General features: G+C 41.3%; 1 protein-coding gene across 1 annotated transcript; it reads left to right on the forward strand.

Annotated features, from left to right (window-relative positions):
• Nucleotides 1-8,434: 8,434 nt before the first annotated feature.
• On the forward strand, nucleotides 8,435-38,041 carry LOC148017261 (uncharacterized). Its single transcript, XM_087662733.1, has 4 exons — nucleotides 8,435-8,605; nucleotides 8,680-8,785; nucleotides 8,871-9,017; nucleotides 37,897-38,041. The coding sequence occupies exons 1-4, from the start codon at nucleotides 8,437-8,439 to the stop codon at nucleotides 38,039-38,041; spliced, it is 567 nt and encodes a 188-aa protein (XP_087518859.1). The 5' UTR covers nucleotides 8,435-8,436.
• The last annotated feature ends 34,048 nt before the right edge of the window (nucleotides 38,042-72,089 follow it).

A 72,089-nucleotide genomic window follows, 5' to 3' on the forward strand; every position in this document is an offset into this window, starting at 1 on the left:
CCTGCATCCAACCATGGATCCACCGACTAGGGCATTTCTACGAATACAAATACAACATTAGGTATGGATAATTCATATCCGAATATCCAGGTATTAATTTTCACCTCCACTATTCATTGAGACATAGGTTATATCACCTTGGCATGCGCATGAGTTCATTTTAATAGGTAACCCAAAATTATTTTTCAATAGTTAATGAACTCGTAGGGGATTTTAGGATAGTTCTTTCCGTAAATTGTAGATGACTATGCATAGATTTATGCATATGATGCATTGAGGTTCGCACAAACCCTTGTACCCAAATACAATCATTGCATCCCAATGCTACGTGACAAAATCGTATGTAGCACAAAGAGCATATAAGGTACTTAAGGGTTGTGCACATAGACAATACATGCTTGGAAAAGGCTATACGAAATGAGCATCGATGGTACACAAGTTGATATTGCATTAAATTCTTGCATCCATCCTATGAAGGTTTCGCGTTGAGTAATGGTGAAAGAGTTATCTTGTGCTACCAAACCATGTTGAGTACAACTCACACATTAATTCAGGGATCATTTTGCATTAGAAAATAGTCTCGCATCATTACAAATTTGTCTCGCATTCTTTAGGGGAAAGGAAGATAAAGTCAATTAAAATTCTACATAGTATCGCTCTTTGATCTCAAGGGGGGGAGAGTTGTTATGCAATGGAAATGATATTGTGATCTTTATTGCATTGTTTGGGAAAAGATACAATCGGTTGTTGGTTGATCATCGAGCAACACCCTAAGTGTTTTTACATTCAGCTGCTTGTTGAATTGTGGTTTGGATGATTATTCCAAGTGCTTGTGATTGATGGTAAATGCATGGTAGGGGTCTGTGATGACAAGTTGCCATGGGGATAAAGGAATGTTTTCTTGGAAAATGATATTAGGGCCTATTGCCTTGATTGTGTTTGATTCTTAACTAGATTAATTAAGGAAGGATAGTTTGCATAGGTGGATCATCTCCAAGGTCATGCCGCGTTTTAACCTGAGAGGGCATTGCTCGATTCACAGGTCGAAGGTCGAGTGGTGAAAAGGTCAACCATGGAAGTTGTGTCTCACTCCTAGGTCGCTTGGGGTCGATGGAGCTCTCGACACCCCTTGGCTAGTCAGGAATGGAGTAGTAGATTGCTATGAGCCCAATGTCTATGGTGTTGGAAGATCCTATTCTAGATAATGGATGGAAATTATGGTGCCATGTGATTTGTACCGGGTACTTCTGTTGGACAGAAGGAATACATAGCTTCTCTTGTATGGGCAGGAGACAAAGATTAACGTGAAGATAAGTTAAGGAATTTGTTTGAGCAAGTTTGTCAAAGGATTGCTTGCTCTGTATTCGTTTTTGTGCCATAAATTACACGAACGAACCCCATTCCCTAAAAGTCCTAATTAAGGAAGCTGATTCTAAATGTCACACATAAATGTGATAGGACCTAATTAGAAAACTAAAGCTATCAAGGGAAGTGGGTAGGCGAAACCCCCAACGGGTCTGTCCTACGGTAGGGTGGTCCCAGAGAACTGAGAGGCTTCTCACAAGGTTTTACTGATGTCCAGCCCTTAGAAATTGTTGGGTTAGAACCCTGATGCATGCCATTTTAGGGAATCGGAATGGGACTATGCCCTACAGGCAAAGAGGTTGAGCGGCACATCCCCCTCATTTCATTTTAGGGAATCGAAATGGGACTATGCCCTACAGGCAAATAGGTTGAGCGGCGCATCCCTCTCATTTCTCATTCTCTTTGAACCAAGTGCGGCATGGATCTGATTCGGCTTGGATATCTCTACGTAAAGTAGGATGTCCAAAACCTGATGCCAGAATGCTATCAAGAGACTCGGATTACTAGGAACCCAGATTTCATGTCGATCCTAGTGGGTTCAGCCGCAAACATTCCGTTGCGAGGCAGACTCGAGAATTCCTAGGCGACAAACCCTATGTCATTCCATGGGAGTGCCGAGTAGCGTCGCTTAGACTCATCTCTCGATGAACTACTAAAAACATGCCTGGACAGCTGCAGGCACATTACACTTATGGTATTGTATAAAGAGCTATTGAATTATTTCTCATGAATGGAGCAATTTTTGCAAGCTTTTGATTTCGTGCTTTTGCAATTGAAATTGATTTTTAGAGCTTTTTGAAACAACCTTGGATGCTTTCTACAAATGACATGTCAAAAATATATTGCGCATCATGCATTACTAACCCATTCACAATAAAGGGAGCAACGGTGTTGAATAATCACAACAAATAATAACATTCCAAAGTTTTGCATTACCCAAAAGGAGTACAATATCTAGAAAGGTTCCAAGATCTTCATGTAACAAAAAGGACATGTCACACCCTAACGAAGTGCATGATGATGAGTCCTCCAGAACAATGAATGAGCCATGCTTACGTTGGGCTTCCTACATAACAGGGCATATCTTACGTGTTTGCCCTAACACAAAGGCAAGGTCTGTGGGGGTTAGTGCAGGCTAATGTATGACCATGTGCTCCTTGGGTTGAAGGCCAAGTATGTGCATGTACACATAATACATATTTTTGCAAGCAAGAAATGCCTTTTGGGTAGATTCTCTTTTTTGAAAATCAGGACAAGCGCACCTAGGCTCTTCTTTGATGTGCACATCATAACAACTCTCTGTCAAGACTCGAAATACTGAATGTTGTCTCTCAAGTTGCACTACCTCCTCCAAAAATGTCACAACCATGCAACCAGCTGCCTCTATTCTCTTTTGTGTATCTTTGGAAATTCCATGTCTCCACTTGCGTCTTCTCCCGCTTGAACCACATTCTGTAGAAATAGGAGGTTTGCTCTTCTCGTTCCTTGGTGGTGCTGTAAAGCTAAAGCAGGCAAACTTGAAACCAGCCTGTCTTAGGCTGCTACACTCTTCCTTCGATATATTTGTTCCTATATCAACTGGCCACAAAGATGGAACAATTGGTGATGCTATCACTTGTTTCTGCACAGCGTTTGTATGCTTGACATCATGATTACAGAACCATATCCATTGTGCAATGGCCTTGTTCTTATAGGCTCTCTCAGACCAAAAGCATGGTGCGACTAACCCCACTTGCTGACTCTGTAATTTGCTGCTGCAATTCTTTCTACCCTGCATACCAAAACACTTTCTCACACAGTTAGGTGGTGTCCTTCGTAAAGCCCACTCCTCCTGTGCCACTTCTACCTCTTCTACGTGAGTTGACGTTTCCGCATTTGGTGCACTTACTCCACCTGCAAAGGGCTTGATTGGTATCTCCTCATCCTCTTGGATACATATCTCTTCCATCTTTCCATCGTCAAACTGTATACTCCGCGGCCTGCCCCTGATTTTCCTTTGCCTTGACTCCATCACATATCCCGGTCTATGAGAACTTACAGTTGCTCCACCTCCCTTCTTTTTTCTTTGCACAGTCTCCCTATCACCTTGCATTATAGGCTCCTCGTACAAAGGACTTCCAGCTACAACACCTTGCAACGCCTGTGCAACAGAGGAGGGATTTGGGGATTCCCTTTTGCTGGCACTAGCCAACAAAGACTCCATAGAAGGCCCATATCCAATAAACCTCCCCGTGGTATAGCCCAACCTCTTTGCACATTGAATATATGCATTCAAAACATCACTAACACATGCATCATAAAGTGATATCTTTCGTTTTCCACCCTCACCTGCTAACCAACTAGCATGGACACTTTCTGATAAGTTTATGCTTGGAATTTGAGCATGTTCCCAAGGACTTTTGTTAGCCTGCGGAGTCAAATCCAAAAATAGAAGCAGTAGCTCTCCCCATTGCTACATTGTGCAACAAATCTTAATGAGCTGGAAAAAATGTCACACTTACATGAGATTCAATTCCTCCCCAGTGGGCAATTCTTTGCTCCCACCATTTCAACCACCTATCCAAAGCCTTGATGTGTTCCTTGTTGACATTTCGTGCCCACCAATCTCGGATAGCAGAGGCCTGAAGTGAGGCTAGTTGAGTTGTCGTTGCTAGCCTCCATGCTTCATACAATTCAATGTGGTGCATTTGTTTATCCACAATGACTAATTTCTTGGTATGCTTTTGCAAACTTTGCTCCCAATGAAAAAGACAAGAACACTCCCTCCCTTCCATTATGTTATGAGGCCCTCCATTGTACACAGCCCTTATTGCCATCCAATTCGCACTTGCCTCATCGGACATAAATCCAGCAAAGTCAGGTGGATCATGGCCACATTGAACCATGACAGAATTCAAATTTCTCCAAAACAGGATTTGAGACTCTTCATCCTCCTCTTTAAATTCACATATTACAATTACCTGCAATGCTCTCATGCTAGTTCATGATTGATACATTAGTATAGTGTTCATCAACAACAATTTAATTTCAATAAAAGCTTTCATTATGTTGCCACATACCCGTGATCATAAACTGAACAAGACATAGTTGCCCACCCATCAATCCTATGGGTATGATCAAAGTGCACCCATGCACGTCGTAAATCTCCAGTCCCAATTCGCCTCATACGATTCACTAAGTCCACCCCTGATGCTGGTCCCTTGGTGGACATTTTAAACAAGTAGCACTTCTCCTTGGCATCACCTTGTCCTGGAAATCTACTTCCATGGAAAAATGGGAAGACACAACGTTTTTGCAAAAGAAGTATGTTGTCATACCCATCACCAACCACCTGACCTTGTTTGGCTCTCTCTTGTGAAACAATCCCTTTGAACCTATGTGTTTATTAGAGGGTTATTTCAAATGTAGGACATACATTGTAAGCAAAAAATAATAATGCACAAGCCTACCCTTTATTCTGCACAAGTGGCATCATTTCTTCTAGAAAATGATTAAGATCCACCTCTGTCGCCTCCGACTCATCTTGTTAAAGATTCAAACAACATCTGCCGAGCGACTAGCATTTGTATTTTTCGTGGGCCTCCCTTTTCGATCTTTAGGATCGTGCTCACAAGCCTCCGCACCTTGTCAAGGGTTGCCCTCTTAGTGCCATGTTGAACACTGTGAGCATGCTCCCCAACATGGATCACCAAACGTGTCATTGTAGGATCCAGTGGCAACACATAATAGATCATGCATTTGCAAATGGCTGCACAAGTAGCAACATTAAGACAATAGTGACATGTTATCTTGGAGTTTCCCTCACTTGCAGGATAACCCATGCTCACGGTTCTATCCAAGTGACCATGGAAAAAAACATCATTGTATTTTACCTCTGTTATGTAGTAAGGACAAGTGATCCTAAGACATTGAAGACTTCCAAGACAATAGCTCAAGCGCACAGTGCACTCAATTGCCATATTTGTCTGTGAGGGCCGCGACCACAGGTGACCATCATATTTTTGTTCCATACCCATCATTCGTTTCTTGCTATCTGTGGCTGGAAGCTCAAAAGAAATTGTGCCATTATACTCGATTGGGAGCTCATCCACCCTTCGTGGAGGTCCACAGAGCGCTAGTAATTTTTTCAATCTACCCGTTCTAGCTTTCTCCTCAATGAAGGATGCAATCGAGTTATCATAGGAAGATAAGTCCTCGCTTTGGCTGCCCACACATAGGTCCTCCCCAACATTTGTGTCATCAACATCCTTCTTGTTATCTGAGTGTACGTCAAGACACACTGGAGTTGATTTGCTACAACTTGGAGTACAATCAATGTAGTTGTCAATCTCATCTTCTATTGACTCAATACTATTAGAGATGCACACATAGTTACTTGAGTGCCTGATAGAGTAGGTGGCTGATAATGTACTATCAATCAGATAGTGCGCATGCCCTTCATGATCCCATCTTGGAGACACAGTGACATTGTTTGCTCCACCATCATTCTCTATGACGGCTTGCAACCCCTGGAATTTTTGTGTTGGAGGCAATAGATTCTGTAGGTAGTACTCACTCAAAAGAATCTCCCGATTTCTTAATGAAACCCTGTGCTCTAAGCAATCACTGGCTAGTCTCCATGTCAAAATAGCAAAACTCGACATGTTGTGCCCTTTGGTGGGTCAGTATTTGATGAAGAGAAGAAAACTCTGAATATAGCTCATAGTCTGTATTTGATGAAGAGAAGGCAACAGTTCACCGTCACTACAAGCGGAGAGAAATCAATAGAAAAATTTATGACTCAACCACCCACCATCCTTCACCTTTATGCACTCATAATTTATTTATGTTGTATTAATTATTTAATTATTTAACGGCTAACTAGTTACCTAATTACGTAATCAACGGCTAACTTCTTTATTAGGGTTATTAAGTCTCTCCTCAACTCTCCTCTCTTTCTCAACTCTCTCCTCTCTTTGCTCTCACTCTCTCTCCTCTCCCTCTCTCTCTCTCCCTTCTCTCTTTCTCCCTTCTCTTTCTCCCTTCTCTTTCTCTCTCTCTCCCTTCTCTCTTTCTCCCTTCTCTTTCTCTCTCTCTCCCTTCTCTCTTTCTCCCTTCTCCCTTCTCTTTCTCTTTCTCTGTACTTTCTCCCTTCTCTTTCTCCCTTCTCTTTCTCCCTTCTCCCTTCTCTCCCTCTCTCCGTCTCTCTCTCACGACGGTGCCCCACAACTCCTGCAGCTCCTACAGCTCTCACGACGGTGCCCCACAACGGCTTCGTATCCTGCGCGACAGCTCTTGCCCCAATTCCCTGTGTGACGGTGCCAACTCCTGCCCCAACTCCTGCGCGACGGTGCCAACTCCTGCGCGACGGTGCAACTCCTGCGCGACGGTGCCAACTCCTGCGCGACGGTGCAACTCCTGCGCGACGGTGCAACTCCTGCGCGACGGTGCAACTCCTGCGCGACAGTGCCAACTCCTTCCCCAACTCCTCGTGCGGCAGCTCCTGTAGCTCTCGCGACGGTGCAACTCCTCCAGCTCTCGCGACGGTGCGACTGTTCGTGGCTTCGTTCATAACTCCTGCAGCTCTCGTGACGATCAACGGCTTGGTTTGTAACGGTGCGACTGTCCGTGGCTTCGTCCGTGGCCTCCCAGGTAACACCTTGAGCCCCCCAATTGTCCACGTCCACGCGGACGATGGGTGGGCTTAAGCTTGGTCATTTGCTTAAGCTTTGTCACGCTTCGTCTTTTGGTCACGCTTTGTCACACTTTGTCTTTTGGTCACACTTCGTCTTTTGCCTTTTGGTCATGCTTAAGCTTTGTCACGCTTTAGCTTGTTAATTTGGTCATGCTTCGTGTGGGCTAAGCCGTCGTGTGGGCCTCCAAGGTAACACCTTGAAGCCCCCCAATCGTCCGCGTCCACGCGGACGATGGGTGGGCTTATGCCCCATGGCAACCGTCCTGTATGCCGTCCCATCATTTGGTTATGCCATCCCGTCGTGTGGGCCTCCAAGGTAACACCTTGAAGCCCCCCAATCGTCCGTGTCCACGCGGACGATGGGTGGGCTTATGCCCCGTGGCAACCGTCCCGTATGCCGTGCCGTATGCCGTCCGACGGGCCTCCAAGGTAAGAGATTGAACCCCCCATGGATACAAGCGTGTGGCTTCGTCCCATATGCTTCGTGAGAATAAGGTAAGAGATTAAACCCCCCAATCGTCCGCGTCCGCGCGGACGATCCGTGGGCTTATGCACAAGCGTGTGGCTTCGTCCGTGGCTTCGTCCCGTGACCTTAAAGAGATTGATTGTGTTGCTAATCTTAAAGAGATTGATTGTGTTGTTAATCTTAAAGAGGTTGAATGTGTATCTATTTGTAAGTGTGTAGAGAAAGTTATGGCACCTAAAAGAGTGCTTAGAAAGAGAAAGAAATGTGTGTCACCTCATAGTAGCCGTGAAGTCTGTATGAAGCTACGTTCAGGATGTGTTCCTGGGCGGATCTTAGAGCAAGAAGCATCATCGCGTTTGAGATCAGTGGACACTCCTTCAACAAAGAAAGGGCGTGGTCCAAAAAGATGTGTCTACATTGATGACGAAGCACAAGTGGATGGGGACTCCAATACAATTGACGGGGTTGCGGAGCACACAGGTAGTCACTTATGTGTCCATTTCATTTACATATGATGCTTTGTTCAGTGTTATGTATTAAATATGATTGGTTTAATGCTACTTTTTTTAATTGTTACTTATTAATATCTGCTCCTACAGAGACTAATGTGCAGCATGATAGTCTAGATGACAAAGAAGAGGTGAGTGATGATAGTGATCAAAGGGAGAATGATGATGAAAAAGAAAAGAAGCACTCAAGGAACTTAGGCAAGCAAGTCTCTCTAGGACTGATGAAGGATGTGCTGAGTCAATTTTATGTAAAAAAGAGGACGCTACCTCCTCTTGTGCCTCTTTGCAGATTAGTGGCTCATGAGGCAGTCAGATTTGCTACGGATGATGCCCAGTGGTTGATTCCTTCCTTTGATTCCACTGGTTATCTTGAGACTATGGGACACTTCCTTGTGTCAATTGAAGGTCCGAGAGGGGAGACCATGTCTGTGACAGCCAGCAATCTAGATGAATGGGGTCCAATATGGCGTCAAAGAAATGAGGATTTTGAGAGGGCTCTTGGAAGAGAGTGGCAAGACCTTAAGGGTAAAAAGTTCTTGGTTTGGGATGGAAACCACAGGCTTAAAACGTGGTGGAAACGCATCAAGGAAAGTAAGTTGTCCACTATACATGCAAGTATTGAATGTTCGTATCCCATTCTTATGTTTGTTGGTTTTCAATTACAGAGTACTCCGACTGTGCTCACTACCATGTTAGTGTACGGTGCCAATTCATTGAGGTGCCCAAGGCAAAGGAAGCAGAGCTACTACTCGCACTAGACACCACCAACGCGTAAGTCTTCTTCCTTTAACTATGCTCCTCTTTGTAATATGTTACACTTACATTCTCATATTATGCTTTTGTTTGTTTTCAATAGTATTGCCAGAGCTCATGTTACTCCAAATATTGCGCATGAGGTGTATATGTTTCAAAAGTTTGGTATTGCAAACAAAGACTCCATTCTAGATAGATTGAGTCCGGCCATGAGGAAGTGGGATGAGGTTGAGATGAGTATAGAGGCAAGGTATTATCATGGTGTTGCTCCATGGTATAACTCTCCTTGCGGTTTAATATCTCAGCTTGTATGGAAGGTGATTTTCTTTCTATGGCTCACTTGTATGAGATGTGCTTTTCTATCTCTAATTTAGTTTTTTTTTGGAATGATAGGATGAATTTCATGTCTTCATCTCAAAAGAAACTGCTAAGCTTGAGGCTCTTGGTCTAGATGAGGTAGAGAGGAAGAAACGTTTGGAGAAGGCTACAAGGGTGGAAGAGGAGCGCCTTAAGGATAGGGGTTACAAATACCTATCCATTGCTAATCCCCAAAATGGTGATGAGTTCTTTAAGTTGTTATTTGGGCTAAAGTGGGATGATGCAAGCATGCTCAAGATCACAAGAGACAAGCTGTATTGTCTCACAAGCTCAAAAATCCCTGCGGAAAGGTAATTCGTATATATAACGCAAGGTGTGTGTATGTGATGCTTTTTTCTTCAATGCTTTCTATTTGCGTATATTGTTGTGCATCACAAGAAAAAAATATTGTTGCATCTTATGAGTCTCACAAAGGCCAAAGACCCCCAATACCCGCATTTTGGTGATAATAAGCTCTTTCGGGTTTACATGAAGAAAGAGACATATTGGGCTCACTTGCATTCGGAGGCACTACTTCAGATTGATAGGATACAAGTAGAAGGTCCACAGCTACCAGATTCATTTGAGGAGTTCTTTAAGCTTAACATGAAGAATCATGTCATGCAGGTTGACTCAATGCAGTGCATTCATATTACTTTCTTAAGTTCTTTCTTAAAATGTATATCTGCTAATGTTAAGCGCTTGTGAAACTTATGTAGGCTTTTGTACACCTCTTGGATGGAGTGAAATCTTCAGATGTTCCAGAGAAGATGCCAGAGCTTACGTTTTCAGCCAAACGTGTGATTTATAGGTTAGCATGCATTTTCATATTAGATTTTGTGTCTGATTTTCATATTAGATTGCATGCATTTGCTTGCGTAATTGGCAAGAATGTTGCAGGTGGATACTACAATGTGTAGAAGAGAAGAGGCTGGATGCAGCTCCGCAATTCACAAGAGAGTGGATTGATGTTCGTGACGAGAACACTATGTATTCTCCATCATTACGTGATAGAAAATTGATGGCATGGGAGGCAAGTGTTTGCCCTTGGTGGCTGGATTACCCTGTGGGGGTTATCCCTAAGCAAGAGAAAGATCTGCATGACAGTAAGTACTTCAATCTATGTAAACATCTTGTCGCTTTTGTAGCAATAGTTTTTGTGCTCATGCATGGGAGTCTAAGGGTGAATGATACTATGTAGGATTCAAGCAGGGAGTTGATACTCATGAACCGCTTACCGCACCCACCACTGTAGAGGAGCAAGCAACCAAGGCTACCAAAGGTGCCACCCAGGGTACTCAAGGTAATCCAGGGAGAAAAAATGTGCCAGAGTCCTCTATGGCGCCCACCACCTCCTTTGTTGCAGATTCATCTCTTGGTCGAGAGAATTGGGAGAGGCGACCTATGACCCGTTTAGTAGGTGAGAAGTCTTATATTAACTTGAAATTCGTGTATGATTATTAAAAATAAATTACTTTGAGATAATTGTTGTAGGGTTCTAGTATCAAACATATGTCGATGCTCTATTAGTGGATGTGACCCAAATTGATAGATTTGCCCTTGATAGGTAGACATGACAACTACATATTGCAAGAACATCAATTTACATGTTGCATATAGCATTGCATCATCGGTTACTTTGCATTAATGACTATGTTGTTTTGTGTATAGCATCAACAAGTTTTTTGCAACACAAAAGATGCATCTTTATAGCAAAGATGGAGTTCCATGTCAAGAGGTGGCTCGATTGATATTTGCGGATTTTCCTACGAGCTTGCTTGTGGATGCTCTAGGTCCCATCCCATTGGGTAAGTTATGCTTTCTATCACACAAGGTTTACATCAAACTCACTTCTCATATATCATAATGCCAATGTTGTTTTAGAGGGCATGACTATTCCCAAGTGGAACACGTTCTCAAAGGGTCTAGTTATGGGTTGTATGGACCTTGCTCGCGAGTATTTGGCCGACCAGGGATTCTTAGTCACTATGTGCTTAGCAGAGCATATAGGTGAGTTTATTACGGATGCGGCAAGAGTGGGGTTTGTGCTTCACCGCACTTGGACACTCATGTGTGACTCCAAGGCTTATCGACATCCCGTTACTAGAGAGGCGGTAAGATAACAAAGTTGGATACATTGAACGTACGGTTGTACGTTCTAAATAAAGTTCATGTTACATGCTTTAAATAAAAACATGGATCACTTATTCTATTTCCACTCGTGAATAGGTACTTGATCTTACTGTGTGTCTTTGGCATCGTGCTGGTCATGTTGTGCCTTGCTACAACAGAGAGGCTGGGGAGAAGATTTCAGAGAGATTGTTTCCAGCGTATCGTAGCTACATGATGGATGATTGTGTCTTTCCCATGGACGTTGATGGTGTCATTGTCAGAGGCGGAGCAGAGAGATCTCATCTTTTCTTTCGGTAAGTAGTCTTGCATGTTTTTGCTCTCAGGTTACCTTGTATGGTATTTTCATTGTTTCTACTTGCATGGCCGCAAAGATTCTGTATCTTGATTGGTGATATGTGATTGGTGATATGGTTAGGTGGTTACTAGCTACATTTACGAAACGCTACGACTATGTTTTGGATGTGTTTGCGGGGTGTGGTGGTTTGGCGCGGGCCAGTGCAGAGGAGATGAGACATTGCATGTGTCTAGAAATAGATGATGTGCTCTATGGGGAGTGTTTGTCCACCATAGTGTGTGGACCGGTACCATGCTGAGAGTGTGTGTGTTTTTTTTTTCGAGAGACTCTAGACATTTCATTTTGTTACTACTTTTATATATATGTTTATTATACACTTCTTCATGTGACTATGCCCGATTTTGTCTAAGAGATTACATGCATTGGGATCTTTGATTTGTTTTTAGGAAGAGTGTACCTTGCAACTATTTGACACGAATATATTGTACTAGTTTTCCGTTGTTTTTGTTTTCTTGATGTGTGTTCATGTAAATGCAATGTGCCGTACTCCTTAAGTAAGACTATTTATATGCAGAATGGATATGTTGCATGAAAAAGCTCGAAAAAAAGAGATTGATTAGAAAAGAACGAAAATGAAATCCCGCAAAAATAAAATCCCCGTGCTTTTACAAGTGGAGAAAGCTTTGGAAAACACAACTTGCTTTGGTGTTCTAATATGATAGTATTTTATGTGACCTAAATGAGTTGAAACTATTTTCAAGAACAAGGTAATATGTATCTAGTTGTTCCAAGGAGAAAAATTTCTCCTATAGTTGATGATTAAGAACTTAGGTAAGTGACTAAGGGCTTGTACATATAATAGTCCAAATTAATTAAATACATCTTTTGACAAAGGTATCATTTTCTTTCACACTGTTTGGACAATAAGCTAATCAAATTTAAATTTCACTTTCTCATTATAAAAATATGATTGGTTGGACAAAATTCCAAATTCTAAATATCCTTCAAATCATTGGTTTGAACATTGATCACAAGAAAATGCCAAACAAGGTACACTAGTTGGTGATGGGTATGACAACATTTTACAACTACAACAAGCTTGTGTTTTCCTTTTTCCATGGAAGTTGATTTCCTTGATAGGGAGGATCTTTGGACAAATGTTATCTATTTAAAATGTCTACAAAAGGTCATGCTTTGGGGGTGGATCTAGTTAATCACATGCGAGATACACGCATAGGGGATCTAGCAAATGCATGGGTGCAATTTAATCACACTCACCATGTAGATGATTGGACAACAATGTTGTGCTCAGTATATGATCCTTGATGAGTATCCTCATGATAATTTGATTAACACTATTATGGAGACAATATCTTTTCCTATAAACTAACTTATACTTGTCTAAAACATAAGAGCATTGTAGGTAATAGCAATGTGCGAGACTACCAACTTCAATGGTTTCATATCAGATGAGGTAGAAATTGGTTGGCTATAAGAATAGTGTATCATGGGGGGCCTCAGAATGTAATGGAAGGGAGAGAGAGATTTTATATTTTTCACTTAGAGAAAAGCCTACAGAAATACACCAAGAAATTAGTTCCTTCAGATAGGCAAAGACATCATATAGACTATGTGAAGTGTAGGGGCATGCAAAGAGAAATCAACAAGCTACTTAGTAGGCAAATACAATAAAAAATTGGTGGGTTAGACAAATGACTTTGGAAAACATGAAACTCCTACAAAGATGGTTGAAATGGTGGGAGTAGCAATTTGCACATATGGGAGACATTGAATTGGATGTAAGTTTATGTGTTGAGATTTCATGTATGTTTTTAATTATGTAAATTTCTAGATCTCCATAGGATAACAAAAGTCCCTAGGAGCATGCTTATATTCCAAGTATTAACCTATCTAAAAGTGTCCATGCTAGTTGGTTGTCTAGTGAGGTAGAAAGAGGAAGATGTTGCCATAGATGTTTTGAACTCATACATTCAATGTGCAAAGAGGTTGGGATTCAAGATAGGGAAGCTTATTGGATCTAGACCATCATCTATGGAGTCATTAATATCCAAGGCAAGCACTAAGCCCTTCCATTGTCACAAGGTCCATGTAAGGAGTGGTTAGAAGAACCCCAATGTATAATGAGTTGATCATTCATGGGGATAAGGAAACCGTGTAGAGAAAAAAAAAAGGTTATGCAAAAGCTTTAAGTTCATATAGGCTAGAATATGCCATGGAGTCAAGGTAACACAAAGCAAGAGGTCATCCACAATCTATATGATTTGATGATAGTGGATTGGCTAAGATATGTGTTCAAGATGAGGTGGATGAAGTGGAGGGTTTATGAAAGAGTATGGAGACACATCAATAGTGTGTGACATGTCATTTTTATCATAAGAAGATTATGTAGTAGCAATGTTAGAACCTTTCTAGATATTGTACTCTTTTTGGGTGATGCCAAAGTTTGGCATATTTTCTTTTGTAGTGATTATTTGGTATCGTTGCTTCCTCTATTTTGGATAGTATACATTTTGTTGCGAGCTTCCAAATGGTGATGCATGCATCATATATCATATAATTTCATGTTAAAAAAGACTAGTAGTGTATGGCATGACCTTTATGTAGTGAGCTATAATGTCAACATCATTTGTAGAAGAAATCCAAGTTTATTTCAAAAAGCTCGAAAAATCAATTTCAATTGCAGAAGCATGAAATTGAAAGCTCACAAAAATAACACACTCGCATTGATGTAAGTTAATTCTTGTATAGGTAACTCCAAAAGCTATCAATATAGCTAACTACAAGAAAAGAAATTTCTCCTTAAGCACATTAAACCCCCAAAATTTGATGAAAAGGGGAAAAATGAAGAAATTGATAGTGAAGTTTGGATTGAATCCATGGAGAATTATTTTATAGTTGCTAGCACTATCATTTCGATTAAGCGGAAGCTAAATTTGATTAGAAAAGCTTGGATATGGTGGAATAATGGTGCAAGGATAGCTCGGGGAGGTCACCTTATAGAAGCCCTCTATATAACGTGTGTTTATAGGATATTTAAAAACCCCCTTTTTAAAATTTTGCATTATTTTATATACCCCTTCTATGAATTTTGGTGGTAATAGTTATATCTCCTTTGTAAATCTAAAATTCAAAGAGAATGTGCATTTTGATGGCCCCTTCTATAGAATTTAAATTAAAAGAAGATACTACAATACTTAGCCATGGAATTTTAACAATGATCCAAGAAGGGATCTGGATATGATGTCAGTATTATGTTTTTAAAGTAGCACTATAACATAGAGTTGTACACAAGCTCCAAGATCCACATGTCCAAGGCTTGTCCTATACACAATGTGTGAGGTTCTTTGGTTGTACATGCACAACCTCTTATACTCATTCTACCTTGTTTGTTCAATGTTCAATATTCAATTATCAGTGTATGCATACACTTTCACATCACTACATTGTGATGTGGTATTAGAGCAAGTTCATGGTTAATCAAGCATAGATAGATCTAAAGAGGAGGATCTAGTGTAACACAAAGACTGTGTTTTCAACGTATGAGTACAAGCAAGAGGACTATACATCAAAACATGGCTAGAGCAGGTAGAGATACATGTAACGGGACGCTTGTTTGATGTTTGTTTATGCAAGAATAACTATAAAAGTATGAAAAAGATTGTATTTTGCCAGGTTGTGCACCCCTTCAGGGTCTTAAGTGGTAAGGGAGGGTCACCTCTCTTTTGTCTTACCACCTCGCCTGGCATTAGGCTTTTTACTCAATCGGAGTAAACATGGCAAACATTTTTATTAAGCAATCAACATGAGATGCATTGGAAAGGAAACATTGGGTCATTTCATGAGATGCAAGGATGAACAAAAGCTTGGATAGGGATTACCTTGGAAGTCCTATAACTCACTAGCTGCTACTTACCCAATTACAAAGGTCTATGACTCACTTTTAGATTTATCCAAGCGACACAATATAAATAGGGGTTAAGATCAGTAATTACAAATGATTTAGGATTTTAGTTATGATGCATTAGGAGGCAAATGGGGTATTGACTTCTACTAGACACATGCATACAAAGAGGGATTGAACTTATAAAGCCTATTCAATCTTTAATCTCTCTAACAAAAGGACTGAGCTTAGCAAGTGGATAAATATGAGAGATTAAGATCAAATTGACATACCTCTTCAGTGTTTGGGGAAGATGGTTGAAGCATAGCCCACCATGATGCCCATTTGCTCCATCAAGCAAGCCTGGTTGGTTGGAGTGCTCCAATGGATGAAGACTTCAAGCATTCAAATGCTTCCAATGATGATGAGGGATCTCATGTTTATTCCCGAGCTTGAACTTCAAAGATGGAAAGCTTCAAGTGGAGCTTTCATGGCTGCCTACAAAACTCTCTGCATGGTGACCTTCATGTCTTCAACAAGTAAAAGAGTCAAAAGAGGGGGGTGAAGGAGCTTGTGGGAGGTTGAGCTCTCAAAGACAGGAGGGATTGGGCTAAGCTTCAATAGTCTAAGATAGCTTCAGGTCAAGGGTCCATGGCTACCCAAATTGTCCAGCTGTTGTCCATTTTGCAAGTTTGTTCCAGGGCCAAGAGTACCAAGAGGGGGGAGGGAGGAGTGCTGGCTTCAAAAAGCTAAGACTAATTGTAGTCCTTCTCTTGTTGTACATGTACCTATAACCTGAGTAACTAGGGTTTTGGGATTTGAAAAGGGAGAAAGGGGAAAGGAGAAAAGGACCAAAGCATAATGCTCTAATAGCACTTGTAATGAATGAAGCTAAGAGGAGAGAGGAGAAAGAGCTGAAGAGAGAGAAAGAGCGCAAGAAGAAGAGGAAGGAGAACTAGAAGAGGGGAGAGAAAGACAAAAAAGAGGGGAGAAAGAAGGAGGATGATGCCAGGAGCCATATTCCACGGTGGATTCCGTGCCACGGTGGATTCCGTGCCACGGTGGATTCCGTAAAATTTTATTACCGGGGCTCATACACAAAGTGGATTCTTTGTGCGAAAAGTCGATGGGGACACCTATCCTTTTCAAGCGTTTTGTTAATTTTATGTGTACATGGATGATTCCATAGCGGGTGATTCCGCAAAATACATATTTAAATTAATAAACGTTTATGAGTTTAGAGTGCGCACTCGTAATAAATTAAGGTTAGGATTGATTTCTAACCAATTTATTTTTGTAGCTGAAGACTACTAGGTATTCACTTTTGTCGGTTTAATTGTATTATTTTTCTAACAATTGTGAATGCTTCAGTTGATGTGTAGAGCAAGCAGCGGTGGCAGTGGGAAGCATTGGAGGATAGCGTGTATTCAAATTATCATCAATTTTTGATGGGCGTGTATCTTAGGCATGGAGTCTATATTTTGTCGCACTTATTTATTTAAGCGCTTGATATTTATTTATTATTTTTGTATGCGCATGGGCGCACGATTTAAATATTTGTATTGGACATTGTATTTGGGTACCACCTAACTTCTTGGGCGCCCATTAGCTTTAATTCTTTAGTGGCACAAAAGCAAACTCAAAAGCTAAAGCGTGTTATTTTGTATATTAGGCTATTATTTGAGCTTGAAGATGAATAATATATAAAATACATGCTTTGTGGAGCGCTCACACAAGGCATGGGGGGGAGATTGCACCCAATTGGTCTTTTGTTCATGTCATGCAAGCTTTCTTCATTGGTTTTTGTGTAAAAAGTAGAGTTCTTTTCTTCTTGGGGACCTTTTGACGCTCACTACGCGCGCATACGGCGTCCGATCTGTGCACCAATGGTATCAGAGCGAAGCTGAGATCGAGAGCTTCCAATCGCTTACCATCTCGCGCGAAGTCGGAGCTCCTGGAACAATCGAGATCTACAGTCAATCTCGTCCGAACGGTCGATACTAGCGTGTTCCTCGCAATCAAGAACCCCCTTCTGCACCCTCTAATCGCGAGAGACTAGCCTCTATAGGTGAAGGACCGATGGCAAAGCTCCTTCATCAAGTCATGGATACAGTTAAGAAATTTTACCCATAACATTTCAAGCTTAATTATAAAGCTTATTAAGCTTTATAAGAAGCTTATAAAAAGCTTCTTCAAACGATTTATTCCGCCCGCGGCGGGAGTATCTACTGGCTGCCGTCGATTCCACTGAGAACGTCCCGAAGTCCATGAAAATAAAGCTAAGTTACTAAAGTTTTAAACTCCAAGCTCTCTTAATCCTTCAAGTCACTAAAGTCATCTCCAACAACTCTTATAGCAGCCGTTCATACTATGTGTAAGCTGAACTAGTTTTGGAGCTTCGGGAAGTCCCTATTTACACTTGCAGACTTGGTGAACTAGTTTCAGCAAGAACAAAAGTTCATACGCAGACTATATGCAGTTTATACACAGCTTCTACGCAACACTATTCTCTTGGAAGATGGTTGTGACAACGAATACCGCAATCGTAAAGGAGAAAGACTACAAAAGCCAAACAAAATATACAAGCCTTGTACACCCACCTTTGAGCTACGCTCATCCCGCTAATAAGATTTTGAGTGTGTGAGGTCTTCTGAAACTTTGCAGGATGACTAAACAAAACATGGATGATTTTATGGCTGAAGGTGATCGACCCGAACCAACAATGGAGCAAAAGTTGGATTTGATTATGATGCAGCTTGAAGAAGAACGAAGAGCCCGACAAGCTTTGCAAGTTCAATTGGCCAATTTGCAACGATCTACCTCCGACCAAGATGGATCGCAACCCGAAGATCTTATACGACGTACCATCAACGCTTGAAGCCCAATCCATTCGCAAAGAAATAAAGATAAGTAAAAGAAACTTCAAATTTCGTACTTTCAATGGATCACGCGATGGAAAGACTGTACTTGCTTTTATCAATCAATTTGATGATTACTTCCATGAAGAAACATATGCTGCAAAAGACAAAATTAAATGTGTCACTAACCATTTAGTTGACCAAGCATCCTTATGGTGGACTATGGTCCGCAAGAGCGTTGATTGTCCCACTACATGGGAGACTTTCTAAAAGAAATTTTTGCAAAATTTCCTTCCTCCTCAATTCCATGAAAGAGCCATCAAGCAATGGGATCTTCTACAACAAAGGGATCAGGAACCTATTTTCCAATACACTGAACATTTCTGGAATGCTCTACTGCAACTACGTATGCTCGAAGATGTACCTTAAACAACTCATAAACGCAAGTTTATGCCTGGCCTACTTGGACATTTCCATGCAGAAGTCAATATGTTCAAGCCAACAACACTTGAAGATGCAATTTCCTTGGCTCATGACTGAAAACAAGATTCGCAGACGAGACAAGCGACCACAACAATTTCCAACTAATGGTAACTATGGTTGCAAACAATTCAATTCAAATTTTTCAAGATTCAATCAAAGTCGTTTTCTTCCATCTTCATTCCGTAAATCTTGAATACGACCACCTGCCTTGCCATCAAACACTAATCCAAACCCTAAGCCATCCCCACATCAAATCCCAACATTCCTAAACTTCCTCCCAGTACCAATAATGTATCTAAATGAAAACCCATAGTTTGTTACAAATGCCATTAACCTGGACATCTAGCAGCCAATTGTCAATCCAAAAAGCCATCTGTCCATATCAATTATCTAGGAGAAATAGAAGAAGAGAATGTGAGGAAATGCCAGACTTTACGGAAGATGATGATGACATTGGTACTACTTTGGATACTTTGCCAAGTATGCCAACTCCCCATTCTTTATTAACAATGAAATGTTTTGTGCATGGTAAAGAAAAGACTATTTTACATGATGATGGGAGCACACATGACTTTATTTCTGCAAAATTAGTCAAAGAATTGAATTTACACATTGTTTCTACACATTATCGCATCAAGGCTGCATTCCTAGGTACGAGATATAATGGAACACAAGAGGTGCATAATTTAAAAATTAAAATTGGTGAATATACTGAACGAAGAAATTTCTTAGTTGTACCTTTGCAGTCTAGTGGTATTATCTTAGGAATGCCTTGGCGTCATCAATACAATCCTGACATAGATTATTCTATGCATTCAATTAAAATTTATTTTCAAGGAAAACAAATCACATTGCATGGTATGCACGCTTCTAATAATTTTCCATTACTTACTCATACTCAGGCTAAATGTGCATTACGTAAAAGTAGCAAATCCTATTTAATATGGGTAAATGAAATTCAAGCTAAAGAAAAAACAAATGCATCCTAGGCATACACAATTTCTTACCCAATTTCAAGATTGTTTTGCTACTGATTTACCACCTGGATTACCACCTTCACATCTTGAAGATCACAAAATAGATTTAATTCTTGGAACACAACCACCATGTAAAGCACCATATAGGCATAACCAAATTGAACAGAAAGAAATTCAAAATCAAATAGAAGATTTACTTAACAGAGGATTAATTAGACCTAGTAGTTCTCCATTTGGTGCACCTGTCTTATTAGTGAAAAAGAAAAATAATACTTATCGCATGTGCATTGATTATCGTGCCCTAAATAAAATTACTGTTAAGAATAGATATCCAATTCCTAGGGTAGATGATCTTATGGATAAACTACAAGGATCTTCCATATTCAGTAAGATAGATCTTAAATCTGGATATCATCAAGTAACATTGGACAAATCTAATATATTCAAAACTGCATTTAGAACACAATTTGGACACTATGAATTTCTGGACATGCCTTTCGGTTTAACTAATGCACCAGCCACATTTAGTCGTATAATGAATCGCATATTTTTGAAACATCAGTATTGTGTCATAGTTTTCTTTGATGACATATTAGTATTCAGTAAAAATGAGAATGAGCATTATCAACATTTGTCTTTAGTTTTTAAGTTGTTAAAAGACAATCAATTATATGCTAATCCAAAAAAGAGTGAATTCTTCCAAACAGAAATTGAATATCTAAGACATATTATTTCATTAGAAGATATTAAAGTGGACCCTAAAAAGATAGAAGCAATTTTAAATTGGCCCATATCCAAAAATGTGCATGAATTACATTCTTTTCTAGGTCTTGCTAGCTTTTACAGAAAGTTTGTGAGGAATTTCTCGTTATTTGCATTACCTTTGACAAAAATTTTAAAGAAGGGTATTGTGTATAACTGGTTTGACAAACAACAAAAATCCTTTGATTTATTGAAACATGCTTTAACTCATGATCCTGTATTACAACTACCTGACTTCAATAGACCATTCTTCTTAGTAGTTACTGATGCTAGTGGATCTGGAATAGGAGTAGTCCTTATGCAAGATTCTCATCCCATAGCCTACTCTAGCTGTAAACTCAAACCATCTGAACTTAAATATTCTACTTATGACAAGGAATTGTTAGCTGTAGTACAAGCCTTACATCAATGGAAACATTATTTAATGGGATCTAAATTTATGATCAAAACTAACCAACAAAGCATTAGACATCTCCTTAGTCTACCACAAATATCTAACCGACACATTAAATGGGCCGCTTTTATTCAAAGTTTTCATTCCCTTATACAATATCAACCTGGAAAAGAGATGTTGTAGCTGATGCTTTGAGTAGAAGACTAACAATTCACAATATCTCTGTGATATCGTTTGATTCCCTTATTCCTATGAAAGATATTTATCATTGGGATTCTACTTTTCAAGCTGATTGGAATAAACTAGTTGCAAATAATTGGATTCCTATTGATTCACTGTCTTATACTAATGGATTCATGTTTTATGAAAAAAGATTATGTGTGACTGTTCCATTTCGATCATTTGTTTTGCATAAAATTCATTGTCCTCCATATCAAGGTCATAGAGGAATTATATCTATTTTGCGTACGACTGAAGATTTTTATTGGCCACATATGGACACTGATGTATCTAACTTTGTATTTGAATGTTTAATTTGTCAACGAGTTAAAAGACACCATGGTAAACAATATGGTTTACTAATGCCATTATCTATTCCATCACGACCATGGGAGCCAATTTCAATGGATTTTATCACTGGTTTACCTAACACTAAAGCTAACCATGATATGATTTGGACTGTTGTAGACAGGTTTAGCAAACAAGCATTTTTTATTCCATGCAAGAAAACTTTAACTGCATCTCAAGCTGCTCAATTGTTTTTGAAAACTGTTTTCAGTAACCATGGTTTACCAAAAGTCATTCTGATCGTGATTCTAGATTTTGTAATAATTTTTGGATTACTTTGTTTGCTAACTTAGAAACAAAGATTGATTTTTCATCTACATTTCATCCTGAAACAAACGGTCAAACAGAAGCTACTAACAGTACTATTTTAGATCTTTTGCGTGCTTACACCATTTCAAAACCACACACATGGGATACACATCTACATTTACTTCAGTTTGCATATAATAATGCACCACATACAGCTAGAAAGAAAGCACCATTTGAAGTTATTTATGGATATCGATTGCCTACACTTGTTGCATCATTATCAAACAAAATTCAAACTGCTGATGATATTGCTAACATGCATGCTACTATTTTTTATGAAGTTAAAGATATGATGACCAAAGCCCAGCAATCATACACAAAACAAGCAAACAAGAAAAGACAGGCTCTGAATTTTAAAGTTGATGATTATGTTTGGTTACGAATAGAAAAACGCAGATTATAAAGTGTAGATAAACACCCAATTATCATATTAGCACCTAGATTTTATGGACCATTCAAGATCATCCACAAAATCAATGACAATGCATTTAAATTAGAATTACCACAACATTGGAAAATCCATAACACCTTCCATATCAGTTTATTACAACCTTTTAGAGGCCAATTACATGTACACCCTGTCTATGAAAACCCTTCTTTGCTAGATGATGAAACTGAAATCCTTGAGCCTGAAACTATTATAGATACTGACTTTATGACCACTAGAACTGGCCGTAGATATTCTAGATATTTGGTTAAGTTTAAAAATCATCCTGTTGAAGAGGCCCAATGGATGCACGCTAGAGACCTAAATGCTTTCCCCACTCTATTAGCTCCACATTGAGCTAATAGCAATTGAGGACAATTGATATCCCACCCCGAGGGTATGATGCGAGGAGGCATATTCCACAGTGGATTCCGTGAGGTTTTGCGGTGGATTCTGTAAAATTTTATTACCAGGTCTCATACACAAGTGGATTCTTTGTGCGAAAAGTCGATGGGGACGCCTATCATTTTTGGGCATTTTGTTAATTTTATATGTACATGGGTGATTCCATAGTGGGTGATTCCGTAAAATACATATTTAAATTAATAAACGTTTATGAGTTTAGAGTGCGCACTCGTAATAAATTAAGGTTAGGATTGATTTCTAACCAATTTATTTTTGTAGCTGAAGATTGCTAGGTATTCACTTTTGTCGGTTTAATTGTATTATCTTTCTAACAATTGTGAATGCTTCAATTGATGTGTAGAGCAAGCAGCGGTGGCAGTGGGAAGCATTGGAGGATAGCCTGTATTCAAATTATCATCAATTTTTTATGGGCGCGTATCTTAGGCATGGTGGTGCCTATATTTTGTCGCGCCTATTTATTTAAGTGCTTGATATTTATTTATTATTTTTGTATGCGCATGGGCACACGATTTGAATATTTATATTGGACATTGTATTTGGGTACCGCCTGACTTCTTGGGCGCCCGTTAGCTTTAATTCTTTAGTGGCACAAAAGCAATCTCAAAAGCTAAAGCGTGCTATTTTGTCAATTAGGCTATTATTTGAGCTTGAAGATGAATAATATATAAAATACATGTTTTATGGAGCGCTCACACAAGGCATGGGGGGGAGATTGCACCTAATTGGTCTTTTGTTTATGTCGTGCAAGCTTTCTTCATTGGTTTTTGCATAAAAAGTAGAGTTCTTTTGTTCTTGGGGACCTTCTAACGCTCACTACGCGCGCATATGGTGTCTGATCTGTGCATCAGAGGAAGCCATGGAAGCTGAAGATAAAGGTGAAGAGTATGTTCTTGATAATAACTTGTTACCCTAATCTGGGACTCTTACACCTTATATACCCTAGTCAGTGTGATTGGGTGTCTAACCCCTAGTTTCTATGTTTTCCGCTCGTTACACAACTACGGCTCAACTCCAATACTTTTTGGATGGACTACACTTTAATATCCATGTGCAATTGAGAAGTATTGCTCTTGTTGACATTGATATGGCTATCACATGAGCAGAGAAGGTAGTGTCACGATTACAAGTGGTCTATACCTCTAGGGCAAACTGGAATCCGAGTCTAGGTGTTGGAAATACTTTGGCATTGACAAATGGAGGTCAAGGGATACCCATGAGTACTGCCAATGTAAGAAGAAGCATGATTCAGAATGTGCCCATGTTGCCAAATCCTCCCAGAGTGACCATGCCTATGGTCATTCAGATGGCTCTACCAAATGTTGGAAGCCAAACAAAAAATTATAATGTTGTTCTAGGGAATGAACAGTTAATTCCCAATCAAGTGATTAGGCCAATGGAACGATAGGTAGATGATCACAGCTATAAGTCAAGCGCCTCGAATATCCTTAGCAAAGTTAAGGATATGATGAAGCATTATACTGACATGATCACTGGACAATATATAGGTAAATAGCTATTGATGTCAATTTCCTTAAAAAGTAGTAGATTTTGATAGAGAGTCAATGCCCCTGAAGAGGGTGCCCCCTCAAGATTCAGTTGTAAGTGGTGTGGCGGCCAACATTTCCCTAGGAATTATCCAAATTTTAAATGTGACATATGCGCCAAGTCCGACCACTTAGCTAGTACCTGTTGGAGCAAGTTTAGCTCTCTCCAGCAAGGAAGTAAACAACCATGTCCAATGAACCATCGAGTCTAAGGGAATAATCTCCAGCGAGATGAGGGACCAAAACAAATATTGCAAAGAGTGAAGGCTATTGTAGAGGAACTTCCTAGTGGCAATAGAGTGAGCCTTATTAAAGTTGTACATGTCAATGACACTAAAGCTTCTAAACTATGGGTCATTATAAGAGGTCAAAAGGTCAAGATAATGACAAAGACAAGTAAAACCTGTCGAGGAAAATCCTAAGCAAGACAAGAAGAGGACACAAGTCCTTAATCCTGACATGGAAGGCAAACCTCTAAAAGTCATTGACAGTAAAGCTAACCCAAGGAAGAATAAGGAATTGCCAAAGAAGAAGGTAAAAGCCAAGAAAGAGGTACCAAAGCCTTTTCAATGACCAAAGGAGAGAATGGTCTAGTGAGAAAAGAGAGCTATTGCTAACTATCATGAATTTGATTTAGCAAGTTCTCTTTTTGCGAGGTTAAGCCAAATGTAAATCTCCTGTACTTGATTAAACTATTTCCAAGAGTGCGCAAGAAATTCAAGAAGATTCTGTGCAACACTGGGTATATCATGGAGCCCTTGGGCATAGCGCAGGTAGGAGATGATTGGTTTGAGTGTGCTGAAAAGCATTGTCCAAGGGTAGCATCATATTTTGATGGCATATCAGTGGAGCATGCCATTGTAGAAACGGGATCCTCCCTCAACATTATGAGTTCAAAATTGATGGAGAGGCTAGGGTTAGAAATCCAAAAAGATGCATCCACTATTCTCCGAATGGCTAATGACAGTTTAAGACTACTCGAATCAAGTCCATGTCACTGTTGCTAATGTGGAATGCATTTTAGACTTTAGGGTTATCAGGTTTGCAAGGCGGCCTAGCTATCAAGTATTGCTAGGTAGGCCATGGATCTTACTGGCGGACTTTTAAGTTGATATACCCACTAGTCCTTTCATCATAGTAGACGCCTACCTTGGATCTCCTCAAAGTGAGAGAGTGCCTTTATCTTTGTTACAATTAGATATATTAGATGATCCATCTACTAGTGAGACATCATCAAGCAATGAATCCAATGAGGGCTCCACTACAAAGCATATTTATCAGGTAACTTTGAATGAACCAATAGAGACTCACAAAAAGATAAGAGATGTGGATGTAATTATGTTGGAGCGTGGGACGATGAATGATTCATGGCCAATTAAATTAGGGTCCATGCTCATTTTGTAAGAAAAGGAGGGCTATGTGTCCTTGGTTTAGGAATTTCATGACATCTTTACTTGGAGTTATGATGAGCTGATATGTATTTCTCCTAGCCTAGCTATTCATACCATTCCCCCAAAGGAAGGTAGCTGCCCTGTGTGTCAAAAAGTAAGGCATATGCCTTTCGAACTAAGGGATGGGCTAATGAGAAATTGACAAAATTACAAAAATCTAGCCTAATATTTCCAATATAACACACATAGTGGTGTTCACCAATCATTAACAAGAAGAAGAAGAATGATTGAATTCAGCTTTGTGTAGATTTCAAATAGCTTAATAAGAAGATGGTTAAGGATTACTATACGTTACAATTCATTAATCAGATTTTAGATTAATTAGTGAGTAGGAAAATCTATTTATTTATGGATTGCTTTGTTGGATACAACCAAATGGCTATTGCAGATGAAGATAAGCTTAAAACAATGTTTATCACTATCTTTGGTACCTTTGCATATCATGTTATGGCCTTTGGGTTATGTAATGTGCCTGGTTCTTAGCAACGAACAGCTGATAAGAATTTTGGTGACCTCCCTAGAGGAGTTAAAAGTTTTCATCAATGATCTGGAGATAGCCACCATAAGGGATAGATAGTTGATCATTTTACGGAAATGTTTTAAGCATTGCAAGTAGTTCTACATTGCTCTTAATCCACAAAAGTGCATCTTCGGGGTGCCCTATGGGTTGTTATTAGGCCATCTGGTTAGTTCAGCTAGTATTGCAACTATTTCCGAAAAGATAAAGGTCATAGTCACTATGAGCCTACCACGCACTCCAAAAGAGGTACGCAGCTTTCTCTCATCAGTTGGATATTATCAAAGATTTATCAATGCATTGGCAAAAAGAACATTGCCATTGACGAACCTATTATCTTTTAATTGTTTGTTTAATTGGAGTGAAGCATGTCAGATATCTTTTGAGGCCGTGAAGTAGAAATTAACGACAACGCCAATCCTAAAAGCACCCAAAAGAGGTGAGGTCTTCTATATATTTTCAGTGGCAACAACAATGCATTAGCCCAAATTTGGGAAGAGAAATGATATCATTCAATTGCCTTTTCTAGCCATAAATTGGGGATATCTGAAACTAATTATACTTATCAGGAGAAATTATGCCTTGGAATGGTTTTCATGACAAAGAAATTTTGGCATTATATTCTCTATGAGAACGTGGTATTTTTTTCGAAGGCGGAGGGACTTAGACTATTAATGAATAAGTTGCAGCCGCCTAACCATTTAGCAAAGTGGTTAATCACTTTACAGGAGTTTGATTATGAGATTAAGAGTAAGCTATTGAAGCTATAGGACATTATGGAATGTCTTGTGGATTTCGGGGAGCTAAAGGAAATTCTGGCTGAAGGAAGTGACATTGAAGGTTTATTCAAAATTGATACAGCTTCCATCCGTTCTTGGTATGAAACTATAATGCATTCTCTCTCTACTACAGGAGAGGTTGGTGCTGCTCTATCAAAGTTTGAGAAGAGAAAGATTAAGCAGGAAGCACTACACTTTTTGATTATAGCGGGTGTCTTGTAGAAATGTGTAGATGACATTTATTGCCGATGTGTAGTACCTGATGAGGTACCATTTATTCTTGAGGAATGCTATGATTCAGCATTGGGGGACATTTCTCTAGATATCTTACTGGCGTGAAAGCTCTACATGCTGGATACTGGTGGCCATCAATTTTCTAGGATGCTTTTAGTTATGTTAAGCGTTGTAATTTTTGTCAAAGACACGATACCAGGGAGAATCGTAAGCGGCCACTAAATCCTATTTTAGTTGCATTACCCTTCATAAAATGGGATATCGATTTTGTTGGACAAATATACCCTTCATCACCTAGATGGAAGCGTTATATCATTGTAGTGACAGACTACTTTTCAAAGTGGTCTAAAGCTCGAGCAACGATAAAGGATAACGCTAAGGAGACAGCCAGTTTTATTATGGAGCAAATTGTTTGCCCTTTTGGTCCACCTAAGGAGTTAGTGTCTGATCGAGGGACATACTTTTTTAATAAGGTTATAGTAGCCTTAACAGAAGCTTTGAAGATTAAACGCAATAAAACCACCCCATATAATCCACAAGCAAATGGGCAAGTTGAGAGTATAAATAAACAACTTGTAGGGATCTTATCCAAGATAGTGTCTGAAAGTAAGGGATATTGGGATAAGAAATTATATGTGACAATTCGGGTTTACAATATGACATTTAAGAGAGCTACATGCCACATCCCATTCAAGTTGGTATATTGGGAAGAGTGTGTCTTACCATTGGAAATAGAGCTCCCTTCTATACGATTTGCTCTCAATCATTCATTAGGTGAGGTAGAAGCATTACAAAAAAGATTTATTTCTCTTGCGCATCTTGATGAAATTCGATTATAGGCTCTATTACATCAAGAGGTAGAGAAGAAGAGAATGAAAGCGCTTCACAACCTTCGGGCTAAGAAATATAAATTTGTGAAGGGTCAGTTGTGGCACTCTATTATGATGCTCATCATGAGCTATTTTCTGGTAAACTAGAACTCAAATGGGATGGACTGTATAAAATTGTCCATATAGGGAAGGATGGCTCTACAATCCTTTTAGCAAACTTGCAGGGGGTAGAGTTGTAAAATAAGGTAAACTTTAATAAGTTAAAGCCTTACTACATGTAAGGGCTGATGTTGGGCTTGGTGCTTATGTAGGTCCTTCAGGATTCAACTTTAACTTGTAGTAGGTACCAAGACAATTGGATGGGTAGAATCATTCCTTATCTTTATCATTCATATTCATAGCAGCGTTACCACCAAGGTCAAGTGATTTGGTGGAGTAAAGATTATCAAGTTATTGAGTGGCAAGACCGATCTTTCACATGAGATATTAAGGTCTACCGCCACCATTGTCAGAGGATTCTTACAAGTATTCGTATAGAGTTTAGCAAGGAAGGAGGGATTGTACCTATTATACATCCTCTCTCTCTCTGCTCAACTTTGATTATCATAAGTATGAGTGAGCTAATCAATATGGCATGGCCTATCAATGAAGACTAGGCCTATTCTTTGTATTTTGATGGAGCTTCTAGAGGGCCTACTAAGCATGTGAGTGTTGATGTGGTTATTAAAGATCCTCGTAGTAGAGTTGTTATGAAAATGGGAGCATATCTTGACATTGCTTTTACGAATAACATGGCAGAATACAAGGTCTTAATTATGGGACGTAGTGGTATTCGTCTGCTATTGGTAAAAGGTGACTTGTAGAGCTAGTGATCAATCAATTGAATGGGACCTATAGTGTGAGGGATTCTATTCTATAGATGTACCACTGTACAACTTGGGATATGATACATATTTTTGAGGAAGTGACTCGCCAGCTCATTCCCTGACAGTGGAATCACTTTGCATATTCCCTGGGGCCAATTATGCTTTTGTTGAGGATATTTTTTTCAATTGTTGTCCTTGGGTGCTCTTACAATTGTCTCCTGATATCAGTTTAGGGTTACTTTGGGGACTTCTTACTGACACGTCCTATTTTGGCCACCGCTTGTTAGTATGGATTATGAGTCATCACCTTTCTATTTTGTCATGGTTGGATGCATAGGGCCATTTATTGTCATATTCGTCGAACACCCCTTGCTATTTATGCAGGGGGTTAGTCAATAACCTGATGCACTTAGTGTAGGGCCGGACGAGCCCTCACAACCTTGGTCGATCTTATGCTTCAGTAGAGTTATGTCGAGACCAAGGGTTTGTTTCAACAATGTGCTATCGAATAATCAGTTCATGAATTGTTTTGTTAGGCCAAGAGGGCTAGTTATTCTGCAATGAAGTGCTATATTTCATTAGGCCAAGAGGGCCATGTGTCTATCTAGTACGGGTGCAGTTAATGGTTTTGTTTTAGTGCTGTGCTATATAGATTCAGCAAAACTTGGGGGAGCCTTTTGTTGCACATAAGCTTCTTGTGGCAGAGTCCAGGTGATATTTTTCCTGTACAAGTACTTCTCTCAGTGCTATATGTGTTTATGTACTTGTGGGAGATTCTTCTTTTGTTGGGGACTGGCAATCGATGCATGAAGTCCTAGGGCTAGGTTAGGTGTGTATGAGGGAGGTTTGAACAATTATTTACCTCCTGTGAAGACATTATCGAGCATTCTTAAAACTATTTTGGAAGGTAGTGTTAACCCCAAGCCAAGAAGGCGGAAGAATGAATGAAAAAGCAAGAAGATGGAAAAGAAGCAAAGACACGCATGCGGCCTCTAAAGCTAAGCCGGACCAAAAGTGTAATTTTAAATAAAAGGCGCCTCAAAAACTCCAAAAACTCCTGTAAAAGAGTGCCAAGCTCCCTCCTGTGCCACTTGTAAAAGAATAGATGGGTATAGGCTTAGGGCATGAAGCAAGAAGAGAGAATTAGAAAAAGGGACCTTGCCACAATGGCCGGTCATGTAAAAAGGGATGGACGCCCATGGGGTTTTAGGGTTTGTATATATAAAGTTCAAAAAGTGAATGGAAACTCATTCTTTAGTGTGTGGCTAACAAGAGCTCTTCTCTTCTTCTCCCCTTCTTACTTGTATGTGCTCTTGAGAGAGGGAGTGTGAGAGTGTGAGGGAGTGAGTGTGTGAGAGTGAGGGATCAAGAGGGTGAAGCTCTTCACCATATCCTCTTCTCTTCTTCTCTTCTCTTCTCTTCTCTTCTCTTGCACGCACAGCTATGGTGGATGGAGCTTGGAGATGGGGGAGGCTTGAGGATGCTTGAGCTAGCATCTAGGATCGTGGAGCTAATGGTGTGTGCGAGAGAAAAGGCAACTCATATCGGCATCAAGGTAAGCTCACTATACTCGTAGGATCGACGGAGCGTCAGCTATGTGAGAGGTAGCTATTAGAGCTCGCTTGGAACACTTGAAATAATAAGCCGTCTGTGGGTCTTGGGGGTTGAGCAAAAGCTCCCACATTTTGGTTCCGTTGCATCGGGACCAACGGATTCAAGCTTGAGCACTTTCGCGCCCCATATCGAGCATCGAAGTAAGGGATTCATCCCCAAAATGGAGCTTGAGAGAGGTAGGAAGGTTGGGTGTTTTGATCTTCAAAACAAGTAAGTATTTTGGGTTAGTTTGTTTGTTTGATGATTGGAAAACAGGGAGGAATCATTTCAGTTTGTTGCTTTTGATTCTTGTTGCATTTAGTGTAGGATAGGATTAGGAAATCGAACCGGCAAGGGTAGGGTTTACGGTTGCAAAACAGGGCAAAACAGGGCATAAATCATGCAAAAAAAAAAACGGCAAAAATCTTGCTTGGACTGCTTAATATTGGCAACTGAGTGATTGGGAGCATCAAAGCCTTACCCGAGAGGGGGTTTAAGAGCCAAGAGGCCAAGGGAGAGCTCATTGGCAACCATTGTAGTGAGAGAGAGAGAGAGAGAGAACCCCTGCAAAGATTCAATTTGATCTCGTCATCGGAGAGCCTACTGCTCACCCCAGGTATAGCAATCACTTCCCTTGGTGCCTTAGCCGAGATCTGGAAGTTTGTGCTTGGAATGATTGCCTGACTCGTGAGATTTGATCGAAATCGTCATCGCCCGGCATTCGTCGCACCGCGATCGGCCCGTTTGAGCGGCCTTTATTAGGCCGAGTCCCAGACTCAGCCCTCGGACCCTGTGATTCGGACCACGACCCGAAAACCCTAATCGGCCCTTGGCCTTTGTCCATTCGGCCCGTCCAAGTGGTGGCACTCAGCAACTCGACACTCGGCCCGAAGTCCACTCGGCCCCATTTACCAGTTCGGCCCTCGGCCCAGGATCCAACTTTGCCCTCCACCCGACACATGACTCGGCCCGTTCAAGTGATGCCACTCGGACCTCATCCCGCGAAAAATTTATGTACTCGAACCAGTGCGATTCGGCCCATCCGAGTCACCCACTTGGCCCCTGCAATTTCGACCAGTTGGGCCGAGTGCGTATTTGCCTCAACTTTTCAGACACTTGACCTGACCCAGCTAGAGCTTAGCAGCGCAAACTGTCGCAAGCACTCTTGACGCTCAAAACTTGATTCTGACGTGCAGAATAGACAAAATCATAAGGAGCAGCCGCTTAGCAGTTTGAGTGGGTTGTCGCAATGCCTAGAAACCTAAAGACCTAGAGGCAATCCCTAAGCCATAAAACCCTGATTGGACCCAAAAATGGCAAGGCAACATAATCGAAAAGCCCTAAATCCCGTCTAGACGGCCAGAGAATTGATTGACAAAGCCTATCAGGCCCAAAACGAAGCGAGAGTGTGTAAGACGCTTCGAGGCGGCTTGTCGCACTCACCTTGAATTTTTGCACTTGAAGTGCACTTTAGGAAAATTGAAAGCCTGTTTGAGCATAAGTGCACTAGAAAGAACACACACATTGAGTGGAGATAAATTGAGGACTGTATTTAATAAGTCAAGGAACTCACTCAGATAAGCCACTCAAGGAACCCACGAATAGGAGAAAACCCACAGACAGAGACAACCATCAACATACAAGGTGGGACCAAGCAACTCGTGAAAACGAAGTGGATTTGACAAACCTACTCAACCTGATCGATAGCTTGGTAAGCAGGAGAACTCGACTATGGTAGAGGAAAGCTCAGACCACAGGTCTAACGAGCAACTCGACTTAGGCGTCTTCCCAAAGACTATTCAGCAGCAACTAGTCAGCAGCTATGATGCGTACGCCCGATATGAGCACCGCGGTTGGACAGCAGATGCTATCATTGCAGACTTAGAAGAAGAGAGAAAGCTAGCTCACAAGGCATTGCAAAGCATAGCCGCATACGATAGAGACCAGCATGCCAGGAGTCAAAGGCAAAGTACGAAGTTGCATGAGGTGCAGCGAGTGCTGAACTTAGTCGGTAGAAACCGAACGGATCACAAGAGAGCCCTAGAAGGAGACTTAACGCTAAGTGAGCTTCTTATGAAGTGATTGTTAGACAACACTGCAGCAGAGCAAAGTGCTGCAGCATTGACAACCTCACTACTGACAAGGTTAGGAGCAACCCAAGGCTCTAAGACCCAGTCTAAAATCCCAATAGTCGCAAAGTAGCTCGACAAGTACCAAACCCATGACAACCCATACAACAGATGACAAGGGCAGGACGTAGTATACAAGCTTAGATGCTGTAGAGTGAGCAAATTTCAATAGCCTCAAGAATCTCTTTATTAAGAGATTTGCCGAGCCTGGATAATCTGACAATCTGCTAGTACGACTGATGAATGTCAAGCAGAAAGAGAAGGAGGACATTCGCTATTACGTAACCCACGTGAGGAGCCTCTTCAAGAGAATCCCTATAGGCAAATGACCGACTGAAAGAGCAGTTTCAACTGTGTTCATCAACGGAATTCGAAACAAGGAACTGTATAAGGCTATGGCAGCCAACTCGAGCTTGCAGTGAGATGCCCTAGCTAGGGTTTTTGAGGAGGCTATTAGAGTTGATGATCAGCTGAAAGAGAGGAGCTCCAGAAGCTCTAACTCAGAAGAAGCCATCTCGCGAAGTTTAGAAAGAGCATCAGCCTCTAGTGAACGACCAAACCCATCATCCCAAGATAAGGGGAAGGCCACCACCGAGATGAACCAAGACTTGGCTAATGTCAAGATAGAGATAGTCAAGCTGCAAGACCTATGGAGATGACCAACGCGGCCACACGTCCAATGTGTGTACTGTGGCGGAAACCATTTGTTGGCCGACTGTCAAGACCCTCGATCGAGACATTGTGCTAACTACAACAGGTTCGGTCACGACATTGTGCATTGCAGATTGCCCAAGAGACTTCAGGACTCCCAACCATATGGTCAGCCTTACCTAGCGAATAGGCCGCAGCCACTCTTGGGAAGGGGAGTCCCATTGGCCCTTCCTACGCTTAACGACATTAAGCCTATTGTCCCTAGGGTGGACATAAACCCTATGGGTATAGCTAGACTGCCTGGTCCCTATGTGACCCATCCACTAAGTGACGCTCCAGTCCACTACGTGGAAGAGCCAAATGAGAAAGAGACTTACTTATATCCTTATGTCTCTCACAACGAAGAGGGAAACACGGTCCTTAATGGACTATCAACCAATACCAGTGATGGCATTGGGGAGAGGACGAGGAAGAGGCCTAGGAGGGCAGACGCAGGATCCAATCATCTGTTGGACTTGTGGTTACCCGGGTCATGTCTCATCACGCTGCCCTGAGAGGAAGCAGCAGAATAGAGACAAAGCTGACCTAAGGTGCATTGAGTGTGGAATCACCCATCTCTTTGTTGATTTCCCAAAGCGAAAACCTTATGCAAGTTCAGCCAACGTACCATCTGTTTCATTGGGGTTGTTTTGTGTTGAGAACCTTGATGGGGAGGCCACACCTATCCCATTGTGGATCATGACCCGCACCCATACGAAGGAGGCCGACATACCACTACCGGGACCTAGCAACCTCGATGCAGCCTCGATAGGGAAGAAGGGTCACAGCTGAAGGAAGAAGAGATCAGAGGCTAAGACCGCACTGAAAACTGAGAGTGCTACAACCCTGCCTATTGGAAAGAAGGTCACGGATGCAGAGGCAGAAACTTCGGCCCCCAAGACGGTCGAAAAGGGAAGTTCCAAGGTAGGGGAGTACCCGCATCCGAAGCTCCAACTCGAGGCCATAGAAAAAGTGAAGGACTGGGCGAAAGAGGCCCAAGAGCACTTAAGGGATGCTGCGCCCATCCTAGAGGACAAGATTGATGATCTCACTAGCATGAACACGGCAGTCTCACCCCCTCGACCAAAGTCAGGAGATGCAACTGCACTGCAAGCAGCACCCCTTAGGTCAAGCCTTGATGTCGTAGGCCCACAAATCAATCACAGCCGTTGGCCCAGGACAATCTGGTTTAGGAGAGGGACGAGCAACCGATAGCCTCCTTACCACGCTAGTGACCACCCCTGTGACGCTAAGCCTGGGAGACCTGCTTAAGTAGCATCCCACCCTATGGCAAGACCTCAAGCAGTGGGTTCAAGGGTCACAAGAACAAGCTGCAGATCTACATGATCATGATGCAGAAACACAAATACCAAGTCTAACGCTACACTTTGTGCCAAAATCCTTGCACGTTAATGCTTTCTAGGAAGGCACCAAGATGCATGCAGTGTTACCAGTCCTAGCCTTAGGCGGCACAACGAGAAAGGGGATCGTAGACATGGGAGCCAGGGTTAGTGTGTTGAGCCACACAGTACTACATGCATGGGGAAACCCACCTATTGAGACCGCTCGGTTTAATGTCACATTAGCAAACAGCATGAGAGTGAAGCCATTCGAGGTACTTAAAAACTGGCCAGTGAAAATCGCAGGTGTCCAGTTCTCTGTTGACTTTATAGTCATGAAGGGGATGGACTATGATATCCTGTTGGGCCGATCCTGGATGCGCAATGCCAAGGTCATCAAAGATTGAGGTAATGGCTTGATCTTGTTAGGCAACAGGACGAAAGCTGTGAGGGTAGAGATGGACACTTGGAAGACCTCGCCAATCGACTTGGATGCCATCTCCACAATGCTCAAGGGTGACACTCAAGTCAAGAAGTCCTATGGGTCCTTGACCAAGTATATCCCATGCCCAGAGGATGAGCGAGATTGGATGCATGTCCTTGCTACAGTCGACCTGCCATTCTCGGATCAAGAGGCATATGAGCAAGCCATCAAGATGATGGGTACGACTGATGGCACGCCCTCTATACCAGTTTGCATGATGGAAGGAACCCTTCTTGGGAGACCTAAGCCCCCGTCACATTCCAAGTGCCAAGTAATAAGAGAGAACTCCATGAGGCTCTAGAATACTTAACAGACAAGCTGGTTGACAATTCAGTAGCAAACTTCAAACCACTCTAGGATCTCTTAAGCGAATCCAAGTGGCAATGGACCAGGGTGCATGACTTGAACCTTATGTACAATTGGGCCCTAGTCCCTGATCAACGGCAAGAGATATACCAAGCCCTAGGAGACGATGACCAGTCTGATGCAGAGGACTCTGATAACGAGTACGAAGACTGCCAATCCTTCAGTTATGGAAGTGAGGGTGAGATGGACACGGTAGAATATGACACTGAAGGACATGAAATAGAATAAATATGGGTGGACTCCAAGCCACAAAAGAGAAGTGTCTACATGATAGAGCCGGGAATCATGCACATGGATTGTGATCGCGCTTGCTTAGAACACGTAGGAGCCATAGACCTTGAGCAAGCAAGCCTAGCTCAACCAAGAGCGACATCGGTGCTTAGGACAGAATCACTATCTGGAGTGCGACCACCAGGGGAGACCCCCTCTTCTAGCAAAGACGACAAGTTCGACTCTGAGTCGAAGGTAAGCTCGGATAGTGACCCAAAAATACCTAGGCCGCCCATACACCAATGGGGACCTACCCGTCCACCTAAGGCGCAGATGATTGAAGCAGGGAAGGGCGAACCAACCCAGGGACACACGAACAAACGAACAGCAAAAACCACGGGACCTCCCTAAATGATTTACGAAATTCAAGAAAGGAGAAAGGGTAGTGATCCTGTTGGGTGCCAAATGGCAAGGGCAAACGAGCAAACCAAACAAGGGACCAGTCAGGGTCAAGGAGATGAACTTAGATGAGGAAGGGGAGACACCCCGACCAGCCTTCATTGCCAATGACTTGACTGAGGAAGAAGAAACAAGTCTTGTCGCTCTCTTGTGAGAGTACGTAGACATATTCTCATGGTCCTTGGAAGAGCTTAAAGGGGTAGACCCGAGTGTGGTGACTCATAATCTACCCATGACACCAAATGCAGCGTCGGCGAAGCAGCGACCATACCCTATGAATCCAAAGCACGCTCATGCTGTCAAGGAAGAGATTGATAAGCTGATGAGAGCAGGATTCATTTACGAAATTGAGCACACGGACTGGGTATCAACCATAGTCATCGTGATGAAGAAAAACGGAAAAATTAGAGTGTGTGTCAATTACAAGAAGGTGAACGCTGCTACTAAAAGGGACAATTATACATTGCCATACACAGAGCACATGCTTGAAAGAGTGGCGGGCAAGGAGGCCTACAGTTTTCTGGATGGCTTCTCAGGATACAATCAAGTGCAAGTGCATCCTGCCGACATGCATAAGACTGCCTTCGCCACGGAGTGGGGCATCTTTGCTTACATAGTCATGCCTTTCAGGTTGACTAATGCCCCTGCCACCTTCCAATGTCTCATGTGCACCATATTTAAAGACATGCTTCGTAGGGAGTTGGAAGTCTTTGTCAATGACCTCTGCGTTCACTCAACCTAGATGGAACACTTAAACAAACTCCAAGCAGTCTTTGAACGGTGTCGCCTGTATCGTCTCTCCTTGAACCCCTTGAAATGCCAGTTTTGGGTGAAACATGGATGCATCCTCGGCCATGTGGTGTCGAAGAATGGCATTGCCACTGACTTCTCGAAAGTTAGGGTTATTGTCAACCTTCCACCTTCAACCAACTACAAGGGAGTTCAATGCTTCTTAGGCCATACGGGATACTATCGGTGGTTTGTGCTAAATTACGCATTGATAGCCAGACCTTTATACAAGCTGCTGATTGTGAATGGACTGAAGCATGCTAATGAGCATATGAAGAGTTGAAGAAGGCTCTAACCACAGCACCAATTCTACAAGCCCCATATTGGATCATTACCTTCCACGTGCATATCGATGCTTCTAAATTTGCTGTGGGGACAGTGTTATGCCAACCTGGCGAGCACAACCTGGACTATCCAGTGAGCTTTGCTAGTAGACAACTCATTGAGACGGAAATGAACTACTCAACGACAGAAAGAGAGGGCTTGGCCATGGTGTTTGCTGTAAAGAAGTTCTGGCACTATCTATTGGCTACACCCTTTACCTTCTTTGTGGACCATCAAACCTTGTTATACCTAGTGAATAAAACTTGCGCTACAAGACGCATAGCTCGGTGACTTCTTCTGCTTTTGGAGTTTGACTTCTCCGTGGTTGTACAAAAGGGAAAACATCACTACATGGCTGATCATATGTCATGCATCCCCATAGGAGAAGCCGCTAGAGAAGGCATTACCGATGAATTGCCAGACGTCCACCTCTTTAACCTCTCCAGTGAGAGAGATTTATTCAAGGCCGATCTAATGCCATATTGGGCAGATGACATAGTCCAAGTGCTTGAGCACGGACTGCTTGAATGACCGATAGAGAAGGCAAGGCTAAGGTGACTTATTCTCAAAATCCAACCCTACCAGTTGATAGTAGGCCAGCTGTATCTCTTAGGGCAAGATGAATTGCTATGCAGATGCATGTGCGAACATGAGATGCATGACGTGCTCTCGGAGGCACATAGTGGAATTGTTGGTGGACATTTTAGCAGAGACACGATGGCCCGCAAGGTGTTGCAGTCTCAACTATGGTGGCCAACGTTGTTTCATGATGCCACATGATTTGTTAAGCATTGTGACAAGTCTTAGAGGACGAAGGTCCTGATTCACAAGGACCAAATGGAGTTGATCCCAATCATTGCACGACAACCCTTCAAAAAATGAAAAATCGACTTCATAGGACCCATCAGCCCCTCTGCACAATATTCGCATGCCAAATACATCATTGTGGCCACAGACTACCTAACGAAGTGGACAGAGGCGAGAGCCACACGAAAGAACAATGCTCGAACGACTGTCAAGTTCTTGTGGGAGCAGGTGATCTCACGATTTGGATGCCCCATCAAACTAGTCAATGACCAGGGGATACACTTCATCAATGAAGTGATAGCACACCTCCTATCCACTTTCCTAATTATCCATCGAAAATCCTCTCCATACTATCCTCAAGAAACGGCTAGGCAAAATCCACAAATAAGATTCTTGTCAATATCTTAACCAAGGTAGTCTCGGCCTCGTGTGCATCGACTGGGATAACAAGCTAATGGTAGCCTTGTGGGCTTACCACACAGCTTATAAAATGGCTATTGGACAGACCCCCTTTAGGTTGACCTACGAAACTGAAGCAATTCTCACCGTAGAATTCTTTGTGCCTAGCCTGCGAATTGCACTGCAAGAGCGATGGGAAGGAAAGGAGGCATGGACGCAATGCCTAGTTGAGCTCGAACATGTCTCGAAGACTCGCCTTCTAGCCACTCATGCACTCATATGTAAGAAGGCATGACGCAAGAGCTAGTTTGACAAGCATGTCAAGCAACGCGACTTCGAACAAGGCGACTTAGTGCTCCTATACTCAATTAAGGGGCACAAGCAAAAACTGAATTTTAGGGATCTTGGACCTTTTAGAGTCCGTGCGATCAGTCGAACGGGCAACGTTGAGCTCAAGACTCTAGCTGGTGAGGGAATAGGCTTCTTCAATGGCAATTGTGTCAAGAAATACTATCCTCCCATGCATCCTTTGCATGAGCCACCGATGTTGGAACTGCCTGTCAAGGTACGAGTAGCCACATCACCGAAATCGATGACGAGGATGAGGAAACTGTGGAGCCTGCATACCTGCACATCACAGCTGCCAAGTGAACATGCGTCTTCAATACCTTAATTAACAAGGGAGTGGACTTCAATGTCTTGACTCATGATCATTGGACCCAACTTGGCAAACCACCACTACAACCCACTAATGCCAAATTAAACCCATATGGGGCCTGCTCATACGCACTTCTCGGCAAGTGCAGGGCCACCGTTTCTATCGAGTCTGAGACTCTACCAATGATCTTCTACGTGCTGCCAGATGCCAAGGACACAGGCACGAAGATGCTGTTAGGGCGAACCTTCAAGAAGCAAACTCATTGCAACGTTGATTATGAGTTGCAGCGCATTCACTTCGCCATAGGCAACATCCACATTGATACAGTTTTTAGCAAGGGCTGCACGATAGAACAGTCTGCACGGTCACCGGTAGAAATACTAACAGCCAAATCTAAGGAGAAAGGTAGTGCTCAGCCCACCACCCACCACATCTTAAGACCCGCTGCTCGTGGTAGCAAAAGCTAAGGCTCAACAGCCTAGTTTTCAATAGAGGCCTAAACAGCCGCAACCACCACCTAGGAGTTGTTGCACACAACCTCATAAGACCCGAAACTCTAAACCTAGGACACCAAGGCGCAATTACAAAAATCGGCACATGATGAGGCAAAGGTGGGTCCCTAAAGCCCTCCTGCACACGCAAGGCTACTATGAGGGGAATGTCTGGATATGGATCCCTAAAGCTCACACGGCCAAGGGCACCACTCCTACGCTACCCCCAAGCCTGACCACCCCCTAGAACCTCAAAACCATAAGCCGCGGTGCTCCCTAGGCCCACATCCATCAAGCTTATCCACACACATGCCCAAGAGAGTCGAACAAGCCTATCGGCCCGAACGACAGACATCGCCTCATGAGCCATCACCCGCTAGGCCCATCTGACTATAATGATTTACTCTGAAGGCAGCAGTCCATCAGAAGTAGTTGTCGCTTCCCCATCCCTAAGCCAGGAAGCCCAACCGCAACCTCAAGAACACCCACAACCACAACTATCCATTGTTAAAGGCTCTAGTGCTATCAAACCCCAACCACCAGTAGGTCTTAAACCCTCCTATGAGCGGAAATCATTTTTGACACTGGCCTTAGATCTAGCCGAAGATACAGGGGATGACGTGGTTGATTACATTAGATAGCTCAATGCCACCTTCAGAGAGCTAGCTCTGAGCGCTTGTTGCCCGAGCCTTTTGCAACCGAAGTTCGTACGATGCCTTGTTCTTGGGAGACATTTGAACTTGCATTCGCAAATGCAGCCAACTCCGCTATTGTGTTGCTCAACAGCGATATCTCTAAAGAGCAAGCCCTCAAACAACGCCTCATCATGTCATATGATCAAGGGACCACTTCTGCCATCACCGACCAAGAAATTGCAGAATTATCCAAACTTGCTGAGACTAAATCCCCATTTTTGCGGCACTGGTACACTCTTAGGTTGCAATGGGAAGTAGAAGGGTGCTGAGTCATGACAAATGCTGAGCAACACTGTGCAATCAAAATAGCGGAGTACAACTCCACTTACATCGCGCCAACCTCGTATAGAGTGCTAACCACTCTTCGTGACCATCCCCTGGAAAAGCACATCAAGGGACACCCTTACCTCGATCGCCACTGACTGAGGAAGAGCTACATATTGCTAGCCACGTCACCTCCGATGACTTTCTAACAGATGTTCTCACTTACATTACACACGTGGGTACTCGATCTTTTGACCTCGAACGCACAGCTCACTTAGAGTCCAACCTCGATTTCTACACTTGGTTCCTGCGCCGATAACTCCTAGGCCCATTGCAAAATGTCCTCAACCCCCAAAACCTTCAATCCTAGGAAGGATTCTTCTCGAGCTGGGAGGGGAAGGGGAGTGAGGTGAATCAAATTAAAACCAAGGAAAATCAAGCAAAATGCATAAACACGTAAATAACGAGCGACGTAGGAAAATGTCAAGAGAACTTTGAAATAAAGGGCAAAAAGTTAAAGCCGGAAGGGAAAGATTCTACATGGGATGGGATTTTGATGCTTTCATTCAATAAACATATAGAGTCTTTCTTTTTAAACTACGATTTTTGTTTGCAAATTGTTAATGTGGAAGCACTGATGGAAACTTGGGATTATGACAGGAACAAAAGATGTTGCAGCAAGACCGTGCCCACCGACTTCCATTCACGAAAGAGGAAAGAGCACAATACAGCATGACTCTAGAGAGCCACACCTACAATCAACTTAAGTTTCGAACCATTCACAACGTAGAGGGTGTGGTGGCCAAGGAGGAAGCGGCCAAGAGAGTCATTGAACAATGCAACTTCACCAAGTACCTCGAAAAATTTGCACAAGAATCTGATCACACAAAGTGTGTGGAGTTTCTCAGGTCTTACGACCCTGACAATGAGTGCGGCACCGTCACGGTAGGAAGGGGAGAAAACGCCAAACAAGTACAGGTTCGCTTAACCCCTGCCTTGATGGAGAAGGCGTTGGGACTGGAGCCAAAGATAGAGAAAAAGTAGAAGAGGGATGTATACACCATGCTGAAAATGAAAAAGGAGGACGTGCTAACTAACGATGGCATCAACATCCAAGACATCCCCGATGCGAAAGCCAGATTGCAAGCAAAACTAGTACATGCGCTATTCTCCAACCAGCGCTACAATGCCTTAATGCATCGAATCAGCGTGCCTATGCTGGAGAACGTAGTGGCTAACACCCTGCATGAAGTCGACTGGAACGGTTATGTGAGCAAAACCATCGACCAGGCACTGGCTTTAGGAAGCACACTAGCAGGAGGAGAGTCCCCAGCTTCCAAGGCCATGCAAAGAAAGAAGGCCTCGTTTATTGCCTATCGAAGCATTTTGACTGCACTCATCCAGGAGATAGTGAAAGAGACACAAGATGCAGAAGAAGGGAAAGGAGAAACGCCTCACAGGTCACCCCCTCACCAGGACCAAGAGAGGTCCAGCAACAAGACCGAGACTGATAAAGGAAGGGCAGGGACAAGACGAACAATCAGGCAAAAAGCATGCTAAGAAACCCAAGAAGAAGACAGCACAAAAGAAAAAGAAGCTAGATGAAGGCCACAAGAAGGAGAAAGAGAGGATTTGGAGAAGGCAAAAAGACAATCCCTCAACGAGGCCGAGGAGAGGGAGAAGAAGAAGAAACAAGAACAAGAAAAAACAAAGAAAGAAGTCAACAGGGCTAAAAAGGTGTCAAAACAAGAGGCCAAGAAGAGAAAAAGGGAAGAACATGAAGAAAAAGAGAAACTAGAGGAAAAGTACAAGAAAGCTGAAGAAGAAAGGCGAAGAAGAGCTATGGAGGAAGACGAGGAACTAAGAAGGAAGGAGGAGGAGGACTTGGCTAAAGCCACACAACGGTCCATTGAGCAGCAGTGCAAGGCTGATGATCTAGGAGCCTGGAGCCCACTGAGGGAAGAAGGGCCTAGCTCTAGCACACAGGTACCAGAAGTCATGCCGCCCGCTGTCTCTGAAGGCAAAGGCAAGGCCCTCCTCCATCCTATCCCCACCCTCATGGTGCCCTCCACCAAACCAACCACCCTCACCCCTAGCATCCCCACCAGCATGGAGGTCTCCAACTTTGTGTCCTGGATGCAATATTTTATCAATAAAGAAATGGCCCAGGCAAAGAGCACGGAGACCACGGCCACGAGGCAAAAGAGACCAGCCGTAGATACTAAGTCAAAATAGGACTAGAAGCCTCCGAGAGTGGAAGCCTCGACCACCCCAACCCACACAACAATGACGCCACTAGCCAGTTACGACGAGTACGTCACTGAGTTGCTCTCCCAATTGGAGAGGGTGAAGGAGGAAAAGAGGATGGTTGTGGCCGAGTTGCTGGCAAAAAAGGAGTCACTAGCCGCTTTCCAGCTTGAAAAAACCTGCATAATAGCCATGCAACAATGACAAATCTTTGACCTCAAGCAGGAATTAAAGGCCAAGGAAGACATTGAAGAAAGCTACAAAGCAACGGCTCGAGGATGAGAATCAAGAACTGGTGCAAATGCAGCAAGAATATAAGCTCCTTCTAATGCAACATGGGGAATCGGAGGCAAAAACCGCCAACATCGAGTAAATGATGGAGGAATTGAATGCCAAAGAGGAGGAGAGAAAGCAAGAGAGGGAGCAGCAACAAAAGGAGATCGAGTCCATGATCGATCAACTACACTTGGGAAGGAAAGAGCACGAGAATATGAGCAGGGAACTCAAAGCCCAGGAGTAGAAGCTCGTAACCCTAGCACAAAAGTAGGGGGAAAGCTTGGAAGGAATGAACAAAAGAGCAGAGGAATGGGCAGCGCAGAACGAGAAACGAGTGAAGACACTGGCACGGCACCTCGCTTTGGTGGAGAAAGAAAAAATCCTTGCAGAAAGTAAAGCAGACGCCGCCCACACAGCCTTCAGTGCCCAGCAACAGGCCTTCATCAACACATTACTGGACACGACCCGCCCAAAGGAAAATGAGTCATTAGAGGTAGTGTAGAAAAAACGAAGCATCGCACGTAGAGCCCTGCATGTAGGGCTACAGATGCCACCCCAACCTACAGAGGTTAGGCTGAGCCTAGAAGAGCAACGGAAGTACCTACTACTGGCCGGCCTAAGCCCCCAGGAGTTGGATGCACTAGGCTTTGAAGAAGGAGCGCAACTAGAAGACCGGCAGGGGGAGGAGGCCGACCTTGAATTCATTATGGGGAGAATCAGAGAGGAGGTAATCCCACAAGCCCCCTCGTCACATGTCCAAGAACAGCAACAAATTGATCCATCCACGGAAAGACAAGCCGCACTAAGGGAGAGACGGAGAAAATTAGTTGAAGAAACTAGGAAGCAGTTAAGAGTCAAACCGATTGTGTAGCCGTCCGCACCCCTCCCACCGTGCCCCGATGACCTCCCTGCTGGATTCCACATGAAGCAGGTGATTTGGGAATGGCAAGAAAAAGAAAAAAACCCATTCACCTTCAGCTTTCTCATGCCTAATAGCCTGCGGAGGGTCCTACTAATCAAGGTGATGGAAGAGGTGATCACGACTGGCAGCAACTGGGACTAAAATGGCTAGAAGAAAGGGAGAGGATCCCCACTCTGTGGGGAAGGGAAGAAGCAGAGTTTTGGCAAGACAAGGTGTTCGAAATACCACATACTATACAGGGCTACAACTACCAACCCCTATGGAGGAGGCGAGTGTGCGACATTAGCATGCTCGCCCGGATGGCTTTTTGTAACGCCCTGTCCTATGAGAGGAATGGCCCCATATTCATGGCGTATCCTTGTAGGGTAGGTGTGGATTTTGTTGCCACCATCCATGGGTGTCATGATTTCCCCATCATCTACAACTCCAATGCCGCCTCCTTCAAACATTCCCTCCTTTTTTACTCAAGAAGCCTAAATGATTCCATGACGCATTTTCTCGCGGACTTCTCTTCATGCCTCGATCCAACCTTTATAACTACCTGTAATTATCTTAGGTTACTTAAGCTACTACTCAAGCAGGACCCGACCCCACAAGAGTGTGGCTTGCCTCCCCTCTTTTTTGACCCTAATGCTATTGACAACTGTGCCATGGCGTGTTTCATGATGAGAGCTATCCTTCTCCCCTCCTTTTGCCTAGCACTCCTAAAGGATATGAATGATAGCCAATTCACTAGGTGCAACCATCCCTTCCTCTCCACCACCTCCCTCCACGTCCACATGAACCTCAAAGGGTACATGCAAAGCCATCAATTTTTTAGCAAATCCATCCGACCCCCTTCTCTGCCTAAATCAGACAAGGAAGATTAGGTACAAGCTGTCCTTATACTAGTGTAATACTATTCCAAAAAAAAAAAGAGAGAACAGATAAAAAGAAAAAGAAAAAGCATCCAAGGAAGAGCAAGCAGAACATTACACATGGAATGGACAAAACAACTCACTTACAGAAGCACTTAGCACCACATAAAGCACGATCACTGCACCTACGGGTCCTCAAGTTAGGCGTGCCCGGTGGCTTCGGTAAGCCGGCTCCGCTCCTAACCCCCTAGCCCTTTTTGCCCCCCCACTTCACGCTTAGGGCCCATCAAGAGCAGGACATACCTAGGGAAGTCACACTTCGCCTATGGTTAGACCTGTCACCCTAAGTTACTTGCACTTCACCTCTTGCACAAATGGGGCCCCCAAGCATGGGATATCACCCAGGCTACCCAATGGTTAGACCCAACTCCCCATTCCACCAGCACGGGCACAATGCACTACACAATAAGGTAGACATCCCCCCTTAGAGTAGAGCACCGCACCCTTTCCTTTCAAGCATCACACAAGCAACCAGCCATCGACTTCGGAGACCCCCGTCAACCACTTGCTATCCGTTTGACTTCTCCAACAAACCTTTTAACCAAGCTTCCATGAGCACCTAAGTTTATACGTGGCCCTGCCCTTACACGACTACTTCACCAACTGCCTCTTAAAACACCAACAACCGACAAGAGTGCCATGGGACTGGCACCCATCTCGGAGGGAGGTAATGTTAACCCCAAGCCAAGAAGGGATTGAGATGTATTTGATGTCTTACATGCTTATGGATGCTACATACAGATGCTCTACCACCTACATGTTCGGGATGTATTATTGATGTCTTGTCTTGGAATTATATCATTGGCATTGTGTCTTGCCTTGGTTTGAGCTCTTAAGCTCGTACATACGGCTTTTGTGCCAATGGGAGCATTCTTGAATACTTATCAGACATTGAGCAGGTGGTGCTTTTATGCATTGAGCAATTACATGCTATTGAGTAGTCACAAACACTTGAGACTTTGGGATTTCTTACCCTTTGGGATGATGCATGGTTTATATGTCTTAGTTCACTGCATGCTTATGAGGAGTCCCAAATTTGGATCCGTATCTTTGTGAGCTGACACCTACTTGTGTCAAGTTTTGGTAGTGGCAGGAACACTTTGCCCCGTTGACTAGGGGGTGTGCCTACTCACTGGTAGATGTTTGTATGACATGCTTGGGTGTTGGATTCATCTTATCGACCGTCATATGCTTATGTTATGCCCGCATGATGCCAGCTTTGGTCTTGGCAGTATCTGATTGCCTTGGGATCCGATTTTGGCACTGTTAGCTCTCATTTTACTGAAATTTGTAATTTATTACAAGCAGCATATATGTATGGACTGACATGGATTTTTCATGCTGAAACAATCTGAAATGATGTACTTTCACTAGTACTTGGTGGGCAGCAGCTTTGGCTACACTTTTCTCGCCATTTTCTCTCGTTTTTTGGTGATTTTTTGTCATTTTCTGCAGTAAACAGCAAGCAATTTTGAATTGTCTACAGTCTTCCAGCCTGCATTATGGCGTGTTTGTCCACTGATAATGCTATTTTCAACATCACTAAGCTTGATGGTACGAATTACTCTTATTGGAAGAGCCAGATTTGGCAGGTGTTGGTGCAAAAATCGCATATCAAACCTTTGAGGTTGAGTGGGCATCTGCCTGCAACTATGCCAGATGAGGAATGGCTTGAGCTTGATGAGTTATGCAAGTCCACTATTGTATTGTCTCTCACAAAACAGGTTCATTACAATGTCTTTGAGGAAAAATAGAGTGCATGGAAGTTGTAGAATAAAATCAAGAATCTCTATGACAAGAAAAGTCCAGCGAGTCAGATTTATTGGCTAAAGTAGCTTATGGATCTGCGCATGAAGGAGAATGTAACCATGTCTGCTCACTTGATCCAGTTCCATACTATACTCAAGAACTTGACTTCGTAGGACGTCACTTTTGCAGAGGATGTCACTCCTCTTTTCTTGCTTGGTACTCTTAATGAGTCATGGGATGTATTCCGCACTGCATTATGTGCCTCTACTGACTACCTTGAAATTATCTGATGTTGAGAGTGCTCTTCTGTAGGAAGAGGTTAACCATAAGAATTTGGATGCCTCTCGTGTGTTGCATGCTATGACAGTTAGAGGTAGGAATGATGGATATAGAAAGCATGGCAGTGGCAGTGGTCGTGGATAGGATTCTCAGAAATCTCGGTCCAAGTCTCATGGGAAGTCACGTAGTAAATCCCGTGGCAGGAATGCAGATGTTACTTGTCATCATTGTGGGAAAAAGGGCCATATTAGGCCACAATGCCATGAACCACGCAATGAAAGGCACAAAGATAAGGGGAAAGACAAAGTGCAGGATAAGTCTTCTGATCGCAGCATAGTGCTTGTAAAGTCCAGTGTTAAAATTGAAGAGATCAATGTTATGCAGCCTGAGGATGTTGATGATGCTAATTATATCCTTGCTGCTTCTTCTAGTGCTTCGCAGATGACAGAGATACACTCTATGTATGCACAGTGTTGGCTCTTGGACTCAGGTGCGTCCTTCCATGTGACACCTTGCCGAGAGTGGTTTCATTCATACCGTACTGTTTCGGGTTCTGTGCGCTTGGATGATGACAGCTCTCTTGATATTATGGGCATTGGTGATATTAGGTTGCAGTTTTCTTCCGGCAGCAGTTTTGTTATGCAGGATGTACGTCATGTACCTGCTTTGACACGCAGTCTCATGTTAGCTGGACAGCTTGATGACACAGGTTATCATGTATCTTTTGGAGACTCTGCATGGAAGATCACTCGTGGCAGACTTGTGATTGCGAGAGGTGCCAAGACTAGCAGCCTCTATCCCTTGATTGTATCAGCTTCTTCCCTTGATCATGTTTTGTCTGTGGGTTCTATCCCACATGTATCTCTTTGGCATGCCCATTTGGGCCATATGTCTTTGAAGGGAATGAAAATGCTTTCTAGTTTGTAGTATTTACCGCCCCTTGATTATGCATGTTTTGATTCATGTGAGTATTGTCTTTATGGTAGGCAAACTAGGTCTACGCATAAGAAATCTGGTAGGCCATGCATGAGTGAGCCCTTGGCATTGGTACATTCGGATGTCTGTGGGCCCATGCCTTGTCAGTCTATGGGTGGTGCCAAGTATTTTGTTACTTTCATAGATGATTTTTCACGGAAAGTTTGGGCTTATCCCATTAAGCTGAAATCCGATGTCTTGGCTATGTTTCAGAGATGGCTTGCATTGGTTGAGAACCAATTTGGGTATAAGCTAAAATGCCTAAGGAGAGATAATGGAGGTAAGTATGTCTCGCGTGCTTTTGAGCAGTTATGTGATGAGAGGGGTATTAAGCGTCAGTTGACCACCCCCTACACCCCCCAGAATGGTTTGGCTGAGCGGATAAATAGAACCATCCAGGAGCATGTATGCAGTATGCTTAGCCATGCAGGCCTACCACAGAGCTTTTGGGTTGACGCAATTAGTACAGCTATGCATATCATAAACAGATCACCTTCTAGTGGTTTGGACTTCCAGGTTGCAAAGGAGGTATGGACTAAAAAACCTCCCTCTTAAGCGCATCTCCGTGTCTTTGGATGTGAGGCATTTTTCCATGTGCCCAGGGACAAAAGAAGCAAGCTGGATCCTAAGAGTGTCAAATGCATTTTCCTTGGTTATGGGGATGCAAGCAAGATGGGTTACTGTCTCTGGGATCCGCAGGCATGGAAAGTCATCCGCAGTCATGATGTAGTCTTCCATGAAGACAAGATGCATAGGCAGCTTAAGAGAGCTGTTGAGATCCGCAGGGTCATATTTCAGGAGGAGCCGAGAGCTCCCACACAGCTAGTTGGACAGCCTATAGCTGCAGCAGATGCTCATGGTCAAGGTGTTGGACAGGCAGCTGGGCAGGCAGCAGAGCCTGCCGTGAGATAGTCTACTAGAGACAGACGTCCACTTGATAGATTTCAACCCTGGATGCATTATGTCTTGGTTACAGATCAAGAAGAGCCTTTCACTTATGATGAGGCTATGCGCAGGGGTGACAGTCACTCCTGGGAGAGGGCTATGCAGTATGAGATAGACTCCTTGCATAAGAATGACACTTGGGATTTGTTTTCCTTGCCTACAGGCAAGAAGGTTTTGCCATGCAAGTGGGTGTACAAACTGAAAAGTACCCCTGAACACCCCAAGCCGGCATACAAGGCTAGATTGGTAGCAAAGGGTTTTAAGCAAGAGCATGGTGTGGAATTTGATGAGGTCTTTTCTCATGTGGTTAAGATAACCACCCTGCGCTTAGTCTTGGCTTTGGTTGCTCAGCTTGACTTGGATTTATACCAGATGGATGTCAAGATGACTTTCTTACATGGGGACTTGCATGATAAGATTTATATGGAGTGGCCTAAGGGCTTTGCAGAACCTGGCAGGGAGCACCTAGTGTGCAAATTGAAGAAAAGTCTTTATGGCTTGAAACAGGCACCTAGGGAGTGGTATCATAAGTTTTATGCCTTTATGCAGTCACAAGGCTACAGCAGGAGTACTATGGATCCGTATCTTTACACGAAGAAAGCGAGTGATGGTTCTTTATTGATTTTGGTCCTCTATATGGATGATATGCTGATAGTAGGGAAAGCTCATGATGAGCTAGATGCTCTTAAGGCTCAGCTCAAGAAGAGCTTTGAGATGAAAGATTTGGGACAGGTCGCTCACATACTTGGTATGCGCATTAGACACGGCAAGCATCAGGGACTCCTCTACTTGTCACAGAGGGAGTACATTCATAAAGTCCTTGAGCGCTTCCGCATGCAGGACGTAAAGCCTATTGGCTATCCATTGCCTTCTTATGTGAAGGTATCACTGGCTGATTGTCCACAGACAGATAAGCAAAGCGCCAAGATGGCCAAGATCCCCTATGCATCCGCAGTGGGCAGTCTTATGTATGCCATGTAGCCACTCGTCCAGATATTTCATTTGCAGTTGGTGTTGTGGCACGCTATATGGCTACACCTGGCAAGAAGCATTGGGATGCCGTGAAGGATATCATGAGGTACCTGAAGGACATTGCAGATATGTGCATATGCTATGGCAGCCATGATACAGGAGTCGTGGGGTACACTGACTATGATTATGCAGGACATGCAAATACTAGGAAGTCCACTTCCGGCTATGTATTCACATATATTGGAGGTGATGTTTCTTGGATGTCTAGGATGCACAAATGCACGACCCTTTCTACTACAGAGGCCGAGTATATTGTAGCCACTGAGGCTTGCAAGGAGGCCATTTGGTTGGGTCATTTGGTTGCTGACCTTGGTATTGATGCTATCCCTACACTGCATTCGGATTCTATGAGTGCTATTCAGTTAGCCAAGAATCCGGTCTTCCATGCGAAGACGAAACACATTGAGGTGAGGTATCACTTCATACGTGGGGTCGTTGAGGACAAGTCTGTTGACCTTGTCAATATCTCAACTAACCAGAATCCTTCGGATCTGCTCAGAAAAGCCTCTCTACATAGCACTTTGCCTTCCTCAGAAGGTTGATGGGTGTGGGATGAGATGACGTCTTTCCTCATCCTGTTGTACATGTGTACACGTTGTACTGTCTTTTCTCTTTTTTTTTCACTCCTCACTAGGGCAGATTCACCTTTAAGTGGGAGGTTGTAGGGGGTAAAGGCACCTCTGCCTAGCCACCCGTGTATTACTACACTGAGACAGTCACCGCCATTGCACACTGCAGGTGGCGGGCGCCCGTCACCATCACTTTATTCTTTATTCTTTTAGTGACAGTTCGAATAAAGGAAGGCCTGATCACACATTGTGACTGTTGGAGTTCCCATTTCTTGTCTCTCTCTTTCTTGCTCTTACTCTCCAACTATAGCTCTCGAGTCCAAGCTTCGATCCCTCTCTCCCTTTCAAATCATTCAAAGTTGCATTGCATTCAATACATGGTATCATTCTAGATGCATGGTAATTGTTTTCGTAAACATTGACCCACACTAAGGGTGAGGTATCCCAAGCCATAAGGTTAGATATTCGTTTTCTCTAGGGAGTGTTCAGTGAGGATTATCTTTTATCTCATGGAATGATTATTTAAAAGAGAGGAGTATGTGTCATATGTGATTTATGTGTTCATGGTGCATCTCAAGGCCAATCCCTAAGGTGTAGAAGAATCGTCGTGGGGCTGCGGCAATTAGTTGAGGGGTGCTCCTGTGTCTGTTTTACAATATGTATAACACCAATATGTGTAGGGGCTCCCTGTGAGGAGATTGGGAAGGGTTATTTGTTAGACTACGAGCCATACAAACACAAATATTTAAATTAGAGGTTAGATTAGTGTGTAGCCTCTCGACGCTCTTAGCCGCAAGGCTATGGGGTGTTTTGGATGAACATAGGGGCCCGACTAGAGCCTTAGAGCCAGTGGGCCCATTTTAATTCCCAACAATTATATATATTTTCTTGATGTTGAAGGGAGGTGAGTCCTAAAGTGGAAGCACGGAGCAAAAGCAAGAACTATGGTGAAAGGAGTAAGAGCAAGAGAGAGACACACATACAATGTGGGAACTCCAACAATCACAATGTGTGACCAACCTTCCCTTTATTCAAATGTCACTGGAAAGAATAAAGAATGAAGTGACAGTGATGGGTACCTGCCACCTACAGTGTATATGTATGTAGGTACTGTCAGTATAACTAACACATGGGTGACTAGACACAAGCACCTTTACTCCTAACAACCTCCCACTTAAAGGTGAATGTGCCCTTAGTGAGGAGAGAACAAGAAAAAAGTCACAAAGTACAAATGTACATAAGTACAATAGGATGAGAAAAGATGTCATTTCATCCAATTCCCATCAACTCCCTAAGAAAGCCAAAACGCTTCGCTAAGAGGATTTTAGTGAGCATATCTATAGGATTTTGGTTAATTGAGATCTTGACAAGCTCAATGGACTTGTCCTCAATGACCTCTCGAATTACCTTAAGGAGTGTCGGATAGTGTATTGAGTTTGTCGACGCACAACACAAAAATGAAAATTTGTAATGTGTTACAAACAATACACAACCCACACACGAACCCAAATGACCAACAATGCCTCTAGTAGCTCTAATAAATAAAAAACAGTTAAATTCTGGGTAGAGCATCGAACACAAACATCATAATAATTGCGAATAATTTTCATAACTTGCTAAAGATTGTTACACAACATGTTGAATAACTTTATATCTTTGAACTTGAAATCCATCACGACAAGTCTTCTTTTCTTGCGTATGACCCTCTTAGTCTTCGCTCATAAGATACCAATTGAGTTACAAAGGAAGGGCAAGCACCATTAGTACATCTTACACCCTCCTTTTATAGGTTTTCAACACATTGCATTGTGCTTTTCATAATGCTAAAGCTTTTCAATTCGTTAAAAGCTTTAAGCATTGCGAACTGAAAAAACCTTATAGCATAAAACTTTTTAAGCTTTTCCATTTTTTGATTGCGTTGTTTATCATTTATGAAGATTCCAATGCCGCCCTAATTCTCAATATTTGCAACATGATTATTCAAGTCGGATTTTTGAGGAAGATGACATGATATGGTTCATTGACAATAGCTTCATCCAGCTCAAAGCTTTCTTGCCACCCTCTTGCATTTAAAAAACACACACACATCGTTTTATATATATTATCATCCTTCTTTTTTTTGTCCTAACTATGCAGGGCGGGGTTGGCGCCAAGGTCCACACCAATCAAGCAGGCATGTAATAATGGCTCTCACATTTGTTGCCAATGGAATGGGCTAAGGAGTTAAAAGACTGTATCTCTGAACTTGAGTTGGTATTGGTGACTTCAATTCCATCATCTTCCCTTAAAGCAGCTGGTTTAAAGATGCATGTTCAAAATCAGGATACTCTTCTCTATGAGTAGAAAACAAAAACTCAGCAAGACCTTCTACACCTAGATCCCCACAACTCAAGGTACAGAACTCTTTTGCAAGCTCCAATGTCTTCTCATAAGTTGCTGCTAAAGTTTGGAGATATTGTAAAGGCCACCATCTACTACAATAGGTGGATTGGACAATGAAGACCTGGGTAATATCCTATCTAGAAAGAATAGTGAACACACATTGCTCCAAGACCCTCTGTCCAATGGAGTGAACCAAGTCCCCTTAGCACATTAGATAAAATGATTTGAGTTGATGATGACAAACTCGAGCTGTTCTAAAGATCCAACATGCAAAGAATCAAAAACTTTTGTCTTCTATGCATCTATTGTCATTATGAACAAAAGAATAAAATAAGGGAATGGCCCTTTATATCCCCAGCTTTTATCATAATCCAAAGCCCAAACTAGTCAAGCCACAAATTCTTCCATGTCTTCGTTTGACAAGCTTCTGGTCCGGATAGTATTCTGAGTAGCTCCACTTATGGAATTTACAATTACTCTCTCCTTTGTTTTTTCTAACAACTTTCTAATTTGCTCATATGACTTCACTGTGATGTGCCATCACTGGATTAAGTCATCCCTTGTGTATTCTGACTTATTCATAATTCTCCACATGCCTTCTTCCATAAAGCCCATTACAATGTTCACACCCTTTGAGTCTTTGGAAACTATCTTTGTTGCTTCAGATGTACTTGCCTTTGTTCATGTATTGTGTCCTAAGAAGAATATACTTCGAAAATATACAACATGCTCATTCAAACATGATTTTGAGAAGATGCAAAATTGGATCCATGCTATGCTATCAATTAAGTGATGTTCCACATGAAAATTATGGATGCACTGGGACAATAGTGCCTTGCCTTTCTACATGTGCTCATGCATCATGCAAGATGCAAACACTATTCTTTGTTTCAATTAAATCATTAACCTCACCTCTCAACACTCAGGAAAAAATTCATTGTACCTTGCTCCTCCCAACCAAAATCTCATTGTTGCTCAAAAAACAATGGTCCTCGAGATGTTGACCAAGAAGACAACCCATCTCACAACTGGCGATGTCCTTCACGACCCTCAAGCTCACCCAATCACCTTTCCCACTCAACTAGAAGTTCCTAATTTGGTGATGAAAATCCCAACTTTCGTGCATGCAAGAGTAGTGCGTGCTCAATGAAGGTGCTCTCTTAGGTGCACGTGCAACTAAGATTTACTGCAAACAGTTGCATTGGATCTCACGCCGTTAAGAGCAGATTTTAGAGCCTGTTTTGAAGTGGAACAGTGGCTCGGGAGTTGTAAAAGACCAAATTTTCATGTAAAATGAAATGGTTGTGGATCGATGAGCTGGAGCTTTCCTAGATGGAGTTCAATCCTAGTAACCCAACACAAGTCTCGATTCATTGATCAGAGTTCGTTTAACCCCCCATTTAATCCCTGCAAGGTTTGGCGTTATCAAGCAGCTATGTGATCCGGGAGCCAAAAAGTGCATCATGAGGCCAAGTTTATAGATTTCGACATCACGAAGTTGGTTGTCTAGTCCGTTCGCGAATTGGAGCTCATTCAGGCCTCCCTTCCTCGAGAAGCCACTTTTGCCAAGTGTGAACATGCAAAAATGTGAACTAGTTTTTGTGTTTAAAGCTTAAGCTTGTTTAGCCTTAAGAGAATTGAAAATACATTATTTATAAAATGGAGGTGGGGGCACCATTTTTTTCAACTCCCCCAAAAATTGTAATTTTTTATCATTTTCTTGCCAACAGATGAATTAAGAGGAATGCTCCAGACCATGAGATCTTCAATTTCTTTACCCTCCATCTCAACAAACAGATCAAAAATTGATGCACTGAATGAAGAGTTCTGATTTTAGCCTCTCTCTCTCTCTCCTCTCTCCGCTTGTATGTTTCTATGGGTTAATGTATGAGGAAAGGGGGTGGACTGAGATGAGAGATTTTGATCGTGCGATGATGCGGGAGCGCAAAGGAGCTTAAATTGAGGTTGGATGGATCATCAATGACTGTTGACAAGCATCAGTAGGTCTCCAATTTCAAAATACGTACGTCATAAGAAGGTGTGATTTCATGAGTAAGTCATGGATTTTATTGTTTATGATAAATTTTGGTTGGAAATGGTTGGATTTAGCTGTCAATGCTCTAATTTATCAGCCATGTTGAAGTAAATCAAGAAAAATCAATCATATAATAATTTCATGCTAAACACCAAAACTCGCGACTATGCGATTTAAGGAAAATTATGTGTTTTTTTGGGTTTTGTCGTGGTAGTATAGTGTTTCTATGGGTTGAAATATAATAAGAAAATCATTCTCAATAAGATCAATCAATCTAAATCAGTAAATCAATAAATATCAATAATTATCCATAAATAAGTAGCAAAAATAGAAAAAAAAGTAAAATCATTTTTTGCATCCAAAAAATAAGAAAAAATAATATCAATGTTTGTGAATGTACGGTAGAGATAAAGCATGAGTTTTTAGCCTTAGTTCAGCCCTATCTCTATATTAAAGTGGATTTTTATTGCTTTCATGCAATAAAAATACATGAAAAATACGCCTTAAACCTACCAACGGATGCATAACTCTAAATGGTAGGGAGAAGGGGATTGTTATATGCTAAATTCTAATGTTTTATGATGCATGGGATATAGGGTACATTGTTGTCTAAAAATTAAAAGGGTCTAGTAGCATGAGAATTCTTGGTACTAGCCCTAAGCAACATAGCCATAGCAAATTAGAAGAAAGACATGAAAAGAATTGTTTTCACACTTTCATGATGTTGATTGCTAATGAATAAACTTATTTGAGTATGACAGTCATACACAATTGCATTGGATGCACCATATGGTATCATCTTACATGCATAGCAACTGTATGTACGAGCAATGACCTACGTTGAGAGTGTGAGGTACTATAAGATGTAGGGTTAGAGGTTCAATTCCTTGCGGAATACTCAGTGAGAACTATCTATTAACTCTTGGATTGATCAATCAAAAGAGTGGAGCTTGTTTCGAATGTGTTTTATGTGTTTATGGTGCATCTTGAGCCCAATCCCTGACGTGTAGGAGAGCCGTAATGGAGCCATGGTAATCAGCCCCACTGCCAAGGGGTGCTCCCTTTGTGTGTGCTTACATGGTGTATAACACCAATATGCTTAGGGACTCCCTCTGAAGAGTGTGGGGAAGGATTATCTACTAAACTACAAATCTTACAAACACAAAACTTATGTAATAGAGATTAGAGAAGTATACCCCTTAGACACTCCCAGCCACGAGGCCATGTGGGGTGGTTTGAGGTGAGTAGTAGAGGCCTGGCTAGTGCCATAGAGCCAGTGTCAGGCATGTTTTAGGTCCCAACAGGTGGTGCATTTGTCAAGAGCTGCTAATAAGTGGTAGTATCCAAATCTCGGTCAATAGTAGGGACCAATTCATTAGTGTATGCCAAAATGCAGTGAGACTGATTCAAAGGACCATCAAGCCGAGTTTCAGAAGCAAGAAAGAGTTAAACGGGAGGCTAGATGGTGGGCCGAGATTATTAGAAGATATTCTCCGCAAAGGAGTGGTCCAATATCCTTACAAGGGCAGGGTCTTAGCAACCCTAATTCTACGCATAGTCCATTAGGAGGAGAAAGCTCTAGCACTTTTCCTCTTCCAATTAGTCAGCCCACTACGAGTGGAGTAATAGTTCCCATCATCCAAACCCCTTTAGTGAATCTAGTTGTTACTATGGCACAACCCATTGCAATCCCAATAGGAACACCGAACTTGACAACCTTAGGGTTTCCTCTACCCATTTTTAATGGGCTAGCAAAGGAAGATGCAGAACTTCGTATTAATGAATTCCAAAAGTTAATTTTTAATTGTCGAATCCAAGATGAAGCACACTTGATGATATTCTTTAACATGACTCTGAAAGGACAAGTTGTAGTATGGTATCACAGCCTAGAAGCTAGAACCATAACTACAATTGACTTCTTCTTTGCAACCTTTCAAAGAGAGTTTGCCCCTGAAAAGGGGAGGTCAGTATTAGCTATGCATTCTTAATGTAACACGTCAAGAACCTCACAAGAATGTTCGTGGGTATGCCAAGAAACTGAAGAACGTATTCCGTGAGTTGCAAACCTATATTTCTATTCCAACTGCTGCTCAGTTGCAATACTTTTTGAATGGGCTAGACTTTAACATTCAAGTGCAGTTGAGCAGTGTTGCTCTTACTAACATTGATATGGCTATTACAAGGGTAGAGTAGGTAGAGTCATGATTATAAGTGGCCTATACCTCTGGGCAAACTAGAATCCGGGTTTAGGGGTTGGAAATACTTTGGCATTGACGAATAGAGGTCAAGGGACGCCCATGAGTACTCCCAATGGGAGAGGAAGTGTGATTCAAAATGTGCCCATGTTGCTAGCTCCTCCCAGTGTGACCATGCCTATGGCTACTCAGATGGCTCCACCAAATGTTGGAAGCCAAATGATAAATCCTACTGTTGTTACTAAAGCTTCTAATCTACGAGTTATTAAAGATGTCAAAAGGGTAAAAACATTGACAAAGACAAGGTAAACCTATCAAGGAAAACCCTAAGCAAGATGATAAGGAGACTCGAGTCCTTAATCCTGATACGGAAGGTGGACCTCTAAAGGTCGTAGATGGTAAAGCTGACCCCAATAAAGTATTGCCATAGAAGAAGACAAAAGCCAAGAAATAGGCCCCAAAGCTAGTTCAAAGACCAAAGGAGAGAATGGTCTAGCGAGAAAAGTGAGCTCTTTCTAGCTATCATGAATTTTATTTAGCAAGTTCTCTTTGTGAAGTTAAGCCGAATATAAACCTCCTACGGTTGATTAAGTTGTCTCTAGGAGTGCGTAAGGAGTTTAAGAAGATTTTATGTAAGCACTGGGTATATCATTGAGCCTTTCGAAATAGCACGAGTAGGTGATGATTGGTTTGAACATGCTGAAAAGCATTATCCAAGGATAGCAGCATATGCTGATGGAATATGAGTGGATCATGCTATTGTGGACACAGGATCCTCCATAATAATGGAGAGGTTGGGATTAGAAATCAAAAAAGATACCTCCACGATTCTCTGAATGGCTAATGACAGTTTAAGACAACCTGAAGGTTGCATTACCAAAGTCCATGTGACCATTGCTAATGTGGAATGCATTCTAGACCTTAGGGTCAATTAGGTTTGCAAGCGGGGTGACCTAGTTATCAAGTACTGCTAGGCAGGCCATGGATTTTACAAGTGGATTATCACATTGATATACTCATTGGTCGGTTGATCTTTGGTAGATTTGCTAGTAGTAGATGTCTATCCTGAATCTCCTCAAAGTGAGAGAGTTTCTTTATCCTTGTCAGAGTTAGACACATTAGATACTCAATCTACCGGTGAGCCATCATCAAGTGGCAAATCCAATGAGGGATCCATTATAGAGGATATCTACCAAGTAACTTTGAATGAGCCAATAGAGGCTCAGGAGAGAGGATACGAGATGCGGACGTAATTGAGTTAGACCTTGGTATGATGAATGATTCCTGGCAAATCAAGTTAGGGTCCATGCTCAGTTTGGAAAAAAGGAAATACTATGTGTCCTTGATTCAAGAATTCTGTGACATATTTGCTTGGAGTTACGAGTTGAGAGGCATTCCTCCCAGCCTGGTTGTTCATATTATTCCCCTACAAGAAGGTAGCCTCCTTGTGTGACAAAAATTAAGGCATATTCCTTTTGAATTAAGGGACGGGCTATTCAAAGAATTGACAAAACTATGGAAAGCTAACCTGATATTTCCAGTTCAACACACATAGCAGTGTTCACCAATTATTATCTGGAAGAAGAAGAACAATCAGATTCGGCTTTGCATATATTTTAGGGAGCTTAATAAGCAAACAATTAAGGATTATTATCATATATAACCAAATGGCTCTTGCTGAAGAAGATAAGCTGAAAACGACATTTATCACTATCTTCGGTACCTTTGCGTATCATGTGATGGCCTTTGGGTTATGCAATGTGTCTAGTTCTTGGCAATGTACAACTGGTAAGACTTTTGGTGACATCTCCCTTGAGGAGTTAAAAGTTTTCATTGATGATCTGGGGGCAGCTACCACAAGGGAAAGGCAACTGATTATTATAAGGAATTGTTTTGAGCGTTGTACATAGTTCCCCATTGCTCTTAATCCATGGAAGTGCGCGAACTGTTACTGGGCCATGTGGTTAACTCTATTGGTATTGCAATTGACCTTGAAAGGTAAAGGTTATAGTCGTTATGAGCCCACCACATGCTCCAAAAGAGGTATACATCTTTCATCATCAATGGGATATTATCAGAGATTTATCAATGCACTGGCAGAAAGAGCGTTGCCATTGGCAAACTTGTTATCCTGTAGCTGTCTATTTAATTGGAATGAAGCATGTCAAGTATCTTTTGAGGATATAAAGTAGGGATTAGTGAAAGTGCCAATCCTAAAAGCACCCAGAAGAGATGAAGTTTTCTATATATTTTTAGTATTGACAATGCATAGTAATAGCTGTTGTTTATCCCAATTTTGGGAAGAGAAATGGTATCATCCAATTGCCTTTGCTAGCCGAAAATTGGAGATATCTGAAGTCAACTATAAGTACATGAAGAAATTGTGCCTTGGTCTAGTTTTCATGACAAAGAAATTTAGACACTATGTTCTCTACGAAAAGGTGATATTTTTTTACCAAGTCGGAAGGACTTAGACTGTTGATGAACAAGTTGCAATCGCCTGCCATTTAACAAAGTGGTTAATCACTTTACAAGAGTTTGATTATGAGATTAGGATTAAGCCACAGAAGCTGCAAAATATTGTGGAATGTCTTGTGGATTTCGGGAAGCCAAAGGAAATTCTGGCTGAAGGAAGTGACATCAAAGGTCTATTTAAAATCGATACAGCTTCCATCCCTTCCTAGTATGTAGTTATAACATATTATCTATCTATAGTGGAATTTTGAGCTGTTTTATCAAAGTCTAAAAAGAGAAAGATTAAGCAACAAGTACTATGCTTTTCGATTATAGCGGGTGTTTTGTATCAGAGAGGTGTAGATGACATTTTTCATCATTGTGTAGTACCTAATGAGATATTGTTCCTTCTTGAGGAATGCCATGATTTAGCTTGTGGGGGACATTTTATTGGATGGCTTACTGCCCAGAAAGCTCTCCGTGGTGTGTTGGATATTGGTGGCCATCGATTTTCTAAGATGCTTTCAGTTATGTTAAGCACTATGGTGTCTGCCAAAGACACGCTACCATGGAAAATCATAAGCAACCTCTAAACCCTATTTTAGTTACATTACCCTTTGAAAAATGGCGTATCGATTTTGTTAGACCAATATAACCTTCATCAACTACACAAAAGCGTTATATTATTGTAGCAATGGATTACTTTACGAAGTGGTCCTGAAGCTCGAGCAATGATGAAGGATAATGCTAAGGAGATGGCCAATTTCATCATGGAGCAAATAGTTTGCCGTTTTGGTCCACCTAAGGAGGGTGTCTAATTGAGGGACACACTTCTTGAACAAGGTTATAGTAGCCTTGACAGAAGCTTTGAAAATTAAGCACAATAAAACTATCACGTATAATCCTCAAGCAAATGGTCAAGTTGAGGGTACGAATTAACAGCTTTTCGGAATCTTATCCAAGATAATGTCAAAAAGTAAGCGCTATTGGGATAAGAAATTGTGTGTGGAAGTTTGGGCTTATAATATGACATTCAAGAGAGCTACATGCCACATCCCGTTCAAGCTAGTATACGAGGAGGAGTGTGTTTTGCCATTGGAAATAGAGCTACCCACTGTGCATTTTGCTCTTAATCATTCATTGGTTGAGACAAAAGCATAACAATAACAATTTATTTCTCTTGCACATCTTGATGAAATTCGGTTGTATGCTTTATTACATCAAGAGGTAGGGAAGAAAAGAATAAAAGCACTTCATGATCTTTGGGCTAAGAAAATTAAATTTGTGAAGGGTTAGTTGGTATTGTACTATGATGCTCATCGTGAGCTATTCCTAGGTAAATTAGAACCCAAATGGGATGGGCCATATAAAATTGTACATTTAGGAAAGAATGGCTCTACAACCCTTTTAGCAAACTTTCAGGGGGTAGAGTTTAAGAATAAAGTTAACTTCAATAAGCTAAAGTCTTACTATGTATAAGGGCTGACGTTGGACTTGGTACATGTGCAAGCCCTTCATGATTCAGCTTTAACTTGTAGTAGATACCAAGATGACTAGATGGGATGAATCATTCCCTATCTGGAGGAGCATCCGTATTTAGAGCGACATTACCACCAAGTCGAATGATTTAGTGGAGTAAAGGTTATGAGGTTATTGAGTGGCAAGACAGATCTTTCACGTGGGAGATTAAGGTCTACTGCCACCATTGTCAAAAGATTTTGACTAGAGTTCCTATCAAATTTAGCAAGGAAGGGATTGTACCTATTATACATTCTCTCTCTCGGCTTGACTTTGATTATCATAAGCACGAGTGAGCTAATCAATATGGCATGGCTTATCAATGAAGATTTGGGTCTATACCTTGTCTTTTGATGGAGCTTCTAGAGGGCATGCTAAACATGCGAGTGTGGGGATGCTCATTAAAGATCCCTGACGTAGGGTTATCATGAAGATGGGAGTATATTTAGGACCTTCTTTTACTAATAATATGGCAAAATACAAGGCATTGATTATGGGGCTAAATGTAGCCCGATATGGTGATATCTGTCGATTATTAGTGAAAGGTGACTCACAACTAGTAACCGATCAGTTGAATGGGACCTATAGTGTGTGAGGTCCCATCTTACGAATGTACCATCGTGCAGCCTTGGATATGTTGCATATTTTTGAGACAGTGACTTGTCAGCTAGTTCCTTGACATTGGAATCGCTTTGCTAATTCCCTAGTCAACTAAGCTTTCGTTGAAGATGTCTTTTTCAATTGTAGTCTAGGGAAGCTTTTACAATTGCCTTCTAACATTAGCCCTGGACTACTTTCGAGTCTTCTTGTGCTAACACATCCTATTTTGGCCGTCGATGGCTAGTTTGGGTTATGAGTCAGGTAGCAATTGAGCACCTTCCTATTTTGTCATGGACAGATAGGATTGTTTATCATCATATTCTTCAAACACCCCTCACTATTTATGTAAGGGAGTTAGCCAATAGCCTGTTGCATTTAGTATAGGGCCGAATGAGCCCTTATCCTTGGTCAGTCTTGTGCTTTAGTAGAATTATGCTAGAACCAAGGGTTTATTTTAGCAATATGCTATTGAATGGTTGTGAAGTGGATTATCTCATTAGGCCAAGAGAGTCATGTGTCTGTTTGGTGCGGGTGTGTTTAATAGTTTTCTATTTTAGTAATTGCATAAGACAGGTTTGATAAAGAACCTAGAGGGAGCCTTTTGCTACGTTGAAGCTTCCTGTGGCCAAGTACAGGTGATGTTCTTCCTTTATGAGTACTCTTGTTTTATGATATATGTGTTTATGTACTTGTGGAAAATTTATTCTTTTGTTGGGGATCGGCAATCAAGGCATGAAGTCCTAGGGTTATGATAGGTATATCTAGGGGAGGTTTGAGTAGTTGTCATCTCTTGTAATAATGACATTGTTAGGCATTGAAAGACATGTTTTAGAATACAATCCTAGTGATCTTGTTCTGCTAGCCTGCCTAGGCAACTGTTCTAGGAGTCCCTACTAGTGTGAGTCAGATTTAGAGAAGCCTACCGAAATACAAGAAGGACGAAATATGAATATACTTGAAAGATAAAACAATACAGAGGTATGTAAAAAGGGGTTCTAACCCCTACAATGGAAAAGAAAAGAAAGGAAAAATACTAAGAGCAATTGATTATTGCTTTGTGAAGGCTTGGTAGGTTCTTGGGGATGAGTTAGACCTAGGGCCGATGCCTTGTCTTCCTTGGGGTAGCAGCTCACTAAAATAAAAAAATAAGTAAGGTTAGAGCGAAAATAAAAGTGAGTGGAGAAAAGGATTAAGTGTCGCCTTGCAAGAGCCTGGTAGGTTCTTGGGTACCGAGTCGAGACTTAAGAAAAGTGTGTTAAAAGAAAATAGATGATGCCCAGGCTATAAGAGTCCTCGCCTAGTAGGAGTTATTGGTCCAGTTGTCTTAAGTTGGGTAGGTCGTTCAGGCCACCAATAGGATGACCTCTTTGATGGTTCTGTTTAGCCAGTCTGTGTTGGAGTAGTTGGTTAGTGACTCGCTTTGAATTTCTATCAGATTATGTTAGGCCTATCCCTTGAGGATTTTTATGCCTTGATTTTGTCTGGGAATGGTAGGGTGAGAGTTGTCCTTATGCTTTGTTGTGAATTCTGTTGTGTGGTAGCTTGATGATTTTTATGGTTGTTTGTGCAAATCGGTTTGTGGGATTCGATGGGCTAAGTCACCCTATCCCTCGTGATCGCCAATGAGAGCGGATTTTAGAGTCCATTTTGAAGTGGAACAATGGCCCGGGAGCCATAAAAGACCAAATTTTCATGTAAAATGAAACATTGTGGATCGATGAGCTGGAGTTTTCCTTAGATGAAATTCGATACCCAAGAATCCAATGCAAGTCTCAGTTCATCGATCAAAGTCCGTTTGACTCCCCATTTAATCCCTGCAAGGTTTGGCATTATAAAGTAGTTGGCCGTCCAATCCGTTCGCGAATCGGAGTTTGTTCGGGCCTCCATTTGTCAATAAACCACTTTTGCCAAGTGTAAACATGCAAAAATGTGAACTAGCTATTGTGTTTAAAGCTTAAGCTTGTTTAATCTTAAGAGAATTGAAAAGGCATGATTTATGAAACATGGAGGGGGGGGAATGCTTTTTTTTTTTTGTGCCCGCAAAAATGGCAATTTTTTAATCATTTCTTACCGGATGAATCAGGAGGAATGCTCCAAGCCCCATGAGATCTTCAATTTCTTCACCCTCCATCATGACAAACTAACCAGAAATTGATGCACTGAATAAAGAGATTTAATTTTATAGTCTTTCTCTCTCATCTCTCATCTTGTTGTATGTTTCTATGGATTAATGTATGAGAGAAGGGGGTTGGGCTGCAAAGATGAAAGATTTGATCGTGCAATGATACGCGAGTGCAAAAGAGTGTAAATTGGGGTTGGATGGATCATTAGCAGCTATTGGGAAGCATCAACAAGCCTCCAATTTCGAAATATGTACGTCATAAGGCGTGATTTCATGAGTAAGTCATAGATTTTATTGTTTTATGATAACTTTTAGTTGGAAATGGTTGGAAATGATTGTATTTGGCTGTGAATGCTTTGATTTATTAGCCACATTAAAGTAATCAAGAAAAATCAATCATACAATAATTTTATGCTAAACACGCAAAACTCGCAACTATGAGGTTTAAGAAAATTATGCGTTTTTTGGAGTTTTGTCGTGCATATAATATTCGTATGGGTTCAAATATGATAAGAAAATCATTCTCAATAAGATCAATCAATCTAAACCATTAAATTATTAAATATAAGTAACTATCCATAAATAAATAGTAAAAAATAAGAAAAATAAAAAAATTAGCTGAAGCATGAGGTTTAGTCTCAGTTCAGGCCTATCTCTATATTAAAGTGGGTTTTTATTGCTTTCGTGAAAGAAAACTATGCCTTAAAGCTACCAACGAATGCATAACTCTTAAATGGTAGGGAGAAGGAAATTATTGAGTGTTTAAAATATGTTGAATTCTGATATTTTATGATGCATGGCATATAGGGTACGTTGTTGTCTAAAAATTAAAAGGATCTAGTAGCACGAGAATGCTCGGTACTAGCCCTAAGCAATGCAACAATAGCATATTAGAAGAAAGATATGAAAAGAATTGTTTTCGCACTTTCAGAATGCTCATTGCTAATGAATGAACTTATTTGAGCACAATAGTCATACACAATTGCATTGCATATACCATATGGTATCATCCTGGATGCATAGCAACTATATGTATGAGCGATGACCTACGTTGAGAGTATGAGGTGCCATAAGTTGTAGGGTTAGAGGTTCGGTTTCTTGGGGCATACCCAGTGAGGACTATCTATTATCTCCTAGATCAATTGATCAAAAGAATAGAGCTTGTTTCGAATGTGTTTTATGTGTTCACGGCACTATTAGAGCATTTGGGATTGAAAGTCTACTATGGGGGTAAGAGACAGTAGGGTGAAGGGAGATTCAGGGAGAGAAGTAGATAGAAGCGAAGGGGTTTAAAGAAATAAAAGATGTAGAAGAATACTCATAGAGGTGAAGCTTGTCAATTTATTTTTGAATCCTAAGAAGATAAATCTCTTGTAGACCAAAAACGTGCATAAAACGGTAGCTTCCGCTTTGCTGCTCAAACCACCGATCTGATGCTTCGGTTGGCTCCAAAAGGGGGGTAAAATAATAGGACACCTGGTTAGAATTCTCTTAGATATTCACTCCTTCTTCTTCTCCTAGTTTGGAGTGCTATTTGTTGCATGTAAACTACGATCGTGTATCACGTGATTTCACCAATCCTTCTTTTTGCATAAAATCCCCCAAAAATTATTGAAAACAAATTGCTTTTTTTTTTACATGTCGTCCTATTCTAGAAGTTGTCTACAGCTTTTGGATATTTACAAGAAATAATATCTAAAATATAAAAATAGGTTAAACTTGTCCAAAAATCTAGTAGACACTAACACTAATGACTAGTATGGCATTGACTCTCTAGATCAATAAGAAAGCCGAATGATGATGCACTCTAGAGTATTTCACACTGTGTTCGATAGCAATATGATAATGCATCTTGGCACCAATCCGCGAGGTGTAGGAGAGCTGTAGTGGAGCTGTGGTAATCAACTGAGGGGTGCTCCCTTTGTGTGTGCGTATATGGTGTGTAATACCAATATGTTTAGGGACTCCCTCTGAGGAGTGTGGGGAAAGATTATACGTTGGACTACAAATCTTAAAAATACAAAACTTTTGTATTAGAGGTTAGAGGAGTATACCCCTTGGACACTCCTGGCCACAAGGCCGTGTGGGGTGGTTTGAGGTGAGTAGTAGAGGCTCGGCTAGTACCATAGAGCCAGTGTTGGGTCCATTTTAGGTTTTGACACCTGTGCTAGAACTCAACAATGGTGTAAGACATGTATCAATCCAACCCATGGCATGGAAATATTTGATAAAATCAGGAGACGACCCCCGAGTGCAGTGTATCCAACAAGTGTAACGTGAAGTGCTCATGAACCCATAATCCCTCTAATGTGCAAAAGTATCGAAAAGAAAACTTACAAGTTCCAAGATGTTTGACAACTACTAGCAAACTCCAACTCCAACCTAACTAGAAAAACTATCAACCTCAACCAAGACTATCAAGTTTCCACACTAAAAAAACCAAACAAAATAACAAAAATAATTCCTAAGCTAGACAAGCACAAAAAATCGAATTGCAGAACAACAAAACAAACAATCACACAAACAACTAAGCTAACAAATTTCCATCCTATCTCTAGTTTTACTAGGGGTTTTCAGTTTTTACAAAAATGCTTGACATATTTAGCCCTCCCCTTAGTCTACAAGCATTCATGTGCAGTAATTGCTTTCATTAAAAAATGCAACATTTATGAGCCACGAATCCAACACTCCATTTCTGAGTTCATTCTTCATACTCAAATTACAAAAAAATCAATGGCACATTACTCTCAAACAAATCCTCAGTGAACATACAAAAGTCATCCACAAATTTCTATTTAAAATCCACAAAATTTTCAAATCCAAAGTTCTCAAAACATCCCACACTATTAGTGCAAAGCATCTCATCATCCACAACAATCCACATACCCCTCCCATCCTCCCAATAGGAAAACATAACAAGTCTAGGGTTTTGAAACAAGGTTACAACCCTTTCTATGTTGTCAAATTCAATTCCATCCATAAAGATTGCAAATATCACAGAAAAAACTAGAGAAACATCTTCTAGCACTACAAAAATATCCAAACACACCATCAACCACATCAAACTCAATCATCTCCTGATAAAACTCATCAAAACAAGAAACTTCTTCAAGACATCCATCAAAACTACTCATCTCTTCAAACAAACAAACTTCATCTCTTCAATTCCACAAACAAAATGGTCAACCTTTTCCATAGCATTATCACAAACAAATTAAGGCAAAATCTTGCGAGAAACTTCAACAATATCAGGCGACACATTAGGATTATAGTCCTTATCCAAACACCCTATTGTCCAATCCTTTTCAACTGTAACCTCGTAATATTTTTCACATTCTTTCTCCTAAGTTTTAGATTTCTTTTCCCTCAACTTTTCAATCCTTTTCATAGCCTTTCTCAAATTTCCTCTCATATTCTCATCAATGCATTCTCAGGGTCCTCAAAACCCTGATCAAAGTTATCACAAACATCATCAAAACCTTTAGGAGAACTTAAAGAAATTGCAAGACTTTCTGACGAAGTTTTTCCTTCATCATTGTTGCCTAAATCAACCATACAATCATCCACACAACTATTAAGAAGCATGAGGTCATGTCTACTCAAAACAACGTTAGCAACCCCACAAACAAAAGCCTCTCGAGGACTACTCAAACCATCATTAAACAACTCACTAGAATCACAAACAACACCAAAATCACAACATGAGCCAGAACCCATAACCTCAAAACTCTCTTGATCAACATCTACATCCACAAACTCACTACCATCCTCAACAGCCTCATATGGCAACAAATCCGTAACCTCAACTTCATCTTGGAACCTTATAATTTTTAAGCCCTCCCCCTCTTGGTCTTCTAAAAGACTCAAAAAATCCTCATCAATTTTCTCTTCTTCTCTCAAACACTCAAACCTTTCATCAGGATTTTCTCGATTCTTTAGTTTCTCCCCATCTTTCTCAAGATTAACTAACTCAACTGCAATAGATGACACCTCCCACTCAGAATCACTTTCTGAACTTTCATCCTCACTATCATCTTCCTCATCAAAGCTATCACTCTCCTCTTCTTCTTCTTCATTATCATCCTCATTTACTAGTTCTTTTCTTAAAGATATATCAAACTTATTTGGTACTCCTCTACAATAATAAATTGTAGTAATTAATTAATTAATTTTTATTTTAATTATACTAATAATTCATTAATTAAATTTAACTAATATTAATTAATTAGTTAATACTAATATGTATTAATTAATTAATATATATTAATATACTAGTTAATCAATAAGCTATTTGAAAATCATTAATAAACTAATTAATATTGATTGACAATAATAGAGTAATTGCTATGAATTAACTTTGTAAGTGATAAACTAATTACTAATTTTAAAAATGATTCATATAAATTAATTTATTAGTATACTAATTATTTATAATATAGTAATTAATACTAATAAGTTAATTAATATTGATTAATAATAATAGAAATTATTTAAGTACTTTGTATTAATTAATTAATACATTAAAACTAGTTAGTAAGTGTATTAATAGTAGTAAAATTAATAAATTAAATAATTATAATTAAATAATTGACATAAATGAATTAATATTCATTACTTAGTTTATATTAATATTTATTAATAATTAATTAATTAATTAATTCATAAAAATAGATTAGTAAATTAACAAATGTCAATTAACTAATAAATCAGTTGAAATTATTTTATAAATTTAAAAAATATTTTTTACTAAACTAATAATTAATATTAATTAATTTATTGAGATACTAATTAATAAACTAATTAGTTATAATAAAGTAATTGATATTAATAAACCAATTTATATTGATTGATAATCCAATTAATAATGAATAAAAATATTAATTAATAATAATATTAACTATTATTAATATATATTAGTTAACAAACTAATTATTAACTAGTTAATAAAGCACTTGTTAAATTTTTAAAAAAGAATTAGTAAATGAACTAGTTAATAAAAATCAAATTATTAAAGTATTTAATCAACTTGTGGTTGTGAGAGAGAGAGAGAGAGAGAGAGAGAGAGAGAGAGAGAGATGTGTGTGGTGCATGCCCCTCGAAGACACTAATGCCCCTTCATAGAGATAGGAAGAGGGAGAGGGAGTATTTGCTCCCTACACCTCCCACCACCCCCTTCCCCTAGTTCGCTCCCGCCTCCCCCCAAGAAAAGGGCGTGTCAGAGGCTTCTCCCTTCCTCCTTCCACAAAGGGCTCAAATGACCATGGAAGGGGGCGCCAAGTCCCCCTTCAAAGGGGGGCCATGCCCGCCCCCAACCCCCCAACAATGGGCTTAGACAACCACGGAAGGGGGCCTCCCGAAACACCACCCACAAAGGGGTTTCGCTGCCCCCCCCCCCCCCCCCCCCCCCAAAACCACACAACAATGGACCCTTAGACCAGCTTGAGAGAGAGAGAGAGAGAGAGAGAGAGAGAGAGTGTGTGTGTGTGTGTGTGTGTGTAAGTGAGTGAGTGAGAGAGAGAGAGAGCAGGGGGGGACACCCCCTTCTTTGGGATGTTGGGGGAGAGGGGGGAGGGGGGGAATGGCTTCCCCCCACCCCAAAGCTTTCCCTCTCGAGAAGAGAATTGTGCCCCTTGCTAGAAAAAAATTTTGACTCCCTCCCCTAAAACAAAATATATATTCATGGCAAAATATAAAATAGAATGGTCCCCTCTCTTCCCTAAAATTTTTAACTAATTTAATATTAATTAAAATTGAATTTAATTGATAAATTAGTAATATTAATATAATATTAATAAAAATAGTAATTAATTTTATTATATTATATTATAGTAATTACTTATTTTTATTAAAATTAATTTAATTTAATTAAAATATTATTTGAATTATTTTAGATCAATATATTCATATTAATATACATTATTTGCTAACTTACTAATTAACATGGAAAAGAGAGAGAAAGGTAATGAGAGAGAGAGAGAGGGGGGGGGATAAAGAGATAGGCAGTGAGAGAGTGGCATGTGTAATTTCTTTCAACCCAAAAAGGGATTGCCAACAATCCGTTCTTTGAATAAAGATTCCACAAGTCCCCTCTCCTAGACAAAGGAGGTTTTTTTTTGCCAAACAAGGAGCTACCAACAGTCTCTTCTTGACAAAAAAAAAGTCACAAGTGGACTTTTGACTTTGTTTTTTGCCCAAGAGGGGGTTACTAGCAATCCATTCGTGACAATAAAAAATTTTATATATCGCATGCTCTCTCTCTCCCCCCCCCTCTCATTACTCTTTTACTCTCTCTCCCCCCCATTTTCTCTAATAAAGTCACAAGTCCCTTCTCGAACTTGTGGCAAGCCCTTCTCAAGCGAAAAAAAGTGGTACATATCACATGTTCTCTCTCTCTCTCTCTCTCTCTCTCTCTCTCTAGAGAGTCCTTGGATTTATTCCTACCAGCTACTCTATTGTGTTTACATACATCACAATTGGTATTTTATGGCAGGAAATCTAGGAAGCAATATATTTGCAAGAAGTAAATATAAACCCCTCCATCATGGCTAGTTCAAAATTCAAAAGACAAGATCATGTCACCCTTTTTTAGGGTGATGAAAGCATAAGAGAAGGTTTAATTCATCAAGCATTCCCCTCACCAAGCTTGCTCCCTAGATGAGTGGGAGTTATTGTCACTGTCATGCATCAAAGAGGTATAAAGGCCCATGGCATAAGTAATACTGAGATGGACTTTGAGAAAAACGCAATTGTTCAATGGCCAATGGAATTAACAATAAGCAACCACTCTCTTGATTTTTGTTGTGGTCACTTTATCTTATTTTGAATCATTGTTTGCGTGAAAGAGAGTGACGACCCGATGAGTCTCCAAAGAACGCTAACTCAATATGTGGGAACTCCAATAGTCACAATATGTGACCGGCCTTCCCTTTATTCAAATTTCACTAAAAGAATAAAGAATGAAGTGACAATGATGGGCACCCATTGCCTATAGTGTGCAAGTGCGGGTACTATCAACCTAGTAATACACAGTTGGCTAGGCACAAGCACCTTTACCCCCAACAGTGGGGAAGGAGTGACATCAGGAGAAGGTGGACATACTTCGACGATGCAGATGAGGAAGGGTAATAGAATGCTCGTAGTATCAAATAGTGATACCAACAAGGAGAGTGACGATTAACAAAGCATCGAGTCCTTTAGTGCACAACAGGGACATGGTTGCACACAAAGCAAGAAGCGAATGCAAATAACAAAAAAGAAGCACATGATAGAGGTTGGGGATACGACTAGTGAGACTGCTCTCACAGTTACTTGCAATAAACGTATTGTGTAAGCTTGCATTGAAGATCAACTAGAAACGTTGATAGTGAGTGTTTATAAGAGATAGTGACATGTTATTGATTATGTTTTTATTTCTTTACGTTGATGCGGGTATTACTTCATCGTTTCATACAAATGTGGACATCCACCCCTTTGCCACCCATCCCTTTATGTCATTTGATTTCCATGCTTACGATAAGACAAGTCACATCAAGATACAAGCAACTCTCAAGGACCCTTTTCAGTAATGGATACGTTAAAGGGATGGGTATATTCATAGTATCATTGGAGACTCCAAAGAACTAGTGCAAGGAGGTTGATGATACAATTAGAAAACGAGTAGGAACCCCATTGGCTAAAGAAGTATGAGAAGTTTGAGACAAAAATTAGTGGCATGCCTTTTTGTCAAATTGCATGTTTTATGTTTGGGATTGCAACCATCAGCTCATAGCATGGATGAATAAGATACGCACATGTGAGTGGCCATAAACCATAGGCCCTTAATATTTTCTAATGTATTTATTGGCTATGTCATCGTTAACATATTTAATTGTTTGCAATAGCCTCTTCACATATAATGTGAGACAACATGTGCACATTGATTGTCACCTTTTAAAAGTGACAAGCGTGGTAGAGGGGGAGATTTTATCAACTATATCTCATATAAACAAGTATGTAGTGGACCATTTTCTCATATGCTTGGAATGCATTTATGTGCTAAATGTCATGTGGATGAATAAATATGCATGAGACCCTGATGTAGAATGTACACATGTTGGCACAAAAGGGGGTTGTCCACACCTCGTATCTAGACCTTGTTTATAAAGCAAGCATGCTAGGGCAAGCTGATCATGCAATTATTTTTGATAAGTTTACTAATGATACAAAGGCATGGGTGCAAGTGTATAGAAAGCCAGTACTCATATTTGCATAGTACAAGGCACCATTGATCGCACTTGCCCACATCATGTGGACGAAAG

This window comes from Lygodium microphyllum, chromosome 22 (genome assembly GCF_053477565.2).
Source record: "Lygodium microphyllum isolate KBCC chromosome 22, Lygodium_microphyllum_v1.1.10, whole genome shotgun sequence".
NCBI lineage: Eukaryota > Viridiplantae > Streptophyta > Polypodiopsida > Schizaeales > Lygodiaceae > Lygodium > Lygodium microphyllum.

What these genes read in the sequence shown, in the direction of transcription:
- LOC148017261 (XM_087662733.1), top strand. Translation starts at nt 8,437, where the DNA reads ATGTCTGTGACAGCCAGCAATCTAGATGAATGGGGTCCAATATGGCGT. An exon ending in GCACTAGACACCACCAACGC is followed by an intron (nt 8,786 to 8,870) that starts GTAAGTCTTCTT and finishes TGTTTTCAATAG; the next exon opens with TATTGCCAGAGCTCATGTTA. An exon ending in GAGATGAGTATAGAGGCAAG is followed by an intron (nt 9,018 to 37,896) that starts GTATTATCATGG and finishes ATTGCTATGCAG; the next exon opens with ATGCATGTGCGAACATGAGA.